This window comes from Convolutriloba macropyga, chromosome 1, assembly GCF_964194025.1.
Source record: "Convolutriloba macropyga chromosome 1, txConMacr16.3, whole genome shotgun sequence".
NCBI lineage: Eukaryota > Metazoa > Xenacoelomorpha > Acoela > Convolutidae > Convolutriloba > Convolutriloba macropyga.
In genome coordinates, this window is record NC_134468.1 from 35,901,967 (window position 1) to 35,971,824 (window position 69,858).

Sequence of the window (69,858 nt, forward strand, 5' to 3'; positions counted from 1 at the left end):
ATTTGAACAAACTACCAGCCAAAATTAAAATGAGTTGGAGGTAAAAATTCTTTTTTATGGAACAAAAAAAACTAATCATGATGATGAAAAATTTTTCCAACGTTTTGGTTGACACCTCTTGGTTTTATTTCACTTCCGACACTATAAGCCCAAGATAAACGTAAAAATTCCAAACATTTCTTACAAGTTTAGGTATACAATGACTGACTTCTGGGTGCGCTCCTTCCTTGCTGGCAGCTTTGGTTTCCTGTACGTCATTTACAAAAAAGTAACATCAATATTAAAAACACCATCAATTCCGGTGCCGCATTTGCTAACGCTTCATTATAATTATCTATGTGTTCGTTGCTGCGACAAAAAAATTATCTTCAACTAGTGGAGTTTTGGCAACTTCGAGAGATGACAGTTTCGTTATAAATTCCTACGCAGATTCTAAAAAACTAGCTGTTTCAAAACCGCTATTTCCCGAATCAATTATGCTATGTCCAACATGCATAATAAAATTTTCAAGCTGTGTCTGAAGATTTTATAGATTAAATTTTATGCGGCTGTCATGTTCACTTTAGTCAGGCATTATTCATCAAAAATTAACAAATAACCTTCATATACACTTCCTGTAAAAACTTCATATGGCAGGAAGTTACAAATACAAACCATGTTTATGAAAATTTGCTCGTAGATTGTTTTCTTTGCCCTATATTCCAATTGACTTGGTTTGGATAAACTACCAACGAATAAAAAAAGGAGAGAAGGACACTTTTGTTGATCGGATTATACCCTGGTTTTTTGGGTTATTTCAAAGCAACCTGGCTTGATGGACACTTTACTATAAAAAAAGTGGAGTTTGTTTAACAGGGCAGAATCTTTGGCAACTATCATATCGTGTGAGGGATGGAACAAAAGGTGGAATCCTCTCAATAGTTCGGCATTCAACATATTAAGAAGGTACTCCCCAAGACGTCTGTTTGGACAATAAGAACTTTAACAAGTAAATTTTCCTTCAAAGGTCACTTATTTCAACCTAAATTGATACAAAAAAAAACTCTCAATTTTAGTTCCTGATTTAAAACTGACCGTAGATTTGTTCGAAACAAAAATACCTGCCCCTCCCCCGGCGTTGAAGCCTTTGTTTTGTCTGATCTATCTTCATTTCAAAGTTCGACTGCTGTTTAAAAATTGTTTTCAACCTTACAATCAGTGTTCAACCGGGTTTCAATTACAGCAACAAACGTATCAATGGGTGCTGTTTGCAAAGATTGAAAACTCTTCAAACTGTTTTTCAAGCTTGAAAAATTATTAATAAAAAATAATGGCAAATAGCCTGATCCTCTGTTTTTTAATTAACTGGAATACACAATCAAATTTTCTATCAGAGGCCCTGGGTTCAACTCAATGTCCCTTGACAGCATGAGAAGTACAAGTGAACAAAAATCTAACAGCTTTACGAAGAAATCAACTGTTTTTTTAAATAATAAACATTAGGTTTTTTAGAATAATACTTTTCAAATGTTTGTTTATGAATTTTAGTAAGACTTTCTGTTCCTATAAGCATACTGAAAATTAAAAAGTGTGAAGAAAAGTCGCACTGTTATATTTTTGAACAAACTACCAGCCAAAATTAAATTGAGTTGGAGGTAAAAATTCTTTTTTATGGAACAAAAAAAAACTAATCATGATGATGAAAAATTTTTCCAACGTTTTGGTTGATACCTCTTGGTTTTATTTCACTTCCGACACTGTAAGCCCAAGATAAACGTAAAAATTCCAAACATTTCTTACAAGTTTAGGTATACCATGACTGACTTCTGGGTGCGCTCCTTCCTTCCTGGCATCTTCGGTTTCCTGTACGTCATTTACAAAAAAGTAACATCAATATTAAAAACACCATCAATTCCGGTGCCGCATTTGCTAACGCTTCATTATAATTATCTATGTGTTCGTTGCTGCGTCAAAAAAATATCTTCAACTAGTGGAGTTTTGGCAACTTCGAGTGATGACAGTTTCGTTATAATTTCCTACGCATATTCTAAAAAACTAGCTGTTTCCGCTATTCCCGAATCAATTATGCTATGTCCAACATGCATAATAAAATTTTCAAGCTTGTGATAACCGCTGTATTGTTCTACCATATTGGATAGGTCTTGAACTTGAAGTTTTGTCAAAGAATAAAAGTGTATAGCTGTACTTGGGCTCAGATCTTTGTTTGAACTTTTTGAATGTTCTATCCGAGAAAATAAGTGTGTTTGTCGATCTTGGTCTAAACTCTGGATAAAAAAAATGCATTGTTATTGATTTTGTTGGACTTTGTTGGTGTCATGAAATTGTTTTGTTGTTTTTTCGTTTATTGTGTCAATTAGATTATCAATCTTTTTGTAATTTTGATACCGGATGGAAACATTTTCATCATTTAGTTGCACTAATATTTTATTCAAAATCAAACCCTCACTTATCAAGTCTTCTTTCTTCAATTTTTTGAAATCTTTCCTTTCTTTATGTAAATCTGCCCTTGTTTCAAAAAAAGCTGTGTTCGTTTGTGTGTTTTACAAAAAAAAACACATGCGACTGACTTCTTTGACTCATTTTCGCTTTATGATTTATTCCGTTTTGTGACTGTTCAAAGTAATAATTGCAAGTGAAAAGAGCTTATACTTACAAATTTTGATGTTCAGTAAAATCTCGCAGTTCTTTTATCTGTGACAGTTGTTTCTTCTCATGAGAATCTCAAGAGGTGCAATTAAATCTTTTTCATTTTTGAATCATAGAAATGGTGATATTTGTTTTTTAGAGACTTTGGTTTCTCTGGCCACTCTGCCCTGATTGATTTTACATCAAGATTTACTTCAAACTCACAAAATTTTTTAGGAGCGTTGAAAAAGCTTTGGTTATTTCATTAGGATTTTCGATAGCAATCTTTAAAATTTGGCGAAATTCTCATTAAATCGGTTAAGAAAGACCTTACCAAAAGTGTTGCAGAAACTTATGAACATTCAAGCTTTGACCATATACTCCAAACTTTGTTTCAGCGCCATAAAAGTCAACTACCTTCAATTTCTTATCGAGTTTCGGATATTACTTCCCCAATTTATGCAAAAAAACGACAACCGGAAACCATTTGGTTGGCGAAAAGTGAATAGTTCGATACTGTTTTTTTTCTACGAGGTTTGTTATCAAAAACTTGACAGAATGGGGAACAGTTCTCAGTGACGGTACTTTTCGAACTGCAACTGTACCTTTCAAGCAAACTTATGCTATATTTGGTGAGTTAAGCAGACGACAAATTCTCTCAGTTTTCACTTTCTTTGAGAACAAGGACACGACGAATTGCCGTTATGTTTTGCACGTAGTTGCAGAAAAAGCAATCAGTCCTAGAAAAATTTTTTGCGGTTATGATAAAGTGTTGATACAAGCTGTGTCTGAAGATTTTAAAGATTAATTTTATGCGGCTGTCATATTCACTTTAGCCAGGGATTATTAATCAAAAGTTAACAAATACCCTCATATACACTTCCTGTAAAAACTTCATATGGCAGGAAGTTACAAGTACAAACCATGTTTATGAAAATTTGCTTGCAAAATTGCTTTCTTTGCCCTATATTCCAATTGACTTGGTTTGGATTAACTACCAACGAATAAAAAAGGAGAGAAGGACACTTTCGTTGATCCGATTATACCCTGGTTTTTTAGGTTATTTCAAAGAAACCCGGCTTGATGGACACTTTACTATAAAAAAAGTGGAGTTTGTTTAACAGGGCAGAATCTTTGGCAACTATCATGGCGTGTGAGGGATGGAACAACAGGTGGAATCCTCCCAACTTTTTGGGTAGCTGTCAGAAAAATGAAAACAGATGAAAACACAGCTAGATTGTTGCTCAAATTATAGAGAAGTCTCAAAAACCATTGCGGAACGTGGTGCGAACTTATGGAGATTTATTGAAAATAGAAATTTCTGGCACTCTTGAAATTTTCTTTTCGACTCTGTTGGAATCCTTTTTTTTTGTTTCGGCACTCTTTTTACGTATAACGTAATACCTCGGCATACTTTTAGGTAATCATTTTCAATAACGACCAGGGAAATGTGGCTAGAATTTAATCACAAAATTGTGGCAGGCCACAAAATTATGCAATGTTCATTTTTTAACAAAAAATTTATTTTGACAATCAATTTGCAGATTTTCCTCGCTACTCCTTGCCACTACCCACAATACTCTTGAGACACTGTTTTAAAATTTGCCCCGTACTGAAAAAGCATAATATACATGCATTTAGACTTCATCAACACTGATGTAAACTTATATTCCAGTAATTTTGATACCTGAGGGAAACATTTTCATCTTTTAGTTGCACTAATATTTTATTCAAAATCAAACCCTCACATATCAAGTCTTCTTTCTTCAATTTTTTGAAATCTTTCCTTTCTTTATGTAAATCTCTCCTTGTTTCAAAAAAAGCTGTGTTCGTTTATGTGTTTTACAAAAAAAACACATGCGACTGACTTCTTTGACTCATTTTCGTTTTATGATTTATTCCGTTTTGTGACTCTTCAAAGTAATAATTGCAAGTGAAAAGAGTTTATACTTACAAATTTTGATGTTCAGTAAAATCTCGCAGTTCTTTTATCAGTGACAGTTGTTTCTTCTCATGAGAATCTCAAGAGGTGCAATTAAAATCTTTTTCATTTTCGTGTCATATAAATGGTGATATTTGTTTTTAGAGACTTTGGTTTCTCTGGCCACTCTGCCCTGATTGATTTTACAACAAGATTTACTTCAAACTCACAAAATTTTTTAGGAGCGTTGAAAAAGCTTTGGTTATTTCATTAGGATTTTCGATAGCAATCTTTAAAATTTGGCGAAATTCTCATTAAATCGGTTAAGAAAGACCTTACCAAAAGTGTTGCAGAAACTTATGAACATTCAAGCTTTGACCATATACTCCAAACTTTATTTCAGCGCCATAAAAGTCAACTACCTTCATATTCTTATCGAGTTTCGGATATTACTTCCACCAGTTTATTCAGAAAAACAACAACCGGAAACCATTTGGTTGGCGAAAAGTGAATTGTTCGATATTGTTTTTTTATTCTACCAGGTTTGTTATCAAAAACTTGACAGAATGGGGAACAGTTCTCAGTGACGGTACTTTTCGAACTGCACCTGTACCTTTCAAGCAAACTTATGCTATATTTGTCGAGTTAAGCAGACAACAAATTCCCTTAGTTTTTACTTTGTTGAAGAATAAGGACACAACGAATTACCTTTAGGTTTTGCACGTAATTGCAAAAAAAGCAATCAGTCCTAGAAAAATTTTGTGCGGTTATGAAAAAGTGTTGATACAAGCTGTGTCTGAAGATTTTATAGATTAAATTTTATGCGGCTGTCATGTTCACTTTGGTCAGGCTTTATTAATCAAAAATTAACAAATAACCTTCATATACACTTCCTGTAAAAACTTCATATGGCAGGAAGTTACAAATACAAACCATGTTTATGAAAATTTGCTCGTAGATTGTTTTCTTTGCCCTATATTCCAATTGACTTGGATTGGATAAACTACCAACGAACAAAAAAGGAGAGAAGGACACTTTTGTTGATCGGATTATACCCTGGTTTTTTAGGTTATTTCAAAGAAACCTGGCTTGATGGACACATTACTATAAAAAAAGTGGAGTTTGTTTAACAGGGCAGAATCTTTGGCAACTATCATAGCGTGTGAGGGATGGAACATCAGGTGGAATCCTCCCAATTTTTTGGGTAGCTGTCAGAAAAATGAAAACAGATCAAAACACAGCTAGATTGTCGCTCAAATCATAGAGAAGTCTCAAAAGCCACTGCGGAACGTGGTGCGAACTTATGGAGATTTTGAAAATCGAAATTTCTGGCACTCTTGAAATAAATTTTCTTTTCGACTCTGTTGGAATCCTTTTTTTGTTTCGGCACTCTTTTTACGTATTACGTCGGCATACTTTTCCGTAATCATTTTCAATGACGACCAAGGAAATGTGGCTAGAATTTAATCACAAAATTGTGGCAGGCCACAAAATTATGCAATGTTCATTTTTTAACGAAAAATTTATTTTGACAATCAACTTGCAGATTTTCCTCGCTACTCCTTGCCATTACCCACAATACTCTTGAGACACTGTTTTAAAATTTGCCCCGTACTGAAAAAGCATAATATACATGCATTTAGACTTCATCAATACTGATGTAGACTTATATTCCAGTACATGGGACGGGTTCTGCTTCTGAACAGAAAGAGAAAGAAGACATGACATTTAACAGAAAAATTGGGACGCTATGATTTCATGTAAAAGTATACCAAGAACGAAATCTCATCTAATATAAACTAACGAAGCACTTGCATTTTAATTGCCAGCAGCTATCAACTCTTTTTTCTCAGATCTTTGCGTTATTTGATGAGACAATTTTACGCGGTGTGTTACCACGTAAAATTCTAGGGGACCGGGCATTAAACAGAAAGGACAGTAGATCGAAAGTGATAATTTCTATGAAATTTGGGACTGGATAGAAGGTAAACAGAAACCGCGTATATTCCAATTGACAAATGTTATTGCAGACGATATTTACTAACATTTAAACATGAATTAAGCTAGTTTGGCCATCCCTCGCGGGCTGTGGCTATGACTCAGCTGCCCGCGGGACTTTATACGAATCTATCAAAACCACAAAATATTTTTTTTTAATATAATGACCCACTTAAATACATTATTGAATAATGCTTTCAACTTACTGCCGCAAGTTATCGCTTTCGGTTTAATTTCTTTCGATCTACTGACCTAGCCCCAAAATTCTACCTGTCAAAAGAACGCCATCAAACTTTTTGATAACTAAGTCTGGACGGCTGCTTGATAAACCCGGACCCTAGTCCCAGGACAATTCAGCGCTGAATCCTTACATTCCCATACTAACTAAGAAATTCAGTTCTGAATCAGTAGATTTGCAGCCCATTTATAGGTTTTTATGAGCAGGACAAATTCAGAAAAACTTTTTAAATCATGATTTTGTACTTGACAGAATAGAACTTGATTTTTACCATGATCAGACCAAATTCATGCTAAATTGAAATTTTCGATTGTGGCAAAAAAATTTGACCATGATGAAATTGCATGAAAACTGAGTCACAACCTGTTGGGACACGTTACCAGAATAACGATAGAAACGTTTTCAACCACAACGCAGACGCCCGCCTGGAATGGAAGAGCGATTAAACAGAGAGAGAGAGGGGGGGGGGAGCGATTATACAGGGGGGGGGGGTTTCAAAAATGAAATAAACGGCTTTTTTCCCCACTTTCATAGCCGTTTATTTCATTTTTGAAACTCGCAAAATGTGAACCATGGAAACGGCGTTGTTGTCCTCAATTTGGGAAATGGAAAAGGAGTTCAAGGCAGTGGTGCCTCCGTGAACGGCGATGATGGCGATGGCGTCCACAGATAGGGAAAAGGAAAAGCACTTCAAGGAAGTGGTGTTTCTGTGAAAGGCGAACACGGCGATGGTGTCCACAGATAGGGAAATCGAAACGGCTCGTTTTGAGTAGAAATCAAGATGGATGGGAGGGGAGAGAAGTGGGGGGGAGGGGGGTTGGGGTGGGTTGAATTTGTGACACGGGGGGGGGGGGGGAGGGGGGTTGGGGTGGGTTGTATTTGTGACACGGGGGGGGGGGGTTGGATTGTGACACGGGGGGGGGGGTGTGTTGGATTCCAGAAAAGCTTCTGATCAGCTGTCCAAACTCTGAATTGGGCCCTAGTCATACTATCCACACAATAGGTATTGCTCTATCAGACTGACAGAATATTTGACAAAGCTGTTCAGACAGTAAATTAGATGCCAGATTTTTTTTGCTGGATCGCGCTTTAACCACTGTCTGTAACCTGGTCTGGTCAGAACTGAATTCGATTGCACCTCATCTTGGATACTTGTCAGACAATTTTTACTTGTCAGACGGGGGGGGAGTGCTGGATTTGTGACACCCTCCTCTGAACCCGAATTTTTGCACTGGTACACCCTTATTGGGTTGGGGTGTGAAGACAAAGACAAATGCAATTACTGGCACTCTAATGGGGGAAAAGTCAGGGAAAGAAGGAAAAGTTCTAAAGTACGGGAGGGAAAATAGTTTGTTTGTCACACAATGTCGGATCTCTGTCAGGCGTGTCAGATCTCACCTATACATAGCATAGATGCATATATGTTCCGAAACAAATAATATGAACAATGTTTTTTCAGATTGAAGTGTTTTCAAAAATAGCTCGATAGCTAAATATAGTCGAAGTTATGGCATCATCATCTCGCCAAGTTCAAATTGTAAATCGATCGTGGACCAACACCAACAACGACGAAAACTTGCCACCAGAGGTTCATCGCAGTTTTTCGCAACAGATCAATCAACCTGTGAGTTGTATTGTTGATTTGATATGGGGGGGTCCTATTGGTCCTATTGGTCCGTTCCTTAAAACGTATTTCAGTTGCAGATACGAATTTAGTTACATAACCTTACATAATATATTGCATGGTGGTGATATAATTGGGTTAAATTTGAGATAAAGCTTGCTTTAACTGAGCCATTTCACATATCTCGCCGCCCATAAATTCATTTTTTAAGCTGCCTCTTTTGACTGAATATTATTTCAGCCGGCTAAAATACAAATTAAAGGCTGTGGATATAATAATGAAAGCCAAACAAATTGAAAAGTGGATTTGGTGGGAAGTATTTTTAATCAGCTCAATCAAAAATTTACTTACATTTCTGCCATCATAAAAAGTTCAATTTCAAATCAAGCAAGCAGAGATGAGAACTTTGATCATAGTTTAAAATTAATCGTTTTAAAAACAGTTTTTTGAACGATTATAGTTAGTCCCAAAAAGTTGCAACGCTAACGAATTTGAAACGTGCATAGATCAGCACTCTGCAGTTGATTTGCATTGAGTTTTTTAAACGCTTGTTTGCGATGTTATAGTAAGAGTGCCATAAAGTCGCAACGCAAGTGAGCGTTTGAGAAACCCTTGTCCTGCAAATGAAAGATTTAAATTGGAACTTTGACCTTGCACGTATGTATGTATGTATGTATGTATGTATGTATGTATGTATGTATGTATGTATGTATGTATGTATGTATGTATGTATGTATGTATGTATGTATGTATGTATGTATGTATGTATGTATGTATGTATGTATGTATGTATGTATGTATGTATGTATGTATGTACCCTAGACTGCTCTTATCGGACCATCGCCCAGACGTTGTCCTGTGATCAGACCATCGTGCGGCCAATTCCCTCTGATCAGACTGTCTTGCGACCATAAAGTTTTGTGCGACTTTCGTGCGACGCAAAATTGCTCGTATTTAGTGCATTACAATCAGTCTGATCAGAGCAGTCTAAGGTCGCACAACTACACCTGGGTTTGTATTTTTATGATGGTTTCTGCCTTTTCCATATTTTTCAGGGCCCCGAAATGATTGTTCCCGGTCTCGTAAGGAATGAAGTGGCCTCGCCTCGACCATGGCGATCTAATATTGGTAAGTTTTTTAATTGCTCTTGAACGAAGTTCATAGCAATTATTGTAAAGGTGTGTCTTTTTATGCAATTTTTTGCTTAGCCATTTTGCGCTTTTCTTTTAGAACATTCTTTGACTTTTCAAGTGACTTTCACGCTTTCGTTCATCATTTGGAGTGATCTCGATTGCTCTCACGCCGAAGTAAAGCCTGCTGCTGTTAAAAAATGGGTTTAAGCATACCAAAATTAAGCTCATGATACCAGTCTCAACTCTCTACGATGAATATATCAATCGGCCAAATTTGTCTGAACAAAAAAACCATTTGTGTATATAGTTCCTACTCCTCAAGAGGAGTAGGAACAATAACAATGTTTAACTGATTTTAAACCTGTTTTATATGGTTGCGAGGCTACATGACTTGTATAAAGCTTTCTAGAGAGCATAGATCATTACCTTTTTATCGGAAAGGGTACTATGTACAAATCTTTTTCAAAACATTTGTATAAAACTTTTGTATAAAACATTTCAAAACATCTGCATTACACTTTCCAAACATTTCTCATCTACAAAAATAATAATTTGTGAATGATACAATTTCGTTTTTGTTAGGCAGATGTAGGTTGTTGATCTTATAACAACGTCTTTTTCAAAAAGAGTGCAAAATTTCATAAATGCTCACAATTCGATTCATATCTTACATAATAGCTTTTATAATAGCTTAAAATAAGTCCATCTTCATGTCTGTGCGATTAAATAAACTACATTTATTAATGTTCAACAGGTTTTGATTCCCGATACCAGATTTTCGTGGGGGTGGGGTGGGGGGAGACGTTAATGGGGAAAGACCCAAAATCCCTCGAACATTTGATTTATTCAAATCCAGAGATATGAGTTCCAGGACGAACTTTTAGAACTATGACCCAAGACTTGGAGGCAAAAGCGTGAAATCGGAGTTCTCAATTTTTAACAAGAAACTTTTTTCATTATTATTATTATTATTATTATTATTATTATTATTATTATTATTATTATTATTATTATTATTATTATTATTATTATTATTATTATTATTATTATTATTATTATTATTATTATTATTGTACTCTAGTGTTGGCTCTTTTTTGTTTTGTTTCAGACTTCGAAATCTTTCGATCCTTCTTCTCAGATGTGGAGCGAGTGTGCCATATGGTCAGTTCACGGAGGCACCACATCCTTGAAGTGTTTTTCCTCTTCCCAGATGTGGAGCGGGTGTGCCATATGGTCAGTTCACGGAGGCACCACATCGTTGAAGTGTTCTTCCTCTTCCCAGATGTGGAGCGGGTGTGCCACATCGTCAGTTCACGGAGGCGATGAAAGAATATTCAGGACGAGATGATTCACCAGGAGGCACGGAGTTCTGAAATGCGGAAAGAACATCCTGTTGAGAGTCAGCCCCTCCTCCCCCCCCCCCACCCCACGGGTCCCCCAACGGATACGGATACGGATACTTGAGGGGGGGGGGGCTATTTTATGGGTGGGGGGAAGGAGGGGTGACTCTCAACAGGATATTCTTTCCCCAATGCCAGTACCAGAGAACTTGAATTGGACTGAAATGACTATTTTTTATTGAAATGACTATTTTTTATTGTTCTTTCGTTATTCTCAGAGTAAATTCAGAGTATTTTCATGCTGAAATTTTTTTCTGAGATTTTTTTTTTCAGGCTGAAATTTTGTTCTGATCAGTAATTCCACAGTCTGATTTTGTCATGTAGTTCAGAACAATTTCAGAGAAACTAGGTTGTCCTGATTTTTTACTCTGATCAGCCTAATTTTTGACATGATCATGATACTTGGTAGTCCAAAATTCAGAACAAAAGTTATCATGATTCAGCGCTGAAAAAATAATTTAGTGCAGTCCGGGAACAAAAATTAATGTTGCCAGACGTATACCAACGATACCAAAAAGTCATACATAATAAATTCTGTAGTTTTGAAAACGCTGAATCTATTAATTATTCGCTTCTTAAGAGGCAGAAAATGTATAGTGGCGGTGAGACGAGCGGTTAAGTACGGTCACACCTGCTTAAAAAATTCAAAAATGGAATTGCTGCTAGCTTTACTTTGAAGACTAACGAGTTATGCTGTGATTTGATGTCCGATATCCGACGAGAGGTTGGGGCTTACAAAAACTGTCCACTGACATTGACTTTCTCTTATTTCGGATTTCTTTGCGTTAACCAGACTTTATATAAGCTATAAAAAAAGTTCTGATTTAAGTTATGCGTTTAATTTAGCTCAAATTTCTATGATTTGAATACATTTTCTTCATATGTACTTCACTGTGAGCTATCAAATTAAGCCAAATTATGGCCATCTTGCTCAACATCTACAATTTTTGTTGATTCTAATCTAAATTCTGCTAATAAACAGTAAAATTCAGCAAGATGCGTATAACCTTACTAACACGCAAAGATTAACGCAAAATTGATTTTGCTGCTTAAAGATTTCATTGTCAAAGACACTATTTTACTATGGCCTCCTCGAGTTGGAGTGAAATGAGTTCCCCGGGTGTCAACTTAGAGTTCGGTGCCATCAATTCAAGTCCAAATTACTACACAACTACAAACGTGGACTACAACAGAAAAAGTTATCATGTAAGCAAAGATTTCTAAAGGTTAACAGGAGGTTTGGTGAAAAAAAGGCAATTCGAGATTCCTGGCCGACGTGCTCTGCTCTTTTTTTAGGCGCTCGAATCATTCCTGCTTGTCATCCGTTGTGTGACAGAAAATCGTATCAGAAGGTTTCAGACCAAAAGGACCTCTATTGAGTTTTCTGCGGTCCCTGAATGACCACCATAAGCTCATCTCATCTTACAAATTTCCTTCCCTTTGTGCATTCGAAGGCAAAACTGATCACGCATTATTGTTCCTTAAAATTTTCGCGTTCAAGCTAATTACTAAATGCGAATCACCTTGATCTGACCGTTCAAGACTGGAATGATCCTTGATCGTACCATCCTCTGCTCTAGACTTTTCCACGTTTTTGCCGATTAGAAATAAAAGTTCATCAATTCTTTCTGTGATAAAGACAATCAGCAAGTCTAGTTTAATTGTTAAATTATCCCCGCTGAAGCACACAAATCACACAGCCATGAGGCAACTTTAATGGAGGATGGAAGGAGATCAATGTCAGCTAAAACTTGAACAGCTAAAACAGTAATTTTATCTGAACACAACTGAGGTTTTTCACCCAATGATTCAATGCAATAGCCTTTAAGGCAAAAAAATCCCGCAAACGGAACTGGATATGGCAAGAATTTTGAACAATCTCTTATTGGCAAAAAGGGTGGCCTCAATACTCAAAGTATCAAAAATGTCACGAGCGAACATGGAGTAATCTTGATCTGAAAACTGATCTAATAGTCAGGAAAGTTTGGATCCCACAAGAGACTGTTTCCTTCCACATCCGTATCACTGAAACTGAAGTAAGGTTGCTCAAACAAAACTCTGATAAACATATTGGAAAGTTGCGCTGAAGAGAGGAAAAATAAGTATATTTGAGCATGCCAGGAGAAAGATATCTCATTTATGTCCCCTTATCAGATAGATTGTCCTCTAAATGGGAGAAGGCCTATGCTGCAGTTATGAAATTGGCAAAACAAGACATTGTTTTGAAATCTTTTGATTAGGGGTTACGTGATGCGAATATCCAGGTTTCCAGTAAAAATATGGCGCCTTAATTTGTTAAACTTTGACTACTAAATTCACTATAAATTACGTTGCTCAATGTAAGGGGGGACTCCGCCCAATATTCATAATTCTATGCCCAAATGTGGGGAGATCTCCAGAAACTGAACAAGCTAGCCACAATCTTTCTGGATCTTTAAATAATTATTAGATTTGAAATAATATGTCAATCATTGAAAGTAGGTTATATTTATCAATTGATTCTTCTCAACTCGCCAAACGAGAGGGGAGATATTTCTGTCTCTTTATCAAGTTGTGAACCTCTAGACTACACCGAGACTTCATAAATTTGCTTGATAGTTTCTGATATGAGTTGTTTTACAGCTGGGAATTCAACGCCCTGTTCAACGGATCTCTAAAAGAATTTTTTGGTGGCTACCACTCGTCCCGCATGTATTGTCTCCTAGAAGAGTTTTTAAAATAATTCTAAATTAACTCAGCTTAAGGTCCCAGACTGGATTGATCACTAGTCAACTTTTTTTCAGCTGTCCAGTCTTTATGATGCGTTTCTGCAGCGGCTCAGATTCAGTGATTTTAGGCGCAGATCGGTGCGATGTTAGATGTTCTGATATAGTCTGAAGTTGTTTTTTATTTAGGGCATCAACCTGGGTACAAAACTGACAAAACTAGAAAGGAATCGAACACAGACCTCAAATTAAATTGCTATACCGGATTTGGCAGTGAACGAAACATAGTTGTAGAAAAAATTTCCTATTTGATAATTTTTTGCTGCTTATCATACGGTCGTTCCTAGATATCGTGTTATTAGTCTTAATTCCAAGTGCAGTTCAATTTTGTTCAACGTTTGGTTCTAATTTTGTTGCCTTATTTGAACATCCTTATTGCTAACAGGATGTTCTCACAAGTCCTTAATTATGAAGGAATTGTCTAATCACGTCATGAACAAATCTTTAACTTTTTTTTAAGTTCTGATGCTTTGTCATCAAAATTGTGATCAAATTTTACCACTTTCAACTTTCTGTAAATACTTTCATTCGTCTCATTTTACTGCTTAAACCCAGTTGATAAATTTAACTTGTCAATTGCGCCGCGTTTTTCAACTAGAATTAAGCAACGTCAAATTCCGCCGCAACTGTGATATAGTATTCAATGGTCATTGTAATTTGAAGTTCTAAAACCCCTTATGTCATGCAATCTTTAATTTAATTCAGTTTAGTCTTTTTATTTTCATTTTGTTTAATCTTGATTTGAAGATCAGATCGTCCTCGTTCATGCCTGCAAAATTTGTTTACTTAACATTGTGATTTAGTTGTCTGTTCATACTGTCTGCTCATTTAGTTTTACCGCAAATTTCCATTTTCAGTTATGATACGTTCTGATCAAATTGCTGATCAAAATTCGGCTGTTCCTATTTATTCAGTCTCTTGAATCAAAATTCAGTTTCCAGTTGACTCTTTTTATTTTGAATTTCGCTCCGCAGATCACTCGATTCAAAATATCAGATATAACTCTAATTTCCTTAAGCGAAATACCAGTCTAAAAGACAACGCTGTATTTGCGACGCGAATACTACTTAAAAGTGAGGCTCAGAAAGTTTAATCTACTAAATACAAATTTAGTAGTGGAAACGCTCAGCAAAATCACTAATAATTTTGCATCAACTAAAATCGTAAAATCGTTCAGCAAACACACCCAACTGCATAAATCGATTTCTTGCGAATCACGCTCGCGAATCACGCAAGACCCCACTTTCAATTGAACAGTTTTGGAAACGGGCTACATCGAACCCTCCAATACGATGAGAGAAGTGGCGCATCCAAGTGAAATGAGCAATCCTTGCAAGGGAGAAAATAACGTTGGACAAGCTGCTCCAACCAGAGCTAACACATGTACGACTGCTGGTCGGGCCAAAATACGAAATGGCCATCAAGGATCCAACAGAGCAAACGGAACGGGATCGTCAAATCCGCAATAGTCAGATGAAGCTCCAATGGGAATTGAAATGCCAGAACATCACGGAGGCAGGTGTTTTGTGTGGCGAAAGACCATGGTCGCTAAGTGATCAGAAGTGTGTCCCAATCATCTACCTCAGTATTGGGACGGAAGACAGACGTCGTTTAACGCATAAATTTCCCCGTGATAACATATACGACCTCTCTACTCTGAAACTCTGGGAAATGATGGAAATAGATTTTATACGATCCAGAAATATCTCTTTTGATCGCTATGTGTTCTTTTTGAGGAAACAGAAGAAGGGTGAAACTGTAGAACAATTCTATAGCATTTTGAAAGAGTTAGCGGCAAATTGCGATTTCGAAAGTTGAGAGGAAGTGATAATCAGAGACATATTCATCACTAATATTTTGGATGATGATATTCAACGTGAATTCATCCGTGATACAGTAGAACGGGAAAGAGCCCTCATTATAGCTGCAAAATGGAGATGGAACATCAAAACCAACAACGAATATCATCCAACAACAACAACGCAAATGGCAATGCAATCAATGCCATACAATCCTTCAACAGATTTCGCGGCGCAAATGCTCGTGGAAATCAATCAGGCAGAATTCCATTCAATCGAGCAGCGACTAGCCAGTGTAGAGGTTTTGGCCAAACTTGGACTTCAGCGCATCGTCAGGTTTGCCCTGCTCTGGGAAGAAATGTAATAATTTGGGTCTGATCAATCATTTCGCAAAGGTATGCCGGAAAAAATTAAATAATGGAAGAAATTCTCGTCAAGATACTCGCATCTATAATGTAGAAAACTCTGAAAAAACAGAGCAAAATGTAAGTCCGGAGAATCAAAGCGTAAATTACATAAACTACAATGAACAGTTTATTTCTGAATACGACTCTTCTGACGATAATTATGTTGCGATGGTGGAAAATTTTATTACACCCCCAATCGCTTTGCAAAACATGACGATAAAAATTGGAAATACGGATTGCGATTTGCTCCTCAATTCTGGTAGTAGCTGTACTATCATAAATATGTCACTTGTCAAGGAGATAATGTTTGATTGCCTGCAAGCACAATGGTCAGAGAAAAAACCAATTGAACTCAAATTTTTTTTCTAACTATATAGTTGAAATACTCGGAATATTGAAAACACCAGTTCGTTGTAACGATTGGAAAATTCAAAAAGTGAAAATCACTGTAGTTGCAGATGGTTTCCGACCTATTCTTGGACGTGATATTTTCGATCAATTAGGAATAACTATCTCACAAAAGCCTTGCCCGAACATAAAAAGTTAATACTGTTGAAACCCCCTGTGTTATAAAACAATCGCTGGCCAAAAAGTTTCCAGAATTAATTTTGAGAATTGGAAAATTAAAACATCATACTGTCAACTCAAAATTTCATAGAAATTATCGTGTCACGCATCAAAAAAGGAGAAAAGTGCCTATCCACCTTCAACCAAAAGTAAAGATCGAACTCGAAAAATTACTAAACAAAGGACATAATGAAAAATTATCAAATTGTTCCGACCAGTTTTTTATTTCCCCAATAGTCAGAGTCAATAATCACAGTCAAAAAAGACCAATCAATCAAAATAGCTTTAGATTCTAAGATCTTGAACAAAGCCATACATAAAAATAAGTTCCAGATGCTAAATATTGATTCTTTGATTCAAACTATTTCACAAACACTGCCAAATGCACCGTAAGAAACGGCCTACTTTATGACACTTAGATTTGCAAAGCGATACGGTCCGCAATTGTAATTTTAATACTGTCAGGGGAGATATGACCGGCACTTACCGCTTTAAAACGGGATTTTAAGGACTCAAGGATATGCCTGCCGAATTTCAAAAAGCAATCGATTGTACGCTTGCCGGCTTGACTAATACACTCTGTTTTCTGAACGATGTACTGATAGTAAGTAGAGGTAGAATTAAACATCATCTCGATCTTGTACGAAATTGTTTAATAAAAATAAGATCAGGAAAATCTTCGTATCAATTTAGCAAAATGCCATTTTGCTAAAGATCGATTTGAATGGCTCGAACATAGTATCACTCAAACAGGCGTAAAACCATTATCAATTAAAACTGATGCCCTTGAAAAATTATCTTCACGCTCAAATCTCAAAAAATGGCGACCTTTTACGGGATCAGTACTTCATCTCGGAAAATTTATACCAAATTTATCTCAAAAGTGTCACCCACTCAGACCTCTACTTAAGAATTATACAAAATTCGTCTGTACAGATGAACATGAACAACATTTCAAGTTGATAAAAACGAAAAGTAATGCGATGCCTCCCGTGAAGGTTTGGCTTGAGCATTAGAGCATCGAACTCCGAACGGATGGCGTACTGTAGCTTTTGCACCGCGTTTCCTAAATTCAGGGAAGATCGATATAGCATTTAAGAGCTTGAATTATTGGGTGTTGTTTGGTCCGTCGAACACTTCAAATATTACCTTTATGGTAAGGTTTTCACTGTCATAACCGATCACAGAGCACTGTTATCTATAATGAGAGAAAACAGAGCTAATAAATCGTATAATAGCCGATTAACACGTTGGGTCGATAGCCTTTCACCTCTTGATTTCCCAATAGATCATCCCCTGGCTCGAAAATGGGACTGGTCGACTCTCGCGAACCATAGCAAAAAGCTGTTAATTTTTCCATTTATGATGAGCAATTTATAGTTGCAAATTTGGACGCAATTAAACGCAGTGCGAAACGCTTTTTATTAAATGCAGAAAATTATACTGATTTTGGGGCGCGAAATCCACTTATAAAACAGGCCTCGAATAATCCGCATTCCGATAACCACTTATGCAGTGAATTTTTACCGCGAAATCGAGAATATTCTGCGATTACGCAAAATGGCAATACAATTAGCAAAATAACGCCAAATAACTCTCATTCCAAAACCAAAATTGAGAACGCGAAAATTCCCCACTCGCTTTTTGCCTTAAATCACTCTACCGATCAGTTGAATAAAGAACTCAATAATTTTCAACGAATTGCCAATAGCTTCCCCAACGTTTTGATGATGTCTCACTCTGATGAAGAAACACTTATGCAGCTGAAACACTCTACCCCATCAAAAATACGTTCTGCCAATGAGGCAGGCCCATCCACAGCCCCATTGGTACCAGCAACACCATCTACCCCAGATATGGATACAACGACAGCGACTTCACCATCAACAGACGATCTCCACACAGACGCCTTTAACTTTGTCATATCAAAAATCTTTTCCAGTACTCTGATGGCACATCTCACATCAAAGGATGCAATCCTCAAGGAAATCCGAGATTTTGTACAAACGAACAATGAGGACAGGTGCCGCCAAATCAGCCCCTATATACATAGTTTTTGGAAAAATCTCCACTTAAAGAACGGCTGCGTATGTATTGACGATTGGATCGCCATCCCCAACTCTAAAAAGGACGTATACGTGGAAGCGATCTATTCCAAAAATCCAGGGATTTGGGGGAAGACGGACATGGCAACACATGCATGGTGGCCGTACATACATCGGGACATCATTACAAAAACGGCCAAATGTAACCCTTGCGTCAAAATCGGTAAAAATTTAAAGTCATTCCTTCTAGCAAATGGGCACCATTAAAATTGTGTAAAGTTCCCAATGAAGAAATTCAAATTGATTTTGGCGGACCAATCTATAATGGAAAAAATCAAGAAGTCTTATTTCTTGCATTCATAGATCGATTCTCTAAATTTCCAACAGCGGAGGTATTTGACAGAGCAAATGCAGGAATTTTTTTAAAATTTCTTCAAGTTTACGTTTTGCTACACGGAAATCCTCGTACAATCAGATTAGATCAAGCGCATTTCCACATTGGACCTCAAAATAAAGCCTTTTCTATTTAAAATAATATATAGTTAATTGAAGCTCCAATACACGATCACAGAGAAATTGGGCTAGTTGAGAGGCTAATTCAAATAATCAAGAATCACTCAGCTTGTGTTAAGACGGCGGCGCAAAATCACTTTAATTTGAAAGCATCGATAAACTCTGTTATTTACCAACTCCGTATATGTTGCCAAAAGACAATTAAAATTTCACCGTTTGAAGCGCATTTTGGTAGAAAAGCAAATACTCCACTAAGTAAAAATTCAACCGAACCTGACCCTAGTTCTCTCACATAAAAACTAATTTTAGAAAAATGTTTAGACATGGAGACAGTTCGCTGGGACGACTTAACCTCAGAGGAACAGTGGGACAATGAGGCGAGAAGCGACATTGATCTGGAATTGAGTAGAGACCGACTCAGCAAGGACGCGGTGCAACGGTGTAATGCAGACCCAAATAATTAATCAAGAGTAATTCCACACCCAGATGTTGATCAAGTAGTAGCCAGAACTGAGGCTTCACTAGCATTGAAACTGGCGAAGAAAAAGCCCAAAAGTAAACGATCAAAACAGAGTTTGGACGGTCTTTACGAGGTTCATGCACCCGGGTCACCGTGATAAAATCTGACGCATAGAGGTCAAAAATAAAAAAATTAGGAAAACGGGAGGTGACTATAAGAAACTCTGATTTAGCCAAATTTGGAGCTAAAGCAGAGAGACAAACTGAATTGAGATATTACGCTGACAGGAGATCCAAAATACCATCGGGAAAAATTAAAAATAACTGAATTGCTAGCATCCACACAAACTTGTCCTCCAACAGTATCATCTACTTCGGCACCTTCAAGACAAAAGCGGAGGCAGATGGTAAAGCAGCAGCAAATACAGAATAAATCGATTGTATCAACAATTCAAAAAACTGCCACCAGTAATCAAAAACAGGAAACAGATTTTACAGTAGGCCCCTGTTCGCCAGTTCAATCGTTTCAATCGTCTCTCCGAATTATGAGGGAGCCAAAAGTTCAATAAAGTTTCGCGAGGCAGAATGCAACTATGAAAGTGATTCAGATTAAGTAAAACTTTCCACAAACATGATAGTATTAATTATAGTAACCAGTGCATAATTTATTAATTTTCTGACAAACATACTTCGTTGTTTATTTTTGCTGAGGGTGAAATGTGCTATAGTATACAATGGTCATTGCAATTTGTAGTGCTAGAACCCCTAATTTCATTTAAACTTTAATTTAGTTCAGTTTAGTCTTTTTATTTTCATTTTGCTCAATTTTGATTTGAAGATCAGATCTTCCTCGTTCATGCCCGCTAAATTTGTTTACATAACATTGTGATGTAATTGTCTGTTCATACTGTCTGCTCGTTTTGTTTTACTGCAAATTTCCATTTATAGTTATGATACGTTATGATCAAAAAGCTGATCAAAATTCTGCTTTTCCTATTTATTCATTCTCTTGAATCAAAATTCAATTTCCAGTTGACTCTCTTTATTTCGAATTTCTCTCCGCGGATCACTCAATTCAAATTATCAGATATAAGTCTAGTTTCGCTAGGCGAAATACCAGTCTAAAAGATAACGCTGTATTTGCGACGCGAATACCACTTAAAAGTGAGGCTCAGAAATTTTAATCTCCTATATACAAATTTAGTAGTGGAAACGCTCCGCGAAATCACCTATAATTTCGCAGCAACTAAAATTGTAAAATCGCTCAGCAAACACACCCAACTACAGAAGTTGATTTCTGTACGACAGCAACATCAACTTGCTAAAAGAATCCGATTTCCAATTCAAAACATAATTGGTCATTCGCGCCGCAAATTCCAATCTAAATACTAAAATACGTAATCGCGCTACGAAATCTACTCAACTAAACGCGAAGTTCACGACACTACTTTAGGAGCCAGCTCCTGAGGGAAGCGGGGCTGAGTATGCAACATCAGCGGATAGTGTGTACGATCGACCACTGGAGCCTTCAAAGAGTGATAGCAGTAGATTGAAGCATACCCAATATGCATTGATTGTCGCAGCTGTATTTACATTGATACTCATGGTATGTGAACTCAAATGTTAATACATACAATATTTAAACCTATATAAAATATGATTTCCAAACAAAGATTTTCTCCCATCTAGCTGATAATAGCGAAATGTACATCGATTCTCGTCGACACGTTTCGTTTTCCGTTCAAAACTTATATGTCTTCAGTTTCATTCTTCTACTTGTTCTCTCAAAATGAATTATGTTTCTTGTCAGGCTCGCAATTAACTACGTTTAAAATGTTTGGTTTTGATCAGGACCATAGTTCAGGGAAATGAAAAATGCTTAACTAAATTATGTCAGTTTTGTTAGGAATTTTTTGTTGCTGTACGATACCGCTTAAACTTTACAAAAGTTTTTTGTATATGCTCAGATAACCTAAATTCTATAAATTCTAATTTCAGGTCTAAGACAGATCCCTAGTCGAAAAAGAATTGTTTATTTTGCAAAAATCTGCCAGATCTTGCAAGGCAATGCATCGTCTTGCAAAATTTTCCTTCCAAATCCTGTAAGATGTTGCAAGATAAACTATTTTTCTTCTAAATGGTCAAAAAATGGTGCAACCTCCAATGCGGTTGACCATGATTGGCTTATGATGTCTACAATGTGCTCCAATGAGTTATTGAACGAAAAAAAATTATATCTGAATTCTCAAATATTACTACGAAATAAACATAAAAAACTCAAAAATGCAGAAAAAAAATTAGTTTAATCCAAAATCTAATAATTTTGTTATGGTAAAAACGAGCAAAGGTTTTTTTGGGTTTTTTTTGCAAAAAATAATAACAAAATTTTTACAAGATAGCTTTCTGGTCTGCACTACGCAAAGCTTTTAAATATTTTTCTTAACGGTTTTGCATGTTAGAACTGAGACCTCAAAATCAATTTTTATCTCAATAGACGACACCGTGTTGAATCAAAGTGTAAGTCTTTTGCTACAAACAAACTGAATTATAGAAACTCTCATCTCAGTACAAAAATTCGGCGAAAAACAAATTAAGCTTAAAAATCTGCTTGTTGTAAGCTAAGCAGCTGTTTATTTTTTGCATAAAATTCAAAACTGACAAAATCTATTTTTTTTTATAGATTTGTTGTTTTTATTATCCAGAAAATTTTGTGCAGATTTAAATGTATTCATCTGATAAATTTAAGAAAGATCTCGTATCTTCCCTTGCAATTTTTTTGCTTAAAAAACTAAATTCTATCATAATCATAAAAACTTCTGAGTTGAATTTCAAGTAAGTTGAAATAATCTAAGTTGAATTTCAAGTATTTTTCAGTTTTTTTAAAATTTTAAGGTAATTTTTCAATTTTTTAAGGTAAGTTCCGGTAATTTTACCTTAACTGTTCAGGTGTGTTTTTCAGGTAAATTTAAGATATGTTCAGGTAAAAATTCAGGTGGTGCCCCCTAATTTTTCAGGAAATTTTCATGTAAAGTTAAGGTAAGTTCAGGTAAGTTCAGGTAAGTTCAGGTAAGGCAAAACTACCTGAACGTTTCAGGTTATTTGCGGTGTTTTCTAAGGTAAATTTACTTGATCTTGTTTTAGTGAATCCAAACCGAAATAACCAAAATTTATGTTTCAGACAACCCAGCCAATAATCACTTATTTCAACTATTCCAGGTATTTGTGCTAATCGAACTAATTGTACTCATTTCCCTGGCCAGCAAAGTGAGCGATCTGGAGTTGAGACTTGATTCTTCAGAGGCTGAAATAGCTGAGCTCAAAAGCCAGCAACAATCGGGATCGGAACCGCCTAATGTAGACCCCGTAGACCCTGGAAATGATCATGATGATGGTGATGAGGGGAGCATTGCAGAATTGGAGCAAAGCGTGGGTAAAATGAAAGACAACATCACAGTGATAAAAGACGAATTAGGTGAAGTTTGTTTATATAGCGTACAGGATAAACAGAAATATTCGTTGTGAAAGAGGCGATTTAAGGTTTTTCTTAAATTAAACAAATATCGTATTAATCAAAAGTGTTATATAACACTTCTGATTAACACTATATATTTTTAATTCAACAAGGCGGCTCGTTAATGTGCGGTCTCACATGATGTTCCGACCCGAACTCATCTACATTTTTGACTTAATTGTCAACCAAATGAAGAAATAACAAAAATAGATGTTTGAGTTTAAAACAATCGTTACACAACCCATCTACCAATTGAATTACATAATGCCAAGCCTTATTACAGCGACAATAAGATCTGAACTTAAAGAGACTACGAGCAAAAAAAAACAAAAAAAAATAGCAAAAACGAAAATTTCACGGCAAAAAATGAATATCTAACTTTAAAATCACATAGTAACAACGTCAAAATGCAGTCAGATAAAACCTTAAGTACTCAAACTTAGTTTCTCCTATTTATACATTGGATGGAAAGTTTTATTAATCAGACTAAGTTACAAGTCAACAAAGAGAACGATCAATGAGGCGAAATTCAAGAATTAATCAATATTTTTTAAACCAAGAAGATTCAAAAGTCTTAAAAATCATTAGCTTTTAACAAATAGTCCATGATGAATTGCTAAGAAGTTGATACAAAACCAAAATGCTTTGTCTTTGGGTAGTTTAAGACTTAGAAACGAACTAAACAAAAACTTAAAAAATTAGAAAACGATTTGCGAAAACACAAACTGTTGCTACCATTAAAATCAATAGCTATTATCTGATTATTATGTATTGTTAATTCAATTTTTGTTTCTACAAATTCAGCTGCAGGAATTATACTGAGAGATTAAATAAGCTTATTGGGGCCTCATTTGTAAACCAATGGGATCTTACTACGCGATTGTTCTGAAAGAAGAGAAAAAGAAGGGCAAAAAATGATCACTTAAAAAACGTCTTAAAAAAACGCATATTGTCCAACAAACAAAGCATCGGTGACAAATAATATCAGTAGATAAGTTATTTTTTGGAATACAAGAAATTGGATGTGACCTCTCATAGATGAAAATAAGTTACAATTTGACGAAAAGAACAACAAAAACTGAAAAGGTTTGAAAATGTATATCATAAACTTTAAGACTAAATGCTATAAACTGACTAACTGATTCGAGCAACATCATTTATTCAACCCTCAATTACAAGCTTAAGAGACTTGTCAGCAATTTACGGCTACCTAAAAAAGCAAAACAGCAAAAACAGCAGTTTCAAGAAAAAAAATTGAGCGAGAAAATTGTCGAAGGCATTAGAGAATGAAATTTTCACTAAAAACTTTTATATGTTCAATTAATTTTTTGACAACAATGGGATTCCTTTTTTATCGATATAGTTTCAAAAAATCAAATATGAACAAATATATTAGAACCACGAAGTTTTTGAGAAAAATCGTAGTACCAACGCCATTAATTTCACTAGCTTTCAACGGAATCCTTTAAATACGCCAAATTATGCCTCTATGGGACAAAAAGTTTGGTTGCCAATCTCATTTGCTCAATAAGATCTTACAACAAGTTATTGAAGATGAAAACAACAACAAAGACAGGCAACAACCAAAAATTCAACAGAAAAGTGCCAGAAAAAAGTATCGAAGCAATTTAAATCATAAATTCTTCTCTGAAAACTTTTTATATGATCCGTTTAACGTCTTCCCTAAACCAATGAGAACCATCAGTGTTAGGATAATGCGATAAGGTTTTAAAAGGATCCAAAAATTAGAAAAGGTACCCGAAAAAATAAAAAAAATATGAAAACTAGTGAAATTGAAGTTTTAAAACTAATAGGTAGAAGATGAAAACGCTAACCAGATTAAAATTGGCTGTACTAAAAATAATAGGGGATCATACAAGTACTAAGACTGAATAACTGTCCACCAAAAAGGATTATGATCGGTTAATGTTCAAAAAAAATTCGAAAAACTTTTTTTCAATTCTTAACAGCCATTAAACACAAAAGCTTTTAACGGAGGCCAATAACTACGCTCAGAAATAACACGATGGCAGGGAAAAAATGGTTGTCGTGAATAGATAATCAATAAGAGATCTTAATAAGTCTTAAGATTAAAAAAATAACAACAAAAACAGGCGAAAACCAAAAATCAGTAAAGTGCGAGAAAAAAATTTGAAGCCATTTAAACCATTAGCTTTTCTCTGGAAACTTTATCTGTGATCCTCTGAAGGTCTTTTCCAAGCCAATAGGGTTAGAATAAAATTTAAATAATGTGTATAGTATTTGGATAATGTGATAAGACTTCAAAAGTAACCAAAAATATGAAAATATCCAATTTTTTTTTAAAATTTTGAATACTTGTGTTATCGAAGTCATATAATCAATAGTTAGAAGATAAAACCGCCAACGAAATTTATTTTAGAATATTAGATCATAAAAATTTTAAGATTGGTTAATGTTCAAAAAAGTTTTCGAAAAATTGTTTTTAAATTCTTAACAGCCATAGAACTCAATAAACTCAACGGAAATCAAAAAATACGCTGAAATATGCTTCAAAAGGAGTATGGGGATGTTTGCCATGCATTGATGATCAATACCACCTCACAAAAATTCTTATGACTATGAAAACAACAACAAAATCAGGCAAAAACCAAAAATTCACTAGAGAAGTGCGAGAAGAAAAGGTCGCAGCCATTTGAATACCTAAGCTTTTCTCTAAAAAAAATCATCTGTGATCCACTGAACGTCTTCTTTAGGCCACTAGGAGTAATCAATTTTAGGATAATGTGTTAAGGTTTTAAAAGTAACCAATAAAACGGAAATATTCAAAAAAATTCTTTAAACTTCTCGGAATCTTGTGCTATGAAGTCATATTACTAAAAAGCAGAAGATACAACCGCCAACTAGATCCCATTTGGTTACTGTAGGAATGAAGAGGGTGCTCTCATCATAGAGAGTGACACACAGTTCACGATTATAAGTTTGTGATTGGTTAATGTTAGAAAAATTTTTCGAAATATTATGTTTAAAGCCTTAACAGCCATTAGCTGTCAACTCAGAGCACTAGATATGCTCACTTAAATCTCATTACGGAAAGTATTGCAATTTTAGTCGATGATTTTATGTCATAGGACTCCAAAAAATTAGTAAAACCTCAAAAAGAAATTCAAATTTCATTTAAAATTACGAAAACTCAGAGTCGAATTTTAAAAAAAAAACATGAGCTGTTTCTTGAAAACGATTTTTTTTTGTTCATTGAGCTTCATTTGACTGTAAAGGAAGTTTGACATTAACGGAACCTCGATAATGAAAAGTGACTCCAGGTGACTTAAAAAAAAGTAGAAAAGTTTGACAAAAAAACAACTCTCAGATAGATTTTGATTTTTTTTATATTGAAGCTCCCTATGAGACCAGAAATAATCTTTTTTATCACCTTTAGTCTATTAGGAACACGAAATTGGTTCATTTTTTGGCAGGAAATTTAAGTTTGAAATACTATTTTTATAGAAAATATCTTAATTTAAAGAAAAATCACACTAAAACTGATCAAATGTCCCGTGTTCACACAAAATTTCAATCCTCGATAACTCCTCGAAAAAAAAATCAAAAAAATCTTTTTAATTTTGAATTCTACGCTGGACCAGCTTTTCAATGATACCACTCACATTCCTCTGCGATGAATATATCGATCGGCCAAAACTGACTGAACAAAAAAAACCCATTTGATTATATAGTTCCCCCCCCCAAAAAAAATGTGGGGTCGGAACAATAAAATATGTAAATTGGCTCTTTCACAAGTCTTCATCAAAGTGAAAAACTATAATTTACGAAAAATCCAAAAAGAGATTGAAAATCGAATTCCGACGGTTAACTTGTAGGATCTTATAAGATCCTGGCACAAGACGGTTTTCTTGCAAGATCTTGCAGGAGACCTTTGTAGAAAAGAGTTATCAAAGTTAAAGAAAACAAAGATTAAAATTAGATTTTGTAGAAAGCATAAGAATAAATTCAATAGAAATTTTTTAACCAGATAGCGCTAGTTAAGTCAGATAATTTAGGTCAAGTTAGACAAGTTAATTAGTTGTTTGAAATAAGCGTTCTTTCGTAAAGTGTTATTGTTTTGAAGGCGCCAGAGAGGGTAGTTGAGTGATATCTCTTAAACAAACAAATTGATGAACAAATGCATATTGAGCTGTCGATATATTTTGATTAGGAAGCAAAGTTGTATTTGAGCATCAGGCCAAAGTCGAAATGAAGGATTTAAATTGAGATGAAATTTAGAGAGCGATGATTTGAAGTGAACTAGATATTTTGATCAAAATTGGAATTTCAATCTGAACCAAATTAAAGTGTGATTTTGAATTTGCAAAATTATTGGCAACTCCAAACTTGTTACCCTCGACTTTTTAAGTTATATTCATCATTGGAATCTAAAAATTTTTGGGGATGCTCCCCTGATGATTGTCCATATATAATAGGGATGCGCGGCAGGTTACACCTTTTTGATCTGAGTTCCTTAAGTAGAGTTTTGTTGATTTAGAGTAAAAAAAGGCAATTTATCAGTTTTTCGAAATACCACCGAGCGGATTCCCCCCCCATGGAGGTTATATTAACCGGACGTTTACCAAATTTTATTGGCATGTACACCCAATAGTCCTCTCAGGCTGGTATACCTTTCGGGCCTATCCGACCACCTAACTCCGGGTTATTAGCACCGGAAGTGGTGTTATTTGACGGTTTTCGATATTTTGAGCAGAAAAATGACCGTTCGAGAATGACATAACAGTAACTAAGGGTTGCAATGGGTATTAAGTCTACAGTAATGTAGCAGATGATCATTGGAAGGGTTTAGGAAGTTGTGGGAGAAATTTATTGGCATTTTGAAATAAGAATAGGCAGTTTTCACTAAAAATAGTTAACATTGAAATTGAAATAGTAATTTCTCTAAAAGTTGAAGTCGGATTGACCTGAAATTTGGGGGATAGACTAATTTGGGTACGGGGAATCCGATTTTGAGGTCGGATTTGATCCCAGACCAACCTGCACGGAACTAGCGCACGCCCGTGCTGCGGAACGTAAAAATTGAATTGGTCGTGGAGTATTGGTAGTAACCATATGATTTTTGGAGGGCTAGTGTAACTTTTCAAGGGCTTTCGATTGGCGATATTTTCATTCCCAAATTCCGACCGGATGTCGGTGCTTCGGGACGACCTGAGTTCCGAAAACCGGAAATTGGCCTTTTTAGCGGCCGAATCACTTTGAAATGGTATTAATATGATAAGCTGAGACAGTTAGTGACAAAAAATAACCACCCTGGTCAATTTTGACGAACTCGGATTTTTTGGGTTTCGGCACCCACGACTCGATAAAAATTTTCAAATTGCAAACGACTCGCAACGGCTGATCCGTTGGTCATGAAACTTGGCAGGCAAGTTGGTGGCACACTATAGTTACTAGAAAACTTTACCCGAAGACGTTTTGACCACTACTTCGCAAGTTATTAAGCTCCGAAATTTGGGGTCATCCGGGAGGTCGATGAAAAGTGTGCGCGGTCATTGCTCGTGTTCTATTAGTTAGATTTATGAGTTAGATGATAAAAATTGGTGGGTAGGTGTCACAATGGTAGGATTTTCCGCGCCAATAGTTATTTTTAACACAGTGACCCTTCATCCTTGACGAATGACCCCTGATTGACTCCTAGAGGTCAAATTTTGGGCTTTTACGAATATTAGACTTTTCGGCGGTTTTTAACTGGGGAATTGCATGAAATAGTTTCAAAATTGGAAATTACAATTGGTCTTTGGTTTAGGGTTGTTTAGTTATTTATTCAACACGCGATTTTTGACAGGGATTGATTGCAGCTAATTAATTTTATAGCCGAAATAGAGGTATAAGAAATTTTCAGAACAACGTTCAATGTTTACTAAGCAAACACTGATTGACATGTCAAGTGCAAATATGAGATAAAGTGGAGTGGATTTGTTTACACAAGAGTCCAAAGGTCGTTTACTTAAGATAAGGTGAAAGTTGAACAATGGTTGGTAGCAGTTGAATGACAGAGCATAATTTGCTATTGGTTTGTTTGCATAGCAAACAAAGCCCACCTACAGAATGTGACAGATTGCGTGTAAGTTGCAATGTTTACTTAAGAGATTAAGGTTTGTTTGCTGAAGATAAGAGCGTATTGGCTGAGTATAAATTGAAGTGACACAGAAGAGAGAGAGAGAGAGAGAGAGAGAGAGAGAGAGAGACGTGGGAGAATTTTGGGAGCACTTCAAGTTTGGACTCAGGAGAGATTTTCGCATAAGCGAAAGAAAGTAGTTGGTTTAGTGGGACTAAACTTTAGAAGCTTGGTGTGAAAAGCAGAGAGGAGACTGAACTGTGGAAGTTTGTAATTGCAAGACCAGTTGGGATACTGTGAGCTGTTTTGATTTAGTTCATTTGGGAAATGAACCACGGAAATTTGTATTATTATTGTACTTATTATTAAAAATTGTCTTGAATTTGTCTTTTCCATTGATGTGCAAGTAATTCTCTTACCTTTGTTATCCATATAACTAGAATTGATATTACGAGCTTCATTGTGAATTAACTTATTTCAATGCAATCTAATTTGCAACAGCATACAAGAGTGGAAGGGGGGAAAAAGCAGAGTAACAAATTAACGCTTGCTTCACCAATTCAAAACCTTTGGTTTATTTTATTTGATCGATCTTCTGGGCGACAGAGTCCCCTCACTATTGAGCCTAGCAGAAATTCAGAAGACGACAGTGGCGCTCATGGGTGGGCTTCGTTTCTTTGTTACTTTTTGCTGTGGGTTATTGTCTGATTATTTGAAGAGCGTGCGATATTTTTCGTCGGAGAAACTGCTGAGAGCACACCAAAATTGACTTAGTTTGATTATGTTTGGTTATCAGTTGGTGAAGCGTTTTCCTTCACCAGGTTACGAAGTTTGGGAAGATTGGCGTGAACATTATTTGAGCACTGGCATGAAGCTGGGATGGACGGAAGAAGAGATGATGAAGTGGTTGCCTACAAAATTGTGCGGATGGGCCTTGAATACAGTAAGTGATTTACCAAGAGGCTATTGGCGGTCGACTCCAGGGAAGCAAGCTTGGACACTGACCGAGACGCTGTATCAGTTTGACATACGATTGTCTGACAATCCAAATTTTTACGAGCGAAGCTACAATTTGTTTGTTAGAGGAAAAGAGGGAAGTAGTGTGGAATTCAGTGAAACCAGTGATACTGCAGATCAGAGAACGCGACAGCAGTGTTCTCAAAGGCAGGTGGTTGATATAAGAAGTAGCCTTGGCATTTCTTTAATTGATCAATTTCGGCAACCTGGCAGAAGTTTTGAAGGGTTTGGCATTGGGTCCAGCTGTGGTTTGTCAAGAAGAGGAGCTTTCGGTAAAGATCTGTCTGGAGAAGTGGAAGATATGAGCATTGCTGAGAGTGGTAGTAGAATAAGAATTGCAGGTGACGGCGATGAAGTGCAAACTGGACTTGAGTTAGAGTTTACGGTGGAAGTTTGTGATCGAACCAATCAGGAAATTTCTAGAGCAGTGGTAAGCGAACTCAGAAATATTCCGACAGAAGAAAAGGTCATTGAGCGGAGAGTTGAGTCTTATGGACCAGATGAGCATCATGCTATTGAAAAGGAATATGTGCTGTCACCAGAGTCTGAGGAGCTAAGCGATGAAGAATCGGATGATGACATTTTGTTTGAAGATATTTCGGATACAGATTTTTTGGATGTAGAGGAATTTGATGTCAACGATGCGAGAAGCGAGACAAATTTTGCCGCGAGTTTGAACTCAGTAGCATGCGACAACGTAACTGCAATAGCGAGCGATTTTGGTGGTGGTGTCAAAGCTAGCAGAAACGATATGCTGGGAGCCAGGGCCTTGATGGAGCTAAAGACAGGAGGGTCATACCAAAAGTTCTGCAATGTGACAAACGGGGCTGATGAGACACAAATGTGTACAACTGAGTGCACTGTGGACACTTTGGAGAATTGCACAAATTCAAGAGAAATTGATCAGCAGTTGGTATCTGAATCACAGAAGGGTCAAAGCAATATTGCAGCAGTTGACCGAAGTAGTTTTGCACAGTTGGGAAAGGAGTTGAAGGAATGGGTGCAATCGCATTTGAGTGAAAGTCAGCTTAATGGTAGCGTTCCGGTCGAACCAACGGATGAGCATCAAGAGGACAGTGCTGGAGTCGACAGAACAGGCAAAACCGATGAGAAGTCAAAGGCTACAGTGTTGTACAATTGGGTTTATGATGAGCAACAGTCTAGGAGGGAGGACTCTGGCGGGTTTTCGATGGCAGTTGAGCAGAAGGTGGGGAGAGGGATTGCATCACGATTTCCAGAGATTGCAAAGCTGTTGCTGGAAAAACGATCCTTGAGCCGGAAGGAGAATTGGAGCCGTTTGGAAGCATCTGGACAGAAGTCATGGCAGGATTGCAGGAGAAATGGTAGCTACAGTGGAAGAAGAGTTGGTCATCCATTCAAGCATCAGAGGAAGAAGGTTTTAGTGTACAGGTGAACGAGTGTATGATGAGAGGGACGTTAACAGCTAAGTTATTAAAGCCTTTTTACCCAATTATTGTCTACATTGTTTTAATCCATTTTATCAGGACAATTTGATCAAGCACTATAGCCGTAAGGAAATTTTTTTTTCAAAATAAGATGATTTAGGGAAATGTGTTAATTTGGTAGATCTATTTTTAGATTTGATTTTTTAGTGATTTTGGGGTTCCCTGGGTAGATATATGTCAAAGGCAATAGAGTTTGGTCAAAAATCGTTTTTGATGAATTAGGTAGGATATGTTGAAATGTAAAAATGCAGGAGTTCCAATCTGGTTTAATCAGCTGCTATTCAAATTTTGGCGCAGTTAGTTTATATTAAACCGGAGCTAAATATAAGTGGTTCACTTCACTAGATCGACTATGGTTAAAGTACTTAGGAGTAAGTTAATCGGGTCAAAGGACAAGGTTTTGCAATTATTCGGGAGAATAATAATCTAGGAGGGAGGAGTGTAGAAAGCATAAGAATAAACTCAATAGAAATTTCTTAACCAGATAGCGCTAGCTAAGTCAGATAATTTAGGCCAAGTTAGACAAGTTAATTAGGTGTTTGAAATAAGCGTTCTCTTGTAAAATGTTATTGTTTTGAAGGCGCCAGAGAGGGTAGTTGAGTGATATCTCCTCAACAAACAAATTGATGAACAAATGCATATTGAGCTGTCGATATGTTTTGATTAGGAAGCAAAGTTGTATTTGAGCATCAGGCCAAAGTCGAAATGAAGGATTTAAATTGAGATGAAATTTAGAGAGCGATGATTTGAAGTGAACTAGATATTTTGATCAAAATTGGAATTTCAATTTGAACCAAATTAAAGTGTGATTTTGAATTTGCAAAATTATTGGCAACTCCAAACTTGTTACCCTCGACTTTTTAAGTTATATTCATCATTGGAATCTAAAAATTTTTGGGGATCCTCCCCTGATGATTGTCCATATATAATAGGGATGCGCGGCAGGTTACACCTTTTTGATCTGAGTTCCTTAAGTAGAGTTTTGTTGATTTAGAGTAAAAAAAGGCAATTTATCAGTTTTTCGAAATACCACCGAGCGGATTCCCCCCCCATGGAAGTTATATTAACCGGACGTTTACCAAATTTTATTGGCATGTACACCCAATAGTCTTCTCAGGCTGGTATACCTTTCGGGCCTATCCGACCACCTAACTCCGGGTTATTAGCACCGGAAGTGGTGTTATTTGACGGTTTTCGATATTTTGAGCAAAAAAATGACCGTTCGAGAATGACATAACAGTAACTAAGGGTTGTAATGGGTATTAAGTCTACAGTAATGTAGCAGATGATCATTGGAAGGGTTTAGGAAGTTGTGGGAGAAATTTATTGGCATTTTGAAATAAGAATAGGCAGTTTTCACTAAAAATAGTTAACATTGAAATTGAAATAGTAATTTCTCTAAAAGTTGAAGTCGGATTGACCTGAAATTTGGGGGATAGACTAATTTGGGTACGGGGAATCCGATTTTGAGGTCGGATTTGATCCCAGACCAACCTGCACGGAACTAGCGCACGCCCGTGCTGCGGAACGTAAAATTTGAATTGGTCGTGGAGTATTGGTAGTAACCATATGATTTTTGGAGGGCTAGTGTAACTTTTCAAGGGCTTTCGATTGGCGATATTTTCATTCCCAAATTCCGACCGGATGTCGGTGCTTCGGGACGACCTGAGTTCCGAAAACCGGAAATTGGCCTTTTTAGCGGCCGAATCACTTTGAAATGGTATTAATATGATAAGCTGAGACAGTTAGTGACAAAAAATAACCACCCTGGTCAATTTTGACGAACTCGGATTTTTTGGGTTTCGGCACCCACGACTCGATAAAAATTTTCAAATTGCAAACGACTCGCAACGGCTGATCCGTTGGTCATGAAACTTGGCAGGCAAGTTGGTGGCACACTATAGTTACTAGAAAACTTTACCCGAAGACGTTTTGACCACTACTTCGCAAGTTATTAAGCTCCGAAATTTGGGGTCATCCGGGAGGTCGATGAAAAGTGTGCGCGGTCATTGCTCGTGTTCTATTAGGAGTTAGATGATAAAAATTGGTGGGTAGGTGTCACAATGGTAGGATTTTCCGCGCCAATAGTTATTTTTAACACAGTGACCCTTCATCCTTGACGAATGACCCCTGATTGACTCCTAGAGGTCAAATTTTGGGCTTTTACGAATATTAGACTTTTCGGCGGTTTTTAACTGGGGAATTGCAATTAATAGTTTCAAAATTGGAAATTACAATTGGTCTTTGGTTTAGGGTTGTTTAGTTATTTATTCAACACGCGATTTTTGACAGGGATTGATTGCAGCTAATTAATTTTATAGCCGAAATAGAGGTATAAGAAATTTTCAGAACAACGTTCAATGTTTACTAAGCAAACACTGATTGACATGTCAAGTGCAAATATGAGATAAAGTGGAGTGGATTTGTTTACACAAGAGTCCAAAGGTCGTTTACTTAAGATAAGGTGAAAGTTGAACAATGGTTGGTAGCAGTTGAATGACAGAGCATAATTTGCTATTGGTTTGTTTGCATAGCAAACAAAGCCCAACTACAGAATGTGACAGATTGCGTGTAAGTTGCAATGTTTACTTAAGAGATTAAGGTTTGTTTGCTGAAGATAAGAGCGTATTGGCTGAGTATAAATTGAAGTGACACAGAAGAGAGAGAGAGAGAGAGAGAGAGAGAGAGAGAGAGACGTGGGAGAATTTTGGGAGCACTTCAAGTTTGGACTCAGGAGAGATTTTCGCATAAGCGAAAGAAAGTAGTTGGTTTAGTGGGACTAAACTTTAGAAGCTTGGTGTGAAAAGCAGAGAGGAGACTGAACTGTGGAAGTTTGTAATTGCAAGACCAGTTGGGATACTGTGAGCTGTTTTGATTTAGTTCATTTGGGAAATGAACCACGGAAATTTGTATTATTATTGTACTTATTATTAAAAATTGTCTTGAATTTGTCTTTTCCATTGATGTGCAAGTAATTCTCTTACCTTTGTTATCCATATAACTAGAATTGATATTACGAGCTTCATTGTGAATTAACTTATTTCAACGCAATCTAATTTGCAACAGCATACAAGAGTGGAAGGGGGAAAAAGCAGAGTAACAAATTAACGCTTGCTTCACCAATTCAAAACCTTTGGTTTATTTTATTTGATCGATCTTCTGGGCGACAGAGTCCCCTCACTGTTGAGCCTAGCAGAAATTCAGAAGACGACAGATTTTATAAATTTGAGAAAACTACAGCTTTCAAAACTCTGCAATTACGAAGAAGACTCCAGTAAGTCTGTGCAAGGCACAAAAAAAAATCCAGCTCAGCCACTCTTTCGATATCTGAGAGTTGGTGGTGTGTTTATGAACAAAAAGTAGCGGCACATCCCATTCTGAAAACATTAAAAAAAAACTACAAAAAACTGTAAATCTCGATAGGTAACGAAGATGCGACCTAAGAAACATAAAATTTAAACTGAATATTAAAGTTATACAAAATGCTTTTGAAAAAATTAAAGAACAGCTCAGCAACCAACAATTTTTCAACCCGTTCACCCACTCTCAGCTCCAAAATTTGTAGAAAAAAAGCATGCCAGAACAAATTGAATATGTTGGGTGACCCATTTTCAGAACTCATAAACATTTTTTGCAACCAAACAAAAGCTACGACAGGAACTGTAAAAGAGCCATTAAAGTTCCGTTAGATTTCCTTTACATCACTGCCAATTTTTTTTTAATTGTTCCGGCCCACTTTAGTGGGCGAGGAACTGTATACTCAACCGTTCTTTTTGTTCTGTCAATTTTTGCCGATCAATATATTCTTCGTACAGGATTGTGAGTGGTATCATTGGAAAGCTAGTCAAGCGTAGAAATTCAAGCGAAAAAAAATTTTGATTTTTGCTTTTTCCGGGGAGTGACGGAGGTTTAAAAAATTGTGAACCTTAGCCTAACTTCTTTTGTTTTATTCACAATTAGTTTTTTGTAATTTGTGCTTGAAATTTGATCATTTTTTGCAATAAATGGCAAAATTGTTAACGATCGTCTAATTTATTTTACTTTTGTAGACTGAAGAGTTGGCGAATTGTTTGAACCAACTGTTTTGAGGAAAAAAACCAGATAAATTTTCGAAATTTCACTAATTGCAATTTTTTTTAAAAAAAATGGCGTAAATTATTCCTATTGGGCCCTCATTGTACAATTTTACCGGCGGTGCAGAAATAAAACTGCTGACAACATTTCTTTTATTAGAAGTAAACTAACTGTTCCTCCGTTGACTATGAAAATTTTCTGAAAGTACAAATATTGGCGGTCTTTCGCTACTTTAAATCGAAATTTATAAAAAAAACACATAGTTTATTTTCGATATATTGAGATTTTTAATTGCCAAAAACTACTGCCCAATCATTTTAAAACAATTGCGTTTTCTAACAGCCGCGGAGCGATAACACGACAAAGTTTTAATCTCATCTTTGAGTTTTGCAATGAAAAAGATTTAGATTGTTTCTTTTGGCATTTTTACATCCCAATTACAAGAAAGTCTTTTGACTTAAATATTCAATAAGTAATAGGTCCCTTCAAGCTCCAATAGGGCCCAATAATAAAATTGTTTTATGAGAAAAGAACATTGGTTTATGGCTTTGACAAATTGTTTTCGTAAGTTTTTAATGAATTCTTGAGTTTTGACATTATATTTGAGGTTCTTTTAGTAGTACAATGAATGAGTTTAGGTAAATAAATTTGTAATTCATTATCAATGGAGCTATTAAAGAATCCATCTAAAGCTTTCTCTTGAGATATAATGCTTTTTGGTCCAAAAAAAATAGAGCTCAAAATTCATTATTTATTTTTCAAATATTGACTTTTTGGTTATATTAGCGATTTCGGTAACATTTGTTGAGTTTTTTGTTTTCATAGAGAAGCAGCAAGCAGCAAATTATAGCTCAATTATTTTTTGGATTGTTATGGAGAGCTGCATAAATTTTTATTTGAAACAATTGTGCCTTTTTTAGGTTAGTTACAGAATGATATCAAATCAGAACTAATTTTTTAGTCAAAATTATGTACAGTGAAAAGCAAATAAAGGTCGACGACAGTTTTAACCAAAAAGCATATATTTTTACTTCAACACAGTTTGTAAAAATTTGTTCAAGAAGTTTTGAATTCTGTCCCTATTCATTGTTAATGTGTAGTCTTTCGACTTGGTCTCTCAAATAAACAAGTAAAATTTTCTTCCTCTGCGGTTACAAAATAAACTATCTACCAATTTTTAATCAACAGGTTACGATAGTAATGTCTTTCGGTTTCTAAAAAACTGTTTATGGTTTTTTTGATAATTAACAATTTCAATTTCTTTTCTGCAAATTTTTGGCATAGTCTCATTAAAAACAGAGGCCGCCCTGATTTTCAAATGAATTATAATGTAGTCTTAATTACTGTTTTAATTATTAAATTATGGTCTTTTGGCGTTGAAAATACGATTTTTTGTGAAAACTTTATTTGTTTTTGTAACATTTTCCAATTTTTGAAGTTCTCTTTTGCTGACTTTTCCATTTATCACATTATTGGCTTATTATTGTCATGTCGCATTAAGTAAGGCAACAGTAAGATTTTGAAGTCAGGCGCAATTGAATTTTTTCAATACTTTGGGTTAATAGATTTTGATCTTACGGGCTTGGACACCGTTTCCTTGCAAAATTTTAATTGATTTTTGATTCTTGCTTGTATTTTTTTCTTTTTTTAGTCTGATGAGGCCCTGGATAAAGTCAGGTTGCAATGATTTTGTATGGGGGTCTAATTGAAGTCGTTGGATTATTTATTTTTTGATGACTTTGCATTTTTTTTCAAAAAAAAGTGCAAACTTTTTTCTATCTTTGCTGTAGTCTTTTCATTTGATTTAGTTTACTTTTATCTGATGCTATTTTGATTTTCTACTTAAATTTTTTAAATTAAAGGATAGACGTTGAGTTTTAGTCATAAGTATTGCTTGTTGTGTCATTTGATTTCAGTGTTGGCCTTGTGTCTTGCTCTCTTTAATCATCAATTCTCTAACGAGTTATTGTTTCATATGTATAATGGTTTGAGCTTGGATTGTTTTTTGATTGGGTACACCATTTGTTTTCGGACAGTTAAAGAGTTTTTGAATGTTTTCTATCTGTTCTTCATTTTGTGGACAATCAAGTCAGGCATGTGGATGAGCGGGGTCGGAACATTCATTACCACATTACCGAGCCTCCCTGTTTTTTGTAGATTGGAAAAGTTCATCAGTTTCCGTCACGTAAAGTCAAGTAATGTCTAATTTTATATATATATATATATATATATATATATATATATATAGCTGTTCTTTTCAAGTTACGAGATGCAAATTTTAAGCTAAAGGCATGATAGATGTGATCATATAACAGCTTTCTAATCGCAGGACTTCAAAATATACCTCTTGCAAAAAAATTTTTGGAAAAAATGCAAATTTACTGGCCTTCTTCTGTAGCTTAATGATACAGTCTGGAGCGAGAAAATGTGAACTTTCACTTCTTTTTCAAAATTGAAGGCTTGTTGGAAATCGATGAAGGTTCAATTCTTTGAATCACACTCACCGAGAAAAGAGTTGAAAAGAAAAGGAGAAATCAAGTATATTTTCTGATCATTTCTGAAAAGGAGAAATCAAGTCATTTTCTGATCATTTCTTGTTGTTTGGAACCGAATATAGCAATAGTTTCTTGAAGTCGAACTTGCCAGCAATTTCATACGTCTGAAGCCGAATATACCGAACATAGGAAAGCAAACACATCGACGAATTCGTACGTTCCAGAACCAGAGAATAAAACGCAGGGGCTTCTTTTCATCGTTTCTGTCTAACTAAATACGAACCTACGGACAATTTTCTTGAGCTTGACCGAAACGACTATTTCTGCACCGGAGATGCAGTTTGTTACTTAAGTTTTCAAACAAACCACCGTAAGGTTTCACTTTACGATCGAAAACATTCCTACACCAATCTGCACGTCCTTTAACGTTTTTTTTAAACGGTTGCATTTTTTCAGAAGTAACTCGATCGTTACTGAAGAACGTGTAAAGGTGTAAAACCACTCTTTCGCATATGTTCAATTCAATCCTTTTTCGCTTTAGAAAGCAACGTATTAATATTGGTACGATAATAGCAACGTATTAAGATTGTAACGTACATAGCAACAAGTGAGAGTTTAGACGGCAAGGTTTTTTTGATGCTCTTTTACTGGTTTTTTGTCTGATGTCATTGACGTCAGAATCAGTTCATAATCGATCAACAATCGTCTAGAGAACCTAAAAATATTAAGCCTAAAACCGCCTTATTCGATACATATCATGGTATTATTTACTTAAAATTAGGTTATACGAACTTTTCCGGAACTTTTTGTGTATATTAGACGCAATTCTATACGTAATTTAAATACTCGATTCTGATTGGCTAAGAAAAATGACGCATTTTGGTATATTTCTCGCTTAGATTTATTTAGTTACTAACATCCTCCGGCCCAGAAGAAGATGCTGGGAGAATGGGTACTAATTTTCCAAGCGGGCGAACGAGCGATCCAGAGGACGTGCGCAATACGGCGGAGCGTGCGACGCTGTCGGAACCGTAACGGAGTTCAGTGATCCGAGCAGTGGGGTAGTAACCCCTTGGGTTGGTCTCTTCAACTACCCAAACCAAGTCACCGGTCTTAAGGTTATGCTCGGCAGGCGTCTGCCACTTGGAACGTCGGCTCAGTGCCGGTACGTATTCTTTGATCCAACGAGACCAAATAGCGTTAGCGTAGGACTGCGCTCGGGAGTAACGTTTACGATGATCAAATTCATCTCCACCAATGATGGACGGGAGACTACGTGCTTGGTTACCGAGGAGAAAGTGATTAGGTGTTAATGCGCCTAGGTCGGACGGGTCGGCGCTTACGGGCGTTAACGGACGTGAATTAAGTGCATGTTCGACCAGACAAAAAGTGGTACTTAAAACCTCATCTGTGAGGCGACGTGTTCCAAGAATTGTGTAAAGTACGCGCTTGAAACTACGTACTAGCATCTCCCAGATGCCACCTTGGTGTGGCGCACTGGGCGGGTTGAACCTCAACTTGCTGCCTTTGTGGGCGTGTTCCACGGCGATGTTGATGGTGTTCCACTTTTCGATGTTCTCGCGTAGTTCTTTTTCCGCGCCAACAAAGTTAGTACCATTATCAGACCAAATAATGGTCGGTGTGCCTCGACGAGAGACGAACCGCTCCACTCCCATTACACACGAACTGGCGTCCATGGAAGGAACGATTTCAACATGAACGGCTCGAGTAGTTAAGCATGTGAAGAGGAAACCCCACCTCTTCTCGGTAGTCCTACGTACAGTAACATACAGCGGGCCGAAGTAGTCGACCCCGGTGTTTGTGAAGGGAGGAGACTGGTATGCGAGTCTTTCTACTGGGAGGTCAGCCATGATTGGTTGGATAGTGGCAGCTCGAAACTGTCTACACGTGACGCAGCTGGATTTAATTGAACGCAGTGAGGATCGTAACTTAAGGATGGTATAACGTTCCTGTATTTTAGCCCTCAGGTAGTCAATACCTTGATGATGATGTTTAACGTGCGTGTGCCTGAGGAACAATTTTAAAAAGGCATGGCGTGCGTCCAGAACGATAGGATGTTTTACATCAAAGTCAACTTCGACCAACCGTTTGATGCGGCCGGCCGATCGGATTAGACGATTTGGCCCAATAAAGGGAGATCACGGAGCAATCCGGCTACTCCGTTTAACGGGTTTGTTTTCGAGGAGAATTTTTCTCTCTGCATTGAATGACTCCCCTTGCACAAGATACTGGAGATGACGCTCGGCTTCATCAAGCTCCGTGGGGTCTATGATGCTACCATCGACGTTAAGGTAACGTTCGTGAGATGGTAACAAGCGGAGCGCGTACGCTGTTATCCGTAGCAACTTCTGATAAGAACTGTACTTATCGAAAGGAATTATTTGCGGGGCGGTTTCTTAGTTGACCTGGTTGCGGATGCGGCCAAGGATGTATTGCTTTCGTCAGTTTCCTTAGATACTATACCAAGTTTGATGTTCTTAACTACTTCGATGCTTGGTTCGAACGGGAATTCATTGGTTCTTAAGAAATCTGGACCCCTCACCCAGCTACTTGAGTGCAAAACCTCAGCGGACATACCACGAGTACCGGCATCTGCTGGATTATCGCTTGAGGCAACGTGGTTCCATTCGTCAACGCTAGTGTGTTCTAAAATCTCGCATACGCGGTTTGCAACAAATATTGGCTGCTTGTTTGTGGAGTTGAGCCACTGTAAGACAGTAGTGCTGTCAGTCCACATATAAACTTTGTTAACATGCACAGTAAGGGCTCGACAGATATCTTGTTTCAACCGAGCGGCCAGTAAAGCAGCTTGCAGCTCCAGCTTTGGAATTGTCATCACCTTCATAGGTGCTACGCGAGCTTTACCCAGGACAAATGCAAGCTCTGTTTTTGGCCCACTAGACGTGTTTACTTGAGCTCGGAGAAATGCAACAGCGCTGAAGACCTCTTGGGAACTATCGCCAAACATGTGTAGTTCCAGGTGTTTAAAGTTTCCCGAAAAGTAGCTCATCGGTATAGTGATTTCTGCAAGCTTGGGTAGTTCTACACTCCATTCGAGGAACCTTTCAACAGTGTTTTTTGGTAATACTTCATCCCAGTGCTGCCCGCTGACACGCCAGATGTCCTTTAGTAACAATCGGGCACCAACAGTAAATGGTGCCACTAGGCCGATGGGATCAAACACCTTAGACACTAGGCTCAATGCCAAGCGTTGTGTTAAAGACTTAGTTACTGTACTGGAGGTACCCCGACTCACAACTAGAGTATCATTGTTGTGATCCCATTTCAACCCAAGCACGTGCGAAGAATCCTCCTTAGATGAGGCAATTAATTTTGGTTCGGTAGACTGAGTTGACCCATCAATTCGATCAGCCAGATTTGGTACGTTGCTTACAAACTTAGTAAGCTTGAACCCACCAAGATGGAGAAGATGTACCAACTCCTTCGATCTTTTGAGAGCCCTCTCAGGTGACTCCGCCGAATCCAAGTAATCGTCCATGTAGAAGTTTTCTAGGACCGCTTTGGTTGCTTCCGGGTACTGATTAACATTGTCTCGGGCCTTGCGTTGCAGTGCATAGTTAGCGCATGTGGGCGAGTCTTTAGCCCCGAATAAATGGCGCGTGTATTGATACACTACAACATTTGTTGTGGGGTCCTCCCGCCACAAAAAACGCAGTGATGGCTGGTCCCAATCAGGGACACCCACCTGGAGGAACATACCCTCGTTATCTGCGGACACGGCAAATTGATGTTGACGGAACCTAAGTAGTACATGGATTAGGTTTTGGAGCAGGTCGGGGACAGTGAGCAAAGTTTTATTCAAAGAAGTACCGTGAAATTTTGCTGCACCGTTTAATACCCTACGCACTTTCCCCGGTTTGTTCGGGTTGATTACGGGATGATGTGGTAGGTACCACTCTTTATCCGACCGCTGCTCAACCTTGTGAGCATCAGGGACTGTAATCAATTAACCTTTTTCCAAGTCTTCGCGGATGGTACTAGCATAATTTTCTTTCAATGATGTATCTCTCGAGAGCCGCTTTTCGAGAGACTTGAGTTGTACCAGTGCCGAAAAGTAGTTATTTGGGAGCTGCATTTTGTCATCAGCCCATAACATACCGACATCGTATCTTTGTCCGTTATGGAAAGTTGTTGTTTCAAGTATTTCCTGCGCGCGAGCATCCGCTGCGGATCGTGGGTCAACTTGCTTGAACGCGCCGTACGATTCCATATCATACCAAGATTTAACCTGACAAGCTTATTCAAAATCCTGTTCAATATTGGCTTTGAAACACGTGGAGACTAAACTTGAACTTGACGGGAGTGGGCCACTTAAAACCCAACCTATGGGTAAGCGGATAGTGAACGGTGAGCACTTTTCGTTGGCTGAAAAATACTCTAACGGGCGGATGGCATGGTAGACATCCTGTCCAAGTATCATCTCAATTTCTCCATAGCTATATCTTACTGGATCTAGAACTGCCAAATGTGGGTAAGTTTCCTGCATGGACTTGACGTCAATGATGTCAGAACCTACAATTAATGTTTCCCTCACGTAGGGACGCATAGTGAATGCTTCGAAGTCTTGGTCTTTATGAGTTGTCACAGTCAATTGAACCACCTTTGTGTCTATGAGTTCTTCCGTGTTTATACCCTTGACGGTCAGTTTTAATGCGGTACCCTGCAAACCGAGTCTAGCTGCGAGACTATCGGACACCCAAGAGTTACTGCAAGCGGTATCGCATAAAACCAACGCCGTAGTACTAGTAACAGAAGAATTAGTAACTTTCAGTTCCGTGACCTGAAGGAGGCCTTTGACATCCATCACGGAAGACAAAGTGGTTGTTTTGCTTGGTTGCTGTTGACCAGTAGATGGCCTACTTGTACCTGCGTTCGACTTCCAAGTATCGATGTTGTTGTTTGTTGAGGGTTTAGCTGAAAAAACCCTTTCAGCTCCATGAAGTAAGGTGTTATGGGAGCTGTTGCAACCATCTTTCCTACATTTACGGGGACTTGGGCGTTGCCTAAACATGTGTTTATCACGCAAACAAGAGAAACAGAGCTTTGCCTCAGCCACGACCTTGGCTCTCTGTGTGGGGGTCTTTTCCTTAAAGACACGGCATTCCCACAACCAGTGGCTGCCTTTGCATACAATGCAACTAATGATTGATGTTGACGGAGATCTCTGTTGCGGCTGTTGCTTATTTGCAGCAAATGCCTTTGAAGCAACTTTTGATCTTGTTAGTGAGTTGTTGGTATCCTCAGTCCTTGCTTTAGTTGCGGTATTCTTCATTAAATCGTGTGCTTCGGCCTTCTCTTTTAACCAATCGTTGAAATCAAGAAGAGTAGGTTTCACCCAATGCTTTTTGACTGTGAAGAGTGACCATGACTCCTTCATATTGGGTGGTAGCTTCTGTACGACAGTGTTGAGAAGCGCAGCACTCCTTAAATCCGAATCATATGACAGCGATTTAAATACCCCGACAAGACTTGAAAAGCACCCCGAGTAGTTAATGATGTTATCGCTATTGTGCATCTTCAGTGGTGGAAAGCTGTTGAGTTTGTCAAAATGTGCACTTACAACCGCCTGTGGTTGGCCAAATTTACGTTCTAAGGTCCTCAGTCCGTCTTTGTACATTGCGCCGCAGTAGGCGAACTCAGCTATAGCTGTTTTAGCTTTACCTGTTACGAGGGTCTTAAGGTATGTCAATTTTACATCATCAGTTAAGGACTGAGAGTCAATTGCGCTTTTAAACTGACCATACCATTCGTGCCACTGTAGAGGATCCCCACTGTATTGTGACAACTTCAATTCGGGTATTGGGTCATTCCTCTTGCTAGATAAGGCGTCAGTGAATGCCTTAATCAAGCTTGCATTTTCAGATGCTGGCGCTGGAGGCGTGGGATGCGGTGGGCCACCCCAACACAATGGTATCGGAGCAGTATGCCCGTTTGTTGGATGTATAACCGGCGTGACGAAAGGTGGCGCGATGTTAGTAGTTGTACTAAAGGGGTTAACAGGGATGCTACAGCTAGCTGCGTAGTTGCTTTTTGGATTATGTTGTGCACTCATTTGCAAGATGGGATGGCTGATGGTGGGGTTAGCTGCGCTTGGGGGTAGGTTAGATTGAACGTTGTTATAAACGGTTGCATTATTTTTCGCCTGGTTTACGTTTGGGAGAATATTCCGAGGGAAACGCCACAAATTTAAATCAGAGTTACGGTTAAGGGGAAGTTTGGGTGCGGTAGGGCATGGTAACAGGCGGGCTTGAGGTGAACGGACAATGTTTTGTTGTGGAATGTTGGGGACGGGTAAGTATGTTGCTGTGCTCACTGGAGGGGGCGACGGAATCACGGGAGGCTGAGGAATAAATAGATGTTGAGATGGGAACACGGGAGGCGGGTTCACGAGTGGGTTTAGAGGTGGAGGGACCTTATGCGGGGAATGGGCAATAGGGACTTGTGTTTGGTGTGGAATGTTACTTTGAGTTAGATTCTGTTGTTGTTGAACATGAGGCATTGACATATGTAATTGGCAAGGCACACTGGAGCTTTTCGGACCCAAGAATTGATTTACTTGTGGGTTTGTTGAAAAATCAGGTACAAAGATGGAGTTCGTTGGTGCCATAACGGGTGTCGGTGGCCGGGGAGGTTGCATAGGTGGTTGAGGTGGTGGGAGTGCGACATTTTGTACGTCGACTGATACTTGGTTCACTTCACCACTGCCTGAGGGACTATGTGCCCTTTGATCAATGAGTGATTGCTGCAGTTGAGCCTGGAGATATTCCCGATACAAAGCTTCCTGATGGGCAACAGAAATTGCAACTCCTGGCCGTGTGTACTGAGAAAGCATTTCAAGATGATGTAAGTTATCGGCAACATTACTTGGGTTTTCTGGAGGATTACTAGGGGAAGTATCTTTAACAGGAGGGTCGGCGGTTGCTGAACCAGGACGAGAAAAGTTTAACTCACTTGAATTACCTGCTGGAAACGAATTTACCCAATCCTGAACAAGTCCCTGACTTCTATCTGATCCCCTATCTTTAAACAAATTCAGTTCACTTGAGTGGTGACTAAACAATGAATGATTATCCATTAAATCAACCTCATCTAATTTAGCTGCTGCAACACGCTGGCGGTGGTCTTCCTCCAATTCTTGAAGTGCCATCTGTTCCATTTGCATTTCAAGCTCCTCTTTTCTCATGGCAATTTCGTGTTTTTGTTTAGCGAGGCGCATGGCAGCTTGTTCTTGTTTCTCGGCCTCTTCGCGTTTCAGTTTTGCCATGAGAAATTCATGTTTACGCTGGCTAGACATTGATGATGTTGTTCGGCGTGAACTTCTCATAGATTGAGGATTAACGCCCTCACATACGGTGTCTCGGTCAGCAACTGAGTCAATATAGCTTCTAGCCGCAAGCAAGAATTTAGCATTGTTCTTGGTTTTATCATCCAACCATTGCTCAAGGACAGGGTAAATTGAATCTGGGTTCTCCGCTTTACCGGCTAAGTCAAATAGTTCTTCATTCTTCTGCACCAGTTTACTGAAGACATCCTTCAACTTAGAAACCAAGCGTTCAAATTTAACCTTCCTGTCTTGACGATCTATGGCATCTGTGATGTCCTTATGGATGTTATATAACTCAGATTCTAGATTAGATCTTGCATTAAAGAGCTTTATCAATTTTTCTTGCTGTTCGGCCATGATATTGAAATGGCTAATTTATCAATGTGGAGTAACTTTCAACCAAACACCTGGAATGAGGGTTATACCGATCCCAAATGACGACGACTTGATAATCAAGACGTCGAAGAGCAGAAAAGAAGTTACCGAGTAATAAATTACTCGGCGAAAGTGAGTAAGAAATTATAGAGTGCGTCTAACGTGCTTGAAAGCAACGTGAGACTAAACAGGAACACCGGCAACCGGGGAAAGAGGACTGGGTGGACGAAGCACGACGAAACGGGAAACGAAGCGGACGGCGCGGGAAGGACGGGCGAACGGCGCGCAACGCAACAGGGAACGGAACGGAACTGGCGAAAACGCGGGTAGTAAACGGGCGACGCAACGGACGGGACGGAAACGAGCGACGCACGAAGAAACGAGACTGGCAGAACGGAGGCGTTGAGCGAGTAGCGCGCAACGAAACGGAAAGGCGGGTCGGAACGGGCAGGAGACGATTACGCAGCGAGCGGGGAGGTCGTGAACCACTATGCTAGCAGACCACAGCAACAAACTCAACCAAACAAACTAGCCGTAACTCCAGAACAAACTTAAGTCACACCCTAGGGAGAAGGAGAGATGCTACTGCAAGAGACAAACTAGCACAAGTCATTATGAGGCTTAACATATGAAAATAACAAACTAAATTACGGCAAATAGTAGTATACTAAAAGGATGAAAAGAGCAAGAAAATTACTAGCCGTAACTACAGAACGGGATACACCCTAGCAATAATCAAACCTAAACAACCGATCAGCATACCAACAATATTAAACAAACTACAGCAAATATTAATTTTTATGCAGCGCTTTTGTAGTCTATGAAAGCTGGAAGAGTGAAGAAACAATCTAGCCGTAACTCCGGAATAAACTTAACTCACACCCTGGAAGTCAAAAGACCAAACCAACTAACAAGCATATAGTTACACGCAAACATACAGCAGCAAAAATTAATGTACTACAACAGGAAGGCTAGTAAATTAGTAAAGTCGAAAAGTCAAAGGACAATCCAGCCGTAACTCGAGAATAAACTTAAGACACACCCTAGAAAGCTATAAGACCTAAACAACAAACCAGCATACTAGCTTACTCAACATACTACAGCAAAAACAACAACATACTTCATCACATATGACATACTACATCGAAAATCGGAAAAGTAGTGAAGAAAACGAAAAGCAAAGTTTTGGGAGAGCGACGTTATTGAAAAAAAAACGGAAAACGGAGAACTGTAAAGTTGAAGAACGAAAAGAACGCGGACGAAAATCGGTATATAAACGAGCGACGAAAAAAATTATGGGAATTCGATAATTTTTTGTAGGCCGGAGGTTGTGAAAATTTTCACAACTTTTTGTGTAATGAGTTTCACTCAATTAACGAACCTTCTCGTTGAAAATAATAATTTTGACGAATTTGTCAAAATTTTATGCTTTAGTCAATTTTTTTCAAGATTCTGGTCAATTTTTTCTGCAAATTCTTGATTACGGAACGGTAATCCAGTAGACTGGACGGATTTAAGCTCGAAAATACGGTTTATCGTTATTCGGTTTTGATTTTCTAATATTTTTAGAATTGCATCAAAATTGACCGAAATTTTTCAAAATTGAACAATTTAGAATAATGTTTTCTCGATTTTCTCTATATCAGAGGTAAATTTTTGATATACGAACCGACTTGATAACTTTTAACAAATTTTTGACAATTCGACCAAAAATTTTCAAAATTGATGTTTTTTGTCACAAAAATTATGTTTGGGGGTTAAATGGTGCCCTTTACGAATATTTTGCGCAGGAATTGTTTGGTTTAATACCCCAGAAAATATCAAAAGTGAGGGGTTAGTTGTTCTAGACTTGCCGGCTAAACTGACTGTATCAACTATTTACATCAAAATAATTTCCGTTTTGGAAGAGTCTTACAGTTCTATTTCTGTCGAAAAGTACGCAATTGGGTTCACTCCGGTCCAAAGTGTCAAAGTAGGACTCCACATTCTTGTGCACCAACACGTAGGGTCCACCTTAGGGTTTCAACTTTGTCTAAGATATGATTATGTAAGCTGCAGGAGCCGTGACGAATATCTGATCCAGACTGACATCTAGCAGGCCACTCCACAAGTCGATCCAAATATTGCACTGATCCATGTACGGGATACGTAAAACCTTCGTCATTGTCAAACAGCGCTTCTTGGATGTCACATCTCGTCCTTTTAGAGCAAAATGACTTGATAAAGATTTCCTTACTCATTCGACGATGCACCAAACATCCCATCCCTCAATTCAGTTCATCATCTTTGGGGTCGGTTCTGGACTGGTTTGTTGATCCGTTTGATTGAGGATTTTGTCTGTTGGCGGTGCTGTCCTTGCGCAAACAGGTCACTGTGCCCGTTTAGGGAAGAATAGAGGAACAATCAGATATAGTCAAAACAGTTGTAATTCATTGGAGGTCACGCAGTGATAACTTATCATTGGACATTTGGACATGAATAAAGAGCGGCAGTAATGATTCAGTAATTTGATCATATATCATACTAACTCATATCTATTCAATACGTTTGTCACATTTATTAGATTAAACAATAATCAAGGAAGCGTTCTTAAACCGGTCGCGGTCCCTTGTGGGGTGCCACTTGTAAAGGTGTAAAACCACTCTTTCGCATATGTTCAATTCAATCCTTTTTCGCTTTAGAAAGCAACGTATTAATATTGGTACGATAATAGCAACATATTAAGATTGTAACGTACATAGCAACAAGTGAGAGTTTAGACGGCAAGGTTTTTTTGATGCTCTTTTACTGGTTTTTTGTCTGATGTCATTGACGTCAGAATCAGTTCATAAAGATCAACAATCGTCTAGAGAACCTAAAAATATTAAGCCTAAAACCGCCTTATTCGATACATATCATGGTATATTTTACTTAAAATTAGGTTATACGAACTTTTCCGGAACTTTTTGTGTATATTAGACGCAATTCTATACGTAATTTAAATACTCGATTCTGATTGGCTAAGAAAAATGACGCATTTTGGTATTTTTCTCGCTTAGATTTATTTAGTTACTAACAGAACGCAACAGTCTCATCTTAGGTAAGTTTACCCTGACCAAATTAACGGCTTCATCAATTGTATAGAACTTTAGAAAAAAGTGGAGAATTGTTGCGGCACAATCTTTTCAAAACTGCAATCAGGATCCGTTGAAACAAAATGTGTGGTAAAGCATATTGGTCTTTTGCCTTGCTGATATTCAACGAGATTGACAAATCAAACACTATGTTTGATTTTCATTTTGGAATTTTATCATTTAAGATCTGGTTTTCGCTACAATAAAACATTCAATGTCGATTATGGAGCGCCTTTATAGCACCAATTTTTCAAAAAATTTTGAAGTGAAAAATCGTCGTTTCATTAATTTTTGTTCTTAAACTTCTTGTCAGGAATATATAAACAAGAATTTTGTAAAATTGTATTTGTTTATGGGCATGGGCTAGAGGTTTTTGCACCGTGCATCGCAAAACGTTGATAATCATAACTGATAGTTATCACCATTACTTCCTGCTGGTAATCTTTTTGATTTCCAAAGATTTCACACCTTAATTCCTCCTAAAACTCTGGGTCGTCTGTTTACTGTTGATTATAAAACTGGCAGTGTTAGGTGTATTCAGTATTGCGTAAATTGGATGTTACAAAAATGAGACATGATTCCCTCAAGCAAAAGTCTCTATCAAATGAAATACTTCCATACGCCCACCATTCTGATTATCAAACGTTTTTAGAACCATTAAACCTTCTAGAAATGGAACCTATTCCTACAGCAATAAGAACAAATGGTTACATAAATTTCATCGGACTAATCAGAAATTTCAGAATTACCTTCAAAACAAGGAGTTAGTATTATTGCGCCAACAATTGCTCTAGGTGGGTCCAAATGCAAAACTTTTTTTAAATATTCTTTCATAGGAAATGAGGTGGTAAGTAATGTAATTTTAGAAAGAGCTAGATAAATTTGTTTGCAGAACAGTCAGGAGATTCACTTTTGCCTGCTATACCGACTCTCATTGATAATTTCGACAGAAGATTTTTTGAAAACCTAAATTTTATACATAGTTTTTTAATGAAAATTTTTGTGATATGGATATGAAATTTTTAGTTATTTATGTAGTTCTTAAATTAATTGTTGTTCAAGTATGTGTGATTTCAAATTTAGCTCAAAAGTTTGTTATCTAGACAGGCGACTTATCTGTTCAGTAATCTAGACATCAATTTCTTGGTAAATTTGGGTTCACGATATAAACATATTTTCTGTTCATCAACTGCCGTTGATATTTGGCTTATTTCACCCATTAATTTGTGCTTAAAACCATTTTTTAAGTTCATATCTAAATCAGTTGGCTAAGATCACTTTCGACAATTGCTCCGCGTTTTATTCTAAAATGAGATAACAAGTTCCGCGAAATCCAAATTCAAAACTTGATTGAATTTGCTAAAATAAAGCCATAGGCAATCTCGATGCAATTTCCACTACTTTTTTGAAAGTGACAATTGTAGTACGAAGGGATTCAGACAATTTGGCAAAAGAATAGCAAACTTAAAAGCAAACTTTGTTTTCTGTAAAACTCAATAAGCGTTTAGTTTTGATCAAAAATTCAATAGATTTTCTATGTGCAATTGACTATTTTTTTATGTGGAATCAATTGACTACAGTGAAAATTGCCTTTCAGATTCACGAGCGGAACTAGCAAAAAACTGAAACACTTTAGTAAATTTTACTTGAGTCAATGTCACTAGAATGAATAGTATTTCTCATGGGCGATCAATTTTTTAAGTTGAAACTTTGGTTGCAATTGTTGTGTTAAATTGTAACGAACTAAATAACCAACTCATAATTAACTAACAGTCTACTGCTGATTTTTGTGTCTATTAATCATTAAATTACCATGAAAGAAGGGTAATTTTTGTTTTTTATTTTCAATAGCAGGAGATGCAATTGCAATAGAACTTGGGTGAGTTTTATACAAATTGTACAATCATGTTAAAAATTTTGAATTTGGACAATTAAAAAATATCTAGATAAAGATATTTCTATCACTTGTATCATAAAGAGGTGTCCCAACCGCAATTAGCGCATTTAATGATTCTGAGAAAACGAATGCAAGGAATATACTTAACCAGGCACAGTTTCGATTATACCAAGAGAAAAACCAAACGCTCATTGAAATTTTTTGGTTCTTATTAAATCAATCTTTTTTCAATAAATTATTTAAGCAAAAAATGAATTGTTTATCTTCAGTCAAATTAGATATCTGAATTATGTATAGTAAAAATGGACTAAAAATTTATCGTTTTCTCTCTTGTTCGGAAAAAACGAGAACAAATTGAAAATATTTTGAGATGAAAACTATACCGACAACTTTAGGGGAAATTTGGAGGAAATTTTTGGAGGAATTTCATTTTTCTTTCTACAGTTACAGCCGCACCACCGAAAGCAACATTAATTTACAGAAGCATTTTCTGCCTACATAACTTCCTATTTCCCGTCAAGATCTCATTCAAACCAATAGTTAATAATTTTTCTCTGACCATGATTGTTTTGAATGCGGTCCTCTTTGCCACCATTGGAGTCAACTTTTGTTTTCTATCGTTAAAAACTGTTAACTACCACAAAAACTTGGAGTCAACTTTTGTTTTCCATCGTTAAAAACTGTTAACTACCACAAAAACTTGTTTCCAAATGCCCTTGTTTCCAAACACTCGTTTGTCAATTAACACATTTTGCGATCGGTTACAGATCATGAAAATGTAAGATTTCAATCATTTTTTTGCAGAAAAAATTTTTTGCCACTGTAGCCCGCTCTTGTATCTCTTCATAAGGAAAAAATGGGGAACTAGCAATGAATGTCAAGCACGACGTCGGTTTACCCAGAAAATTCGGTCTAAATCTACTATTATTACTAATGGGATAGTGTAATTATGATACAGTTCTGTTTTACTCCGCTACTAAGATCTGGTTAACCACTAATCAGACCTTCTTCGAATTAACAATGTGGCGCAGAACGTGGCTCGTGTATGTGGTAAAACGCCCTGTCGGCCAATTTTCCTAGCACCAACATAAACGCACCAGTAAAGTCGACCCAAAGTCTGCCCTATAGACGACCGAAAATCTGCCCCATAAACACCTGCCCCAACTCTGCAACTCGAGCCACGTTCTACAACATACACGAGCCACGTTCTGCGCCACATTGTTTATTCGAAGAAGGTCTGATTAGTGGTTAATCAATTCTTAGTAGCGGAGTAAAACGGTGCTAGGAAAATTGGCCGACAGGGCGTTTAGCCGACAAGGAAAAAATGAGAAATTTAGCCGACAGTTTTATCATAATTGGTCATAAAAGTCCATAATTGTTCCTTAAATCAGTAGTTCGGTTGTGATAGATTCATATCAAGTCCCACGGGCCGCTGAGGCATGGCCATGGCCCGCGAGGCATGGCCAGATGCGGTAAAATACGGTCCGGTCACGGATAGGATAGACTTTGGTTACACTAGTTGATGAAAAAACTGCGGTATATTTGTCCGCATACGAAATAGTGTTTTAAATTGGCCAATCACAGCTTTGGAATAAGTTTTATTGCTCATTTTACTTAAATTGTCGGTTAAATTTCTCAGTTTTGGTTGTCGGCTAAACGCCCTCTCGGCCAATACGGCGGCCACCGTTTATGTTGCTCGTCGAAAAAATTCTCGTCTGGTGTGCGTTCAAAAATGGTCTGCGTCATAAACGAGGACAAATGATAACCTCTACCTGGGCAATTAAGAGTGCAAAAAACATTATTTGTCAATTCTCAGTGCTTCGATTTTTTTTCTCAAGGAGTTGATGACTATATTCCTTTTAGCGTTGCTGGACGAAACCGTAATTGCTATTCAAAGTAATTTAATCAGTCTTCGAAACAATGTCGACTCGAACACCGACGACATTAAATTGATGGAAGCCGAAGTGACGCAACTCAAAGCAAACTTAACTAGGGTCGACGAAAATGCTGCGAATCCGACCAGCGATCTTGATAGCTTCAAAATCTCCGTTGAAGACCAGTTCAGTAAACTTGATGCGGAAATTGCAGTCTTGAACTCAACCATTTCAGCAAATCTGCAGAGATTTTTCGAGCTCTCTAGAAATATTTCGTCAGTGGGCACAGATCTGAATACGGTCGAGGGGAAGGTTGATCAACTAGAGAGCGCTGATTTTGGATCTCAAATACGAAACATATCGGATAAGCAGACGGATCAAGAAGAGAAAATAACTGATTTGGTCGACAGATTTGAAATAATTGAGGTTCGTTTGAAGTCGTTTGTTTGTACTAGTAAAAAGGTTTAGTTATTGCGTTTGTAGCATTTTTAAACTGAAGCTTTTTTCTTGCGTAAGCCAAACTTCAGGCACCCAGAGAGTTCTTTGCAATTCTCGTTTCCCGTGGGAAATCCCCGCTCATAGATAGAAGTAATCCTGTTTTTCAAAGTATTGATTCATAATTATTAATTGTTGAACAGTCTGACAAAGTTGATCACGAAATCATCCATTTCCCATCTTCAAATTTTTCTGGGGCTTTTCACATTGCAATATTAATTTACTTCAAATAAGTTTTTATCTCCTCGCTCAATGGGTGAGATTCAAACTTTGAAAATCCTTGACTCCCATGATCAAGCACTGACTCTACCGATTTTATAATGATACTCATATTCCTGCGTAAAAATCGACGTATGGTGAAACTCCCGCCGAGTTCAAAAACGATTGCAATCAGATTTTGTTTTTAACACGAATAAAAGAATTTCAAAAGTAAATTAAGAATACAAAACGAATTTATATGGAGTTTGAGACATTTTTCCCAAACTGTAAAATGATAGTTCTAATTATATCTAAGTATAATTCTCGTTTGAACTTTTTCTGCCGTTTCTTGCATCGCAAAATGTTAAATTAGGTTCCATAATTTAGTTTACCATCATTCTTGACCTATAGTTCTGTTTCAGAAGAAAGATTTCCACGAACACTGTAGATAGAGCAATTAATGATGGTCATATCAATGACATAGAAACAAAATACACCAATTAATCTTTTACGAAAAAAATAATTCCAAATATTTTTCTTAACGGAATTAAGCTCAATGTTGTGAAACTGTGCTCATCATTGGGTTGCATGGATTCGTTTTTGTTTTAAAGGATGTCGGCCCTAACTTTTAAGTTGAATAAGAAGCAAGATCAAATTTTGAAACATAGCAAAATTAAGGAGCGGCAAATAAAAAAAGAGAGACAATAAAAAACAAATCGATCAAAGAGCGCCTCGGAATGTGGGGTTTTGAAAGTCGACGCTGATATCACCTCTAATCAGAGCTTCCCAGACAACATTATATCTGATCAGACCATTCCCGATTGAAGTTTCCTCTGTTCAGACAAATTCCAGACCATTGTCCAGAATTTTGGTTGATCCTGGTCCAGATCATTTTCAGACTCAGCAAATAAAATATAAAGTCACGACGTGAAACATTTAACAGGAGTTGCAGGTACGACTGAAACATATTGCTAATAAATTGGTTGCTTCTAATTGTTTTGTAATAACAAATCTTCAATCAGAATAGGGGTCTGAAATTTTAAGACACGAGACGAAATTCGAGCTAAAATAGAGTTATTTTGATTCAACCAATTGCCCCATAACTTCTGCTCGAATGCTGTGGAAATTAATTAAAAACCAAATAAACTACTTCATATCTTAGCTATGCTTGTTTCGGATGATATTGTTGAGAACCCTTTTTGACTTCAAATGTATAGCGCTATAGAGGTACTTTACGATGCTTAAAATGATATAGTAGACAATATGCAGTTTTTCTTCACATTTCAATTGCCTGACAGATAAATCTATTCTTATGGAAGTTTTGTTGGTACGAAAGGCGACATTCAAAGCTTTTACACAAAATATTTCTGAAAAAAGATGTTCTCAAGTTGAAGTTTTTATTTTTATTGTATAGGCTACTACAGTTTTGATCTTTTTATAAATTAGCTAATCTGAAGCTTCTCTTTTGTATTTGTTTTGGTTGCATCTGTGCTCTCAAAGACTCTTTTTCAGGTATTAGTTTTCTCATGGATTTTTTTATCTAATAAATATTAGGAAACCGATACTCCAAACCAACCAATGGAAAAAAAGCTGCTCAAAACAAAATATGAAAAGGTACTTTACAAGTATTGGCAATTTTTTTGTGTTTCAAACTATTTTTTTAGACTGCGTACTTGCTTGCTTTTCTAGAAAATGGTGCCAGGAGTAATCGAAGCAAACTTATTAAGAAAGATGGGTGTTGAAAATCCCACCCAATACATCACATGTAACGGCTATATAGTCATTCAACAACGGGTTGACAACACGAATTTCGACCTCACGCTAAACGATTACAAAGATGCCTTCGGAAATCCTCCTGATGGCAGTTTCTGGCTTGGACTGGACGTTCTCTACGGTCTTACAAAAAATATTTCATATTCCTGGACGCTGAGGATAGAGGTGGATATCTCAGGAGCTACTAAAATCGCTGAGTATTCGAATTTCGCAATTGGACCCGGAGATACGTACCAACTATTGATTGGTAGGTCGTCATTTCCTGGGTTCACCACCCTACACCGATCTAAAATACCATATCAAAGTCATATATGGACTGTAAGCCTTCTAAGATACCATATCCCAGACTTTGCAAAAAACTGAAAGTACTCTGAAACGACGTGTTTTGGTTGCAATACAAGGTTATAGAGGCATAATTTCATTTGGAGGCGGAATTAGTTTTTTTCAATTGTTTCTGAGATACCATACCCAAGACCCTAGATTTTTATGGACCATAAAAATCGTAAAACTTCTTTGTGCAACCTCTTTTTTTAACTCAAGAAGCGTTTTCACAACGCCCTAGGTTCATTTCAGACAAAAAAAATTGGATCCAAAAATCCATTCCTGAAAATTTTTTTATTGTCTCTTGGATACCATATCCAAGACCATGCATAGGCTTTTATAGCCCATACAAGATCACACAATCTTTTTGCGCAAAATCAATATTTGACCCGCAAAATCATGCTTGCGCAAAATCAGGCTTGACATTTTTGCTGAATCTTAGAAGCAATACCCAAGTTCATATAGGGAGGGCCTCTTAGAATCCATATCCATAATCAAAATGGCTTCCTGAATACCATATCCAAGACCATAAAAACTTAATAACATTAATAATAATAATAATAATAAAAATAATAATAATAATAATAATAATAATACTAATAATAATAATAATAATAATAAAAATAATAATAATAATAATAATAATAATAATAATAATGATGATAATAATAATAATAATAATAATAATAATAATAATAATAATGACAATAATAATAATAATAATAATAATAATAATAATAATAATAATAATAGTAGTAGTAATAATAATAATAATAATAATAATAATAATAATAATAATAATAATAATAATAATAATAATAATAATAATAATAATAATACTAATAATATTAACTAAAGATTTAGAGCTTGATCTCTCGGGTTTTTAGCCTTTTTAATGTTAAATTTTTAAGTTTTTCACTCGTATTGAAGATTCCACATCTGCAGATCACCCTCCAACTGCATTTGTTTTTTTCGAGTAGTTTTTCCTGAAAAATTCCAATACACTTTTTCAGAGTATTTTTGATCGATTCGTTCCTGTGTTCGAGGAAGATTCTTGAAACATAGCTGAAGAGTAATTTTGCTCTTCGGAAACATGTTTTCATCTGTTTTTCATTCTGCTTTTGGGGCTGCTGTACTCTCCCTTTCATTTTGTCGAATAGATTCTTTGCAAAATACTTGTGTTTCATAAAACTCTATTTCATTTTTTCCTTTTCTTAGTGACAGTAAAAACAGAAGGTCATTCAATTCAACCTAGAGGCTCAGCGGTAGTAGTTATGGATGATACCTCTTTCAAATCCAGAAAGACTGCTCCTTTTAGTTTTTAATCTCAATATTTGACGTCTAAAACAGCATCAACACAATCTTATAGCTGCTGCGGGACAAAAACTCAATTAACGGTGTGAGAATAAGTTGCTTGATAAACCAGAAGAAAAAGTAAGAGTTTATGAACCGAATATTTTTTGAACGATAGCACTCATACATATTTAGTGAAAAGGTCGGGTTTATAGCATTTCGCTGCTCAAAATTAAGTACAACAATTATTTACAAACTTCCCAGCTTATCATTTTTCTAGCGGCTTTTAAAACTAAACCTCACAACAATTATTACTACACAACTAAAAAAAATTTCCTCATTTCCTCAACCAGATTAGAAAAAAGATTTCTTGCTGCCTAATTTGTACTGTTTCTTAATATACGGAAAGATTTTATTCAGATGTGAACAATTTTATTGTAAGCCTTGATAAAGAATTTCTGTTACCGTTTACATAACAGCTATATAAAAACATTACACATTGAGATCTTGTCTCTCAACCCCCTTTGTAAAGATTCCCAGAAATCATAGTATGCCAAAAAATTTAAAAGTCCCAATTTTCCTGCCAATATGACCAAGAAAAATTAAGATTCCCAGGTTTCTAGTCAGGATAATTTGGTAAAAATTAGGATTCCCGGTTTTCGCGGCAATGTTTCCGGGATTTGGTGCACTGGGCAAGTAGTGTAGATGTGCAAAAGGAAGTAAATGTTTGGCTCTAATTGGCGTTTAAAATTTTCAATTTGGGTGGTTCCAGGCAAAACGTGCATGAGCGGTAAAATCGAAATCTTGGTACAAGACTTATTAATTGCTCTTGAACGAAGTTCATAGCAATTATTGTAAACGTATGTGTCTTTATTTATGCAAATTTTTCGCTAGACAATTTTGCGCTTTTCTTCTAGAACATTCTTTGACTTCTCAAGTGACTTTTTCACGCTTTCATTCTTCATTTTTGAGTGATCTCTTTTGCTCTCACTCCGAAGTCAAGCTTGTTGCTAATATAAATTGGTTGCAGCAGAGCAAGAATAAGGTTCTGATGGAGCAGTTGGAAGAGCGTGGGGTAACGGTTCAGGAGCTAAATGGTTCGAATCCCGGGCGGGTTCAGTATTTTTCGCAACCATAAAGAAAAATTGATCTTGGCTACAGCCCCTGAATTAACAGCCACAGCCTCGCCTGTCGTTCAAGAGCAACTCTTCCTACATTTGTTGGTTTATATTTCTGTTCTGTAATTGTAGCAGAATTCCGTTTCAGGCCAGGAGCTGAACAGTCAAATTGGAAGTCTCTTTAAAACTTTAATGGATGGGGAAAATTTCTATGCGGGTGCGGGATCGACTTGTTCTGGATCCACCAGATACAAAAGTGGCTGGTGGCTGACAACTGGGGCATTCTGTGGTGACATTAATTTAAATGCACCCTTCCAGCCATGTGGATCCAACTTCTGCGCCAGAGTAGACTCAAACCAATACGTCCAGAAAACAAAAATGATGATCAAACTTACGTAAAAACTTCCTGTTTTTATCATTGAATTAATAGAAGCCCATTGTAGATTTTAGTTGGTTCCGAATGCTAAGATAAAGATATTTGTTCTTTAAATCAGTGATTTCATGAATACTTTGAGGTTTTTAATTTACCAATTTACTTATGAGCACATTTGAAGAGGGGCGGAAAAAAACATTCTACAAACAATATTTATATTTCAATAGGATTCTTTTAGGTCTTCATACAGCTGAATGAGCGTACTATATTATTATTTGCTATACTATTATTTGCGCACTAATTTATTATTTGCTATAATTAATCGAGGACACATTTTGTACCGTTGGTGGGTCCCGTACCCTTGCCAGTTGAATCAAGTTTCATTTCACGCGGCTATGGCATTGTATTAGGCTCATAAATTTCATCTATGCCAAAGTTACGTTGAAAAAAATTATAATCAGTTTCCAGGATTTATGTGTATGCGAGGTTTTTCGTGCTTCTGGTCTAATCTTCGATTTTGAAACGATAGCAATCTTTTAAAACGATAGCAACCAAGTCAGGAATTGGACGTAACAAGTCAAAGAACTGGTACAAATTCAACGTTGTAGAAAAGTTACACAAGTTACATAAATTTAAATAACAAAAGTTTGGCTCACAACGAGGCCTTGATTATATAATTTTTCATCAAACTAAGAATCTATTCAAGCTAAAGAAAAACTTGCAAATTAAAAAAGTCAAATCTAGCTTCAGAATATAAATTTATTAGAGAAGAAACGTATAAATTCTATTAAACGTCATATTACATATATCTGTCGCTTCAAACTACAAAAATACATTTTGAGAGAACATAAGTTTACAATTTTAAAGCTTTTTATTAACGTCGACGGCAACATTCTTGTATTTCTCAAGCATGGCCGCGTCCTCAAGTTTTGCTGGCTTGTCAGAGGATGACGTGCAGTTGTATGCAGTTAATTCCCGGCCCAACGACTACGCGACTAGCAACGTGGACGATTACAGAAAGAATAAGTATCATGTGAGCATTGTTTTGAAATTTAGTTCCAGGGCACCATAAATAGGGTAGGTTAAACTAGAATGATTACGATGATTGCTCCGGATACTGTTCCGAATTGATATTTGCTTTCCAAAATCAAATGGATAAGAGCAAAACCCAAGTTCTGACTATGACTATTTGACCCCAAAAGTTACGGTCAAAACGTTTAATTACGTGGCCAATGTCCGAGAGATCGAGTATAACACTTGGTTTTATCGGGCTTTTTGACGACCGATGTTAGAGTCGTACGCGTATATGGAAATGAGTAACGCCAGGCTAGTTTAGCTCAAATTTGCTTCAAAACTGGTTAAATTTTTCACGCCATGAGTCCCTAGTTTTAACGCTAGAAGTAACTCAATTCAGCTTCATTCTTTCCCATGGTTGCATTACCGAATAATCGAAATGAAAGAAAGCAGAACTGGCGATTAATTTCAAAAATTTTTTCTCTAGAAACTATTAGTGGATGAAGAAAACAATAAACCGTTTTACAATTACCCTTAGCACTGTTCACAGGAATAACAGAGTCAATTCAATGAGTTTGTTTCTCATCAATAATGACAAAATTTGGCCAATGAAATATTAGTCTTATCACGGGCTCAAAATGGTGGAATTGGGTTACGTTAATCCGTGAATACTCATGACAAAATGTAAAAACTCGTGCTTTTTGCACAATAAAGGTAACTTATTCCTTATATTTCGTTTTGCGTAAATAAATTCTATCGCATAAAGTGGCAAATAAATGTTAAAAAGTAGGGACACATTTTGGTCATTCGATTCCACAAAACGAAGAATTTATTGAAATTTGCATATTTGGACCATGGCCACGTAATTTTGTTGTTTTACTATTTTTGTAAATTTTAAATTACGGCTTTCTTGACTAAAAGCAAATTGAACAAAGTAAACAAAATATTAGTGATCAACATAGTGCTACAACAAGTTCAACGTGCTAAGTTTCGTTTCTAATGATAAATAGCGGCTCATAGAAAAGTTGCACCTATAAAAAAATTTAATGAGAAAAAAAAAGAAGAAAAATTCATTGAATTGAAAAGCATCCATTTTTTGTCAAGTTCTATTTTTTGTGAAGAATTATGTTGTTTAATTAAGGAAGTTGTTACCCCACAAAATAATTAAAAACTGTTTTTTGTAACGTCCTGTTAATTACTATATAATCAGTCCAACGGATAAAATACAAAATTAATTGAATAATATGAGAGGTATCAAATTGCAATCAAACCTAAGCAAGTCACTGTAAGAAAAGTTTTGAATCAAGTACGTTGAGTAGATTACTTGATGTCCTCTCATTAACGTAAAGAATAAAAAAAACGTAGAACAGCAGATAAACTGTCTCCTAAGCATATTTGTTCATTTTTGTCATAGAGCAGCGAGTACCCGGGTTGACCCTTCTTTGAAACCATAAAAAAGACCATAAATGGTTCTTGGAAACCATACGTAAGACCATAAATGGTTCCATCCAAGAAGCGCCAAAATTTCTTGTATGTTCTTGCAATGGTTTCTAAGAACCATAAATGGTTTTGTTTATGGTTTCAAAGATTCCATACAACATTGATGGGAAACGATTGGCAAACAGATGGAACCATTACTTTCATTTATGGTCTTACGTATGGTTTCCAAGAACCATTTATGGTCTTACGTATGGTTTCCAAGAACCATTTATGGTCTTACGTATAGTTTCCAAGAACCATTTATGGTCTTACGTATGGTTTCCAAGAACCATTTATGGTCTTACATATGGTTTTCAAGAATCATTTATGGTCTTATTTATAATTTATAAGAACCATTTATGGTCTTACGTATGGTTTACAAGAAGTATCAAAAAATTTAGTGTGACCAAACTCTCAATATCTCTATCTATCTATATATCTATCTCGGCTTGATATTTCAGGAAAATGACGCGCATTAACTTCCGTTTCACTACTGTCTAAACAATGCATCTAGTCGAAAACAACAGTTTCAAACTTTAACCAAACGGAAAATTAATTTAACATGGTTCCGCAATTATAAATATTTACAAACAAACTCTCATGTTCTTTAGGCCAATGTGCTTAATCATGTTCAGTCATACAAAGCAAGGGTGTCAAAAAAAATTTATCTGTAGTTGAAATAGCCATGCATTTCTCCTTCACCGTATCCAGAGGGATTGAGACTCTCCTGTCACTGTTTTCAACAACTACAAAGGAATAAATTTCCAAGTTTTTTCTACGTGAGCATTGAAATTTCTCCAACACGGAGAAGCAATTAACAGAGAGCATCTCCAAGCCTTCATTTATATAGAAAATTTTAACTTGGCCAAAGCATAATTTGTTTTTCCAGACATAAGCAATGTAACTGTTGTTTGTCGACGTATGAGAGATTGAGTCCAGGGTAAACAGATCTGACTCGTAGTTGCTGAAAAATTGCCTGCCACTTTGTTTCAAGTAGTGTGGTACACAGTCAAATGGGACACTCCTGCGGACAAATGTCTTTGTACCTCGCAATTTGTGGCAAAAATCGTACAAAATATCATTCTCAACAGTCGCTCTGTAAGACTCTTTGTTTCTTTTATATCTCTCGACTAACAGTGGCAGCTGATTAACCGTCCCTGTTAGCTTCGACTGCAACAAATAATTTGCGGACTCAAACATCATTGCTGAAGACGTCCAAAGTGGTCCAAACTGCCGTACTTGCCATGATAGATGCATCAAGGAGTGGACATTTGCCGTAAACACGTGCTCTGAGTGATCCTCCTTCAAATCTGATAGAAAAGATTTAATCAAATCATCTGCATCATTGGCGTATGCTGAGGAAATCATCAATAAGCGAATAGAAAAGCTGAGAAGTGTAAACCGCTCATACAGTCTCTCGTTAACTGCGAAACTGAATAGTACCGGACCGATGTAAAATAGCCATGCTCTGTATTCATTTGCTTTGAAAAACTCAATTTCACTTAGCGGTCTTACTCTTCGCTTGAATTCACTGGGCAACTGAAATAAATGAACAAAATCAAGTTAATGCGTGTTGAAACTGAATATCCGGATTTTAAATAAAAATGCAACTTACTTTAAGACTCCGAACAATATTGTTGATGGATTCAATATCTGATTTCACTGTTTTCGAAACTATGACATGAAGTAGAACTTTTGCAACACCCAAGTAGACCTGATGCATAACATCTATCGGTGCAGCCAGGGGTAAATTGGGTATGATGTCGAAAAGCTTACTTCTGCCTTTAACACCTTTGAAAGCCGTAAAGTTTCGACGTTCCAATATCTCAATACAACTTTGATGCACGTCAGGTGTTCTCATTGAAGTTTGTTTCAATGGATAATATCTCGTCTTCTCGTGTAACTTTGTCTCAATAAGACACAATGTACAGCCGTAAGTAGCAAGATGGTGATGCATATTCAACATCGAGGCAGTTGCAGGCAAGTCAGAGACAAGAAGGACAACGTGGAAGTTCAAACTGAACGTCTTCTTTTGAAATTCAATATTCGGTTTCTTTTCAAGTTCACTCCCAATATGCTAAAATATCGTAATTTATGGAGCCCATAAAAGTTGCTATTTAGTGAAATTACAGAAAAACTTACCTCAAAAACATGGTTCCACGACGGTTTCTTGAATCCAAACCACAAACTTGCCAGTACTATATTTTTGAAAGATGATCGAAGTTTCGGCGGCAAATTGGCTACTGCAAACCAGACTGGCCACAAAGATTTCCCTGATGACCTCAACAGCCTGACACCATCTGAATTCATAAGCAGGTATATGTTGATAGATCTTTGATTAGAACTCATAGCAGTAGGAATCTTCAAATCGGAAGACCGCTCTCGTTTTGAATCGTACTTCAAAATAGTTGCAATATTTTTCTGTACAATATCTTGAAGTTCCTGTACAAAATTTAGAAAAAACACATCTCCCGAAGCACAGCTTTTCACGGAGTTGCTAATGTGGCGTTTGGATGAGTGATAAGTTTTTTTAATTGACTTGAAACTTGGAAATTGATGAGATTTATTAGTCAGCTTTAAAAGTCGGATCCAATCACTGGCCTCTGCATCAGAGGAACCATGCTTAGCAATAATGGCGTTCACACACAGTCTGAAGTTCGGAATGCTGATTTGGCTCAATTCAACTTGTTGCTCCACCTCTGTCGACTCGGAACTTTCATTTAAACCACCTTCTGGCGACCCAATTTCGGATACATCATTTATCACTATGAGAGGAGCTTGTGATTCATTAGGAGAAGATATTAGATAGCGACAATTGTTCGATAGTCAAACGTTATTTGCAAGACCATTTGGGCTTGAGTTTTCATTTTCAACAGGAACACTTTTCTCATCAAATGCAGTTGGAACTAAATCGTTGTCACTATCAGCCAAAATTTCTTCATCATCAGTTGAGATAGTGGTTGAGTTTATGTCGCTGTCGGTCAAACTTTCTTCCACATCAGTTGAGCTGGGGTTTTGGTTTGCATCACTTGCACTTGAAATGTCCTCATTGTTCAAGTTTCTCGAACTGCCATTGAAAGCAACCTCACTTTGTCTGCTTTCGCTTTCAATGTTCAAAACGTTTTTTCTCTCGTTGGCTGTGTCATCTTTGTTTGAACTGTTTTTACTGGAACTGTTTTCATCGCTTTCTTTTGAACTGTATTCATCTGAGGATTCGGAGGGAAAATTTCTGAGTTCGGTGTCAAGTTTAACGCGCTTCCTTGATTTATGATCAACGAATAGCCGCCTACGGTGTTGCGTCAAATTTGATCTCGAGTTAACAGCTACGTTTTTGCTCGTGGGTTTTAGATACAACGGATTTTCTGTAGTCGTTTTCTCGTTAACTGTACCCAAATGACTTTCCATGTGAGGGCATAAGCAATCACAATTGTTCTCACCAAAAAACGAATTCCCATAGAAAACGGTCAGTTCTTCTCCAGGTGAAATATCTCGTACAAGCCTGAGCATGACACGCTTCCTGTTATTTACTTCCTTAATGTCATATTTGCAGTTTGGTTTGCATGAGTGATTCGCAAACCGCACGGCTCCAATCATAACTCTCGATTTTTTGCAAACTTCTGTGGCTTGGAATATTGAAATTGGCTTTATCAGTTGTTCATCCTCTTCATCAATGACTTCTAACAGCGCCCAGAGACCCTCTAAACAGTCCTTTTGTTTGCTAGTTTTCAGAACATCAGCACCACTATAAAATAACCCATAACCACAAAAACTGTCCGGACGAATGGAAAAGTTTGCATTCTTTGCTTCTTGATAACATTTTCGCAGCAATTGGTCGTAAAATAAATGAAGAGGAGACGATTCCAAAAGAACTTGGTACTCTTCCACTGATAGTTTCTTAACCATTGTATCAACAAAACGGTCTGTTTCCTCCAAAACAGCTTTTGTCACATGTGCATCACACTGTGCAAGGATAACGCTCTTGTGCTTTTTTCGCAATTTATCTAAAAACATTTACTGTGAAAAACTATTGAAGTCAACAATCGAATCAACAAAATTGATCAAAAGATTTTTTAGCAGAAGAAAAAGAAGCAGTTAATTGAATGCCCAAAACACAAACGAAAATCAACAAAGTACAAATAAAAAATTTCCAATTTGTCAGAATTTTTGGCGAAGCATAAACTGGTAAATCTTCTCCAAAAAGTTCGTTTTCTCAAGCATTCTTTGCAAAAAAGTTTTGTTCACGGATTTTTTGCACTGATGTAGTGTGCAAGATACTAAATCAAGTCAAAGAAATTGACAGCAAATTGACAGATTTGAGAAAAGTTTTTGCGAAGTAAAATTGCGAAACATTTTAAAAAAAAACAAACAAACATATAAAGAAACTGAATTTTAGAGTTTATTGCGGACATATATTCAAATAAGATCTGTTTATCAATGAAGCGGACATTCGTCGTTTATATTCTGTGTAAGTCGGACATAAAAAATTTCTCAGGCAACAGAACATATGTTCTGAAGGTTTTTCTGAGTATTTAAATCTGTTGTGCGTTGCTTCCTCTGAACTTCTTCTTCAAATCCAGTCCCATCTGATTTGCAGCTGCTTTAGCCTCACGGTAAGCTAGGACAGATTGCTTTGGGTACTTCGCTTTAACTGTTTCTAAACAAAACAAAATATAATCCAAAAACTAACAGGCATGCTATGTAATTGATTAGCTCTCTGCTTTTGCGAAGAAGACTGTTTTCTGTGCTTAAAGAAAGTTATATCAGAAAATCAAGCAGATCAAACTAATGACCTTTATAATACCCCCAGAGGAAGGTTTTTCATTTTTGAGTGTTTGTATTTAAAGTTGGAGAATAAATATAATAGCTTACTAGAAACATACTTTCAAAAGCTGTCTCAAGATCGTGTGAAACTCTGGAGCGCATGTCGCTGTGAATCCGTTTGGGACCTATCATATGCGTGATCAACTGGCAGTCACGGTTTTCGCCGAAAATGAATTTGCCCAGTTCTCTTCCGAATTTGGATGGCTCTTTTCCAGCTGGCAACTGCATGCAGTCCTTTCCATTCACAAATACTGGCTCAGCCGACAGATTATTGTCAACAAAAAGACTCTCTCCAAAAAGGAAATGCTCCACAGAACCCAGGAACTCAAGGTTTGATGCTCTCTCATTGTTTCTAATGGACTTCAATCGGGCCTGGTGTTCGGTAAGCATACTCTGAATGCTGTCTTGAAATGATGTTATCGTTGGATAGGCAGTCAAAGCATCAGCTTTCTCTAGATCTTTTGAATTAGGAGTTTCCCCTGGTGAGACTTGTTTCATTATTGTTGTCGTCTCCAAAACATTCGCATTTTTGTCTTCATCATAAGGACATCGATTTGAGTCAGGCTTCTTACGACTAGCACCAGCACCAATTTGTTGCAATGAACGTTTATCATTGGCAAGCACCCCACTCCCATTATCCATAACCGCATCACAGTTCTCTCCCTCGCTGTCGTCGATACGAGCAATTTTCTTTCTTTTCGTTTCTACTGGAGGTGAAGCATCAGAGCTGAGACCTTCGTTGTCAGTAAAAACCGGACTCTTGTTTGATTGAGACATGCCTCTGAAAAATTATGCAGCGGTTGAAACTCGACTGTTATCAGCCCACAAATCAGTAATGGAAAAACAAGAGCTATGGACGAGTTTTAAAAAAACCAGAAACCCCACTAAATGACCAGAAAACCTATCAGGAAACTATAAATTAAACACAAGAAAGAACAAAACTTGATAAAAATAAGAAAACAGCAGAGGCAGGAACAATAACAACAGGGCATTACACCGTAACAAAAGAGCTGATAAATTACACCACTCATTAGTTTCAAAAGTTTTGATACAAATTGATGCAAAATATGTAAAAGTTGAATAAAGAAAGAGCTCTTCTCAGAGCATCTAAATAAGGAAAGAAATAGCAACACAAGACATTGAAAGTTAAGCGTCAAAAAATGATCAGATCAAAAGGTCCTCCTATTTTAAAGTTATTTCTGGAAAATTTGGTTATTCGGACGGCGGAATATTCTCCTTAGCCTCGTTGGAAACTTTAGATGGATGTTTTTGACGCATCTCGATGCCATATTGATTGGCTCCTCCAATTGCCATTTCAGTTGCTGCCTCAGCGTTGTCGACAAAATTACGGGCAACGCATTGCCTGAAAACGTCTTCGACTGGTTTGCTGCATGGCTTGCGGGCATTTGATTTCGACACTTTTTGTCCTATGCGCAAGTTTATGAGCTGGCATTTATCCTCTTCACCGAACATTGCAGCACCGAGAGCCCTGCCAAAAGAAGAAGGCCCACCAGTTGGAACAAGCGTCATCAAGTCCAATTTTCCGAACCACAATGGATCACCCTCATCGCGAACGGGAATTGGTACTGTCGACAACGAAGTGGAAGAGCTAGAACTCCTGGCTTGTTTCAATAAGGAAGTCAGCTTTGATCTCATTAGTTGGTTTTCTTTCGCCATCTTCCGTGCGTGCTCCTCCTGTGTAGCTAATGCTTGTTTGAAACTTCCTGTCAAGCTTTCCACAAGATCTGTGAGAAGCTTCTCAGGGACCATCTTGGAGCTCTAAAGCACATAGATTTCCAAAATGTACAATAAAACACGTTCGAACAAATATCTTTCGACTATCATTAATTATTGATTAATAGGAAAACTTTGTTTGTTTAACTAAACTAAAAAAGCATTATCTCAAGTGTAAAAAACCTCAAGAGGCGTCGAAGTGGCTCCCAACGTGACTAGTGGTTCACAATGTCTCGCCACTTCTCCCAAAGAGTCGTCAAACCGGATCTTTTTTGACGGTTTCACACCAGATTTTCCAGCATCTCGTTTCCGTTTAGACTTCTTAGGTTGAGCTTTCGGATGGTTCTCAGAGGTACTCGCTTTCTGAGAGCATGAAGCCACATCTTTTTCGTTGTCCCTATAATAGCAAAGGTTAGTTGCTTAAAAGTGGAGCATAGTCTTTTCCTTTTTGTTATTAGTCGAGATTGGTTCCGACACTGTTAAACAACTGTTGAGAAACATTCAATAAATTTGAAAGATGTTTTAATTATTAAGATGTTTGAACTAACGCAAGGTAGCTGACATCAGTCAGGCTGTGGTCCGCAAGTGCAACTTTTTGAGCAATCACTTCTTCAGCTTTTTGAACCTCTTCTTTTTGAACCCTGCAGCTGAGTGAAGCACTAATTGGTACATTTTCGTACAGAAGATTCACTTTATCACCAGGCACCAGGCACATTTTTTTGGCCGTTGTGTAATCAGTAGGCCAGCGACAACTATTGTATTCAATTGGAAGAGAATTGACATCTCCTTTGCGATAAAAAATCCAACGCATGGAACGGGCCTCTTTCTCCAATCTATCATCAGCGGGATGCATGAAATGTAATTGGGAATTAACACCCTTGTTAGCACGCTCAGTTCTGCGACACTCAGTCATTGAAACTGAAAAAAAGTTCAACAATGAAATCAGAAAATTGTATGTTTGTCGTTATCAGAACAAGTGGGTAAGCATGAAATTTCCTTATAGATTGTCTTCTGGAGTAAAGAAAGAATTTTAATAATAGACACAAACGAGATATTGCAGCCAAAATCAAAACAAAGAGAAGTAACACAAAAAAAATAGATATCTGTCTAGTTAAGACTCAATACATTGTATACATAACAACAAATTACTCATTATCCTCTATGCACATCTCTTTCAAGTCTTCAATTAATAACGCCACTGAGTTTCGTATTGAACGAGGTGTACAACAACGATCTCCTAAACTGAGGAGAAATATTTGAAGCGGCTTGGATACAAAACACTTCTCAGCGATGTACGTTAACAATACGCCAATACTATAGACATCTGATGAGAGTCCAGTTTTGCACAATTTTTCGTTTCTTAGCTCATACTCGATCTGTTGATATTTTTTATTATATAAATCACGCTCAGCAGCAGTTAAATTGTAAGTAACTGGAAATTTCGTAAGTGACGCTTTACCAAAGTCAATCAGCTTTACCGCCTCTTGCGAAGCTAGAACATTGCTAGCATGGATATCCAAATGAATAATTTCGCGAGAGTGAAGAAAATCCACGGCTTGAGACAACTCAAGCAGTCTTTTTGACCAATTATTCGCAACCTGACCAATGGCATGCTGTTTTACTGATAATCCAAAGAATCGTTCACAAACCAATCCGTTCTCTTCGACAGAGTAACCGTAAGGGAAAGGAAAAAATTTTTGCCTCCAGTCAACTGGTTCTTCAAAAAATTTTAAAAGTATTCGGCCTTCCAAAATAAGCTCTTCTCTGGCTCCAGGTTTAGATTTCTTTATAACGCATTGCAGTTTTCGCTTGAAGCCAAAGTCGCAGGCAAAAACTACACCGAAAGATCCAGCACCAAGTTGTCTATCCATACGAACGTTGAAATTACTGCAACCAAAGTTCGGTACTTTCTTCAAGTTGCTGATTACATTTTTTCGTTGAATACTTCCATCATGATGTTCATTTCGCTCAGTTTTGGCAAATTGCTGAATTCTTTTTGGTCTCGTTTTGTTTAGAACGCTCTGAATCAATAAAAAAAGAACATAAACATAAGAAAACCAAGACCAATAAAGTTCACTTTAAACGTTTCAATTATCGTTAGTCATCTTTTAAATAATCAGTTAACAGCAACTCAAAACGCCTATCGGACAGAAGCAACTACAACTTCAGATTTTGTAGTGCCTTCAAGTGCCTTCAGAAGTGATTTCAGAAGTGCCTTCAAGTGATTTCAAGAAAGTAGTTCAAAGACGAAAAAAAAGGTATTAGTAAGAAAAAAATTACCCTACAAAGAAAAGGAGATCTCTTTCTTTCAGCCACATGTCTTGACAGTTCCATTTTGGTCTCACACAACTCAGTAATTGTTTCGTTCAATTGATTTTGAAGTTGTCTTTCTTTGATCTTGAAAAGTCCAAGTTGTTTCTCACGATATCTCTGCTTGCGCTTTGTGATGCTTTTCTG

General features: G+C 37.0%; 1 protein-coding gene across 3 annotated transcripts; it reads left to right on the forward strand.

The window, feature by feature from the left end:
• Positions 1-11,619: 11,619 nt before the first annotated feature.
• LOC142348536 (uncharacterized) lies at positions 11,620-58,522 on the forward strand. Of its 3 annotated transcripts, XM_075399919.1 has the most exons (7): positions 11,620-11,723; positions 11,995-12,145; positions 20,948-21,100; positions 22,711-22,966; positions 52,772-53,208; positions 55,165-55,495; positions 58,129-58,522. In XM_075399919.1, exons 2-7 carry the CDS (start codon positions 12,023-12,025, stop codon positions 58,377-58,379), a joined length of 1,551 nt encoding a protein of 516 aa, XP_075256034.1. In that variant the 5' UTR covers positions 11,620-11,723; positions 11,995-12,022; the 3' UTR covers positions 58,380-58,522. The 3 variants fall into 3 exon arrangements, with proteins under 3 accessions (XP_075256034.1, XP_075256028.1, XP_075256043.1); XM_075399913.1 differs by lacking the exon at positions 11,620-11,723 and having other exon boundaries at positions 11,832-12,145; XM_075399928.1 differs by lacking the exons at positions 11,620-11,723; positions 20,948-21,100 and having other exon boundaries at positions 11,832-12,145.
• Positions 58,523-69,858: the final 11,336 nt, after the last annotated feature.

Coding starts and splice junctions, on each gene's coding strand:
- LOC142348536 (XM_075399919.1), top strand. CDS start 12,023: ATGGCCTCCTCGAGTTGGAGTGAAATGAGTTCCCCGGGTGTCAACTTA. Junction 21,101..22,710: donor TATTTACATTGATACTCATG/GTATGTGAACTC, acceptor CAACTATTCCAG/GTATTTGTGCTAATCGAACT. Junction 22,967..52,771: donor AGTGATAAAAGACGAATTAG/GTGAAGTTTGTT, acceptor TATTCCTTTTAG/CGTTGCTGGACGAAACCGTA.